At 33.2% G+C, this 72,089-nt stretch overlaps 2 protein-coding genes across 2 annotated transcripts; one reads left to right on the forward strand and one right to left on the reverse strand.

Moving 5' to 3' along the window:
• The first annotated feature begins 9,089 nt into the window (after nt 1-9,089).
• On the forward strand, nt 9,090-25,424 carry LOC140440594 (prostatic acid phosphatase-like). The gene is made up of 4 exons (XM_072530969.1): nt 9,090-9,216; nt 18,874-18,975; nt 21,629-22,163; nt 24,967-25,424. The coding sequence occupies exons 1-4, from the start codon at nt 9,136-9,138 to the stop codon at nt 25,398-25,400; spliced, it is 1,152 nt and encodes a 383-aa protein (XP_072387070.1). The 5' UTR covers nt 9,090-9,135; the 3' UTR covers nt 25,401-25,424.
• Nucleotides 25,425-40,594: 15,170 nt separating this feature from the next.
• LOC140442145 (uncharacterized) lies at nt 40,595-45,292 on the reverse strand. The gene has a single exon (XM_072533223.1). The coding sequence runs from the start codon at nt 45,290-45,292 to the stop codon at nt 40,595-40,597; it is 4,698 nt and encodes a 1,565-aa protein (XP_072389324.1).
• Nucleotides 45,293-72,089: the final 26,797 nt, after the last annotated feature.

Genomic DNA, 72,089 nt, shown 5'->3' on the forward strand with positions numbered 1-72,089 from the left:
ATTTTGAGCAGATGATTGAACACATACCACCAAATTCAATTATAATATTAGATAATGCACCTTATCATTTACGACTAGTAGAAAGACTTCCAACAACTGCGTGGAAGAAACAGGATATTTTTGACTGGCTGCGGAATAAGTATCTGCCTTACGAAGATGGAATGGTAAAAACAGAACTTTTAAAAATTGCCCGGCAACACAAATCCAAGTTCAAGAAATACGTAGTTGACAAAGTGGCGGAAAGGCAAAACATCACAGTCCTTAGACTTCCACACTACCACTGCGAAATAAATCCAATTGAACTCATTTGGGCACAAATGAAAAGTTATGTGGCTAGAAAAAATACGTCATATAAAATACAATCTGAACGTGAATTGTTATACGAGTCTTTACAACATATTACAGAACAAAACTGGAAACATGCAGTAAGACATGCAGTAATGTAATAGAAGAAGAACAAAAAATGTGGGATCTTGATAACATAATTGATGCGACCGTAGAGACACAGCCGCTAATTATTAACCTATCCTATTTGTTGATCCTATTTATTTTGAATTTGAATAGTTTTCCAATCGTAATTATATAAGGTAAGTAATAGTAGTTGTAATCGTAAGGTATTAAAGGGGAAAGGCGCACAATGTCGCCTGTCAAAATGTTCAAGGTGTTTTAAATGTATCCATTTTTTTTTCAAATCCTGAGAAAACAAAAAAGCATTTTTTAAAAATTTAAAGGCAGAATGAAATATTTATTAGAATAAATAAAAAGTTTCTTTTGCATGCAATATTTTCAATTAAAAATTATACTATATTTACTCTTTTATTTTCACCCCTGTTACATAACATATTAAAATAAACATTATAGAAGTTTTCAGGGACTTGCCCTCAGTAATAATGTAATCTTTCATTCTGCGTTTAAATTTTTCAAAAATATTTATTAGTTTTCTCCGGATTCGAAAATAATGGATACATTTAAAACACATTGAAAATGTTGCCAGGCGACATTTGGCGCCTTTCCCCTTATTTAAATAAATGTATCTTTTACAAATGGCAAGAAACTTTTTATTTTTGAATAAAATAAAGAAGTTTTATTAAAACAAAAATACAATTTACATAAGTACAATTTAAAAAATATATTTATTTAGTTCAAATAAATGTTTCAATCATATACTCTACGACACTGGTCGGTCATCTGTAACCAAAATACCTTCGTAATCGTATTATAAGGTTGACTGCTGTATTGTATTCCTTCAGATAGAAGGTGGGTTAGTCGAAAACATCTTAAACCGTCAGTTTCAGGTTGGTTTTTACTATTATATCGTATTACCTATCCTCTCTGTATTTCAGTTCTCTAATTAGGGTTAAACTTGTAGCGAGCTATCGACAAATTGTGAACCGATTACAGTTGTACTAAAAAGACCAAATAATTTAATTTATATTAGCGTATTTACTTGTTTAATTGATACCAAGGTAAAGATATAGTCCTTTATAGTCTTGTTCGACAAAACTAATATTTTGACCATTTTTGACTTATACTCTTTTTAACGAGGATCGTACAAATAGTATAAACAAATACACAAGTTATGCACCAGTGTCTTCAATTAACAAACTTTTTTTTATTGCAATTTGTTGATTGTTGTAATAGTAAAGAGCGTTGTTTTTCAAAATGTTTTCTTTAAATAATAAAAAACTAATTTACTCGTATTTTTCACATCTCAACATTGTTTAATAACTACTTAGCTCTTTGCTTAAAATTAAATTATGAATGATAAGGTTCATTAAACGGTAAACTTCATAAAAAATTGTATGCTAATTTATGAATATATCTTTAGATAAGATCTAGTTTTTATTTAAATGGTAGTCTCCTTTCGGTTGTTACAAGGGTCATTAGTTTACAGTTATACAATCTAATTGTGTTGTTGATAGAGGGAGATTTAATGTTTTTTATTTTAAAACAGAGTAGTATAAAAGATAAAAAAGTAAAAGAAGATAAAAGTTTATTCCTAAATATACACGATTTATATTATACGTGTTTTATATAACGCAGGAATGCGGTAAATTTTTTTTAGACTGTTTTATCTTTTAGTTTAGCAATAAATTCATAGAACAAGTACTGCCATCAACTTATATCAGTAGTAAAATAACTTAAGAATCCATATTGATATAAGAGCAAAAGTATAAATTTAAAAGTTTTCTACCTTTCACTAATACCGCTAACAAAGGAAATCGATTGCTACTAAATTAGACGAGCATACAACAGAAACAGCACCTAAATTCCCTCGTTCAACCATTTCCATTTCTCTCTGTTGTCCCATTCTCCATCGTTTAGGCCTCTCTTACTCATGGCGTCGTCTACTTCGTTCCTCCAGGATTTTCGGGGTCGTCCTCTTTTCCTCCTTCCTATGGGGCTCCATTCGGTTATTCTCTTTATCCATCTGCTGTCACTAGTTCTGCTTACATGTCTATACCACTTTAGTCTTTTTTGTTCTATGTATGTTAGTATTTCTGTTTCTATTGATGTTCTTTGCTTTATTTCGACATTACTTCTCCTATCCATTCTTGTTACTCTGCAGTATCTTCGCAGGCATTCCATCTCTGTTGCTACTATCTTACTGCTGTTTTTCTTGTTTATGATCCAATTTTCAGCCCCATAGGTCATAATACTTGGCACTAATGTTTTATAAATCTGTGTTTTTGTCTTCATATTTAGATGTCTATCCCACCATACTGAGGTATGTATGGGTGTATGTAGGTAATTTCTTCCTCTGTTGATGCCTTTTTCGTGATTATAAAGTATTTGAATTTATACTTTCCTTTGATTGTTACGTTGTCATCAATCTGTAGATCTTCAATGTCTTCTTCACTTGTAGATAGGTACTCTGTTTTCGCCAGGTTAATATCTAGGCCAGCCTTGATATATTCTTCTTGTAGTTTCTTCATCATGTAGCTGAGGTCGTCTTGGTCTTGTGTAATCACTACTTGATCGTCTGCAAAGCTTAACGTATATAGGTATTCGTTCCGTACCGGTACTACCATGCCTTCGCATTTTCTTTTCCATGTAGTCAAGGCTTTTTCTAAGTATATTTTGAATAGGGTTGGAGAAGTGGAACAACCCTGCAGAAGCCCTTTTGTTGTGGTGAAGTCTCCTATGATTCTTGTTCCCATTTTAATGAACACTTTTTTTTCTTTATACAGAGCTTTTGTAGCTTCTATGAGTTCCGTCTGTATTTCTAATTTGTACATTGCCTCCCATAGTTCTGACCTTAATACAGAGTCATACGCCTTTCTCGGGTCCACAAATGCCAAATGTATATCTCTAGTCTTTGCTTTTTTTTCCAAAAGTTGTTCCAGTGTTTATATGTGGTCTATGCATGATCTTCCTACCGTGAAGCCTGCTTGATCCTCCCCGATTTTGCCTTTTATCGCTTGCTCTATCTTTTCTCGCAGTTTCTTTCCATATAATCTCCTATTGATGATATAACGCTTATTCTTCTGTAGGTTTCGCATCGTTTTCTATCTCCTTTCTTAAATATAGATGTCATATATGCCTTCGTCCATTCTTTTGGGAGCTGATCTTCATGTACGGCTTTCTGAAATATCCATTGTATTATCCGGTGTAATTTTTTTGACCCGTATTTTATAAGCTCAGGTGAGATGCCTTCAGGTCCCGGTGCTTTCTTATTTTTGATTGTTTTTATGGCTGTTCTCATTTTCCTATCTGTTATTTATATTTCTATTTCTTCACAAGATCTATCACTCCATTAATGGAAAGATTGCATTAACTGCCTTTTAGAGTATAGCATGTGCCTTTAATATTGCAATATAAAATTCTGATTCTAACAAACCTGCAAGGAGACAAAATTTTGGTCAAAATACCTAAAGAGTGGCCACAGAGACAGTGTCAAAACATCAAATGAGGTCGTCTATCTAGGAGTAATACTAGATAAGCGGCTCATATGAAACTCCCATTTGGTAAGAATAACTAACACAGATTTTTCTTTGGACATATCGAAGGATCTGTGGGAAAATATGGGGTATAAAACTCAAACAGACGTACTAGCTATAAATTATAGTCAGACCTATGATTAAGTATGGTGCACTAATATGGTGGATGCTGAAAAAGAACCTAAATAAGCTTTAATGACAATTATGCTTAATTATAACAACGGCAATGTCTACTGCCCCAACATTCTCTATGGAAGTCATGCGTGACCTATCTCAATTTTATATATGGATGGAGAAGGAGGCCAAGGTAGGAGCATATAGAAATCTGATAAGACGCCAGGAAACAGGGCAGGAGTATACCGGGATCAAATCTGGAGAGATAGGGTTTTAAATGATACCAGATGCAATATAATCTAAATAATGTTTCGAAACGCCGTTTACCGCCCTCTTTCGAAAGAGTGACGAAGGGAAGTCAAATAAAACCAATTTCATAATAGCATATCAATGATGGTACACATATCGCTCTAAAATCGATGAAGAAGTAAAAACTAAAGTGGAAATCATGGCTAAGCCTTAGTGAAAGACTAAATCATCATTTTACTATCTTCCAAGCAAAAATGTATGCTATTAGTATGGTATAATTAGACCAAAACCATGACATCCAAAGTAAAAATTATTCTCTAATATCAAATTGTTCTATATAGTTCTACACTTATAGTGTTCGGTAAATAGTTATAATATTTCAAATGTCGAGTTTGGGGGGGGGGGTGGGAGTGGAGGTAGTAGTCGATAAATTAGTAGTTTTTAACGTTTTTCGCAAATATTTCTAAAACTATGCGGTTAAGCGTAAAGAAGGTTATATATTGACGTCAAATTTAAAACAAGAAATGTTAAATGCTTATTTGTTCTAAAATCAACTATTCCGGAGTTAGGAATGATGTAAAAGTGGAGCTTTTCCGTATTTTTTTATATTTTTTGGGAACATTATAATATAATTACTGAGGAATCTATTTTTTTCCATGATTGTGTTTTGTAAATGTAATTTGATATTTAAAAGGTCTGTGCCATGATACTGATAAGCCCTTGAAGGAACGTCAACCACATCATCTTGTTAAGGGACGATACTTTGTAAGGAAAAAAGGCTCCACAGAGCTGGCAATATAAATTTGTGATATGGAGAAACCTACTCAGAACTTTCTATGGGTAATGTTGTATAAATATCTTGACAACAGTAAATTCCAACAAAATAACTTTAAATAGTCAAAATATTTTTTGCATAATAATGATGAATGATGATTATAATGCAATGAGTTTCAAGTAAACTTATTTATTAGTTCAAGTAAACTTATTCATCTGTTTCAGTCCTCTTCAAATATAAAATCCTCCTCTTCTACATCTTCGTCTATGATAATTGTGTCCCTATTATTACATCTTAGGCCTAAGTAATTGCAGTATATGTTTAAGCAGTTAAGACCACTCTTTCTATACTCATAGCTATGGATGCATTCGTCTTTGCAAGTACACACTATGGGGTAGTAATTCCTCGAGAACTGCAGCACGTTCTGTTGTAATTGGTGTCAGGTGTTCGTTGTTCTTTCAACCTTACTCGAGCAGACTCTTCTTATCATTCAGCTCCTGTTGAACTTGAAAAAAATCTAGATCTTCCATGTTCCTGGCACCAAACATCGCAAGAAGGAAATGCTTTCTGACGTCAGCTACTACACTGGGATCAGCTTTGGGGTCGTTCAAGACTAGAAGTTTTTTACAAAGAGCGTTGTTGTCTTGCACTTTTCTATACGGTGTAATTTTTATCTTTTTGTAGATAGCTGATACCGTGTCATATCCTCTAAAGGCGTATATTTTATTTCAAGGAGTACATCCTTCATATTTATCATACCTCGCCAAATGTCAGCAATAGTGTAGAATTTTTTTCTGATGGCGCGTGGACAGTCAACAAAACTGGTAGGTCGGTGTCATCACCAATGAAATAAGATTCAACATCTTTCTTAGCTTCATCAATAGCTGTTAAAACTAATAATAAGTCAGCGTCACCCGATGTTTGCTGAACTGCGCAATCACAGTGTTGTAAGTGTGCTGTGAGAAGTGGAATAAGCCCCATTTTGTTGTTAGCGTTAGCTAAAAATTCACTTTGGTTTATATATATATATATATATATTATATATATATATATATATATATATATATATATATATATATATATATATATATATATATATATATATATATATATATATATATTTAGGGATTCTACAGTATTCACTGCCTTCCCTCGCTCAACCGTTTCCATCTCTCTCTCTGTTGTTTCATTCTCCATCGTTTAGGCCTCTCTTACTCATGGCGTCGTCTACTTCGTATCTCCAGGATTTTCGGGGTCGTCCTCTTTTCCTCCTTCCTATAGGGCTCCATTCGGTTATTCTCTTTATCCATCTGCTGTCGCTAGTTCTTCTTACATGTCCATACCACTTTAGTCTTTTTTGTTCTATATACATATGTTAGTATGTCTGTTTCTACTGATGTTCTTTGCTTTATTTCGTCATTACTTCTCCTATCCATTCTTGTTACTGTGCAGCATCTACGCAGGCATTCCAACTCTGTTGCTACTATGTTACTTTGGTTTATAATTACATGAATTGAGTCTTTAACTTCTACTTCAATGCTAGAACGTGCTCTGCCTAGGTGCTCTTTATCTTTCGTATTTCCTTGCTTTCATCCATCGAGCACAATAGTCGCTGCTCCCAATTAAGTAATTACGTAGTCTCTTTATTGCTCGCAAATTTGTTTGATAGTAGCTAGGCGACGCCACATAATACGATGAAGGAGCTGACCTTCATCAATGAAGTATGATATTGTCCCTGAATCTTGAGTACTGATGATTCTTTTGTGTCTGGAACCAAAACAGTAACCATTGAAGATTTGCTTCCTTTTTTCATTAAGCCAGATTCGTTGAACAAAGATTCGTCGCACATAGTGCATAATGAAATATTTCTTTAACTCTCCCATCACTCCTTTTTGTGCATAAAATCCGATGTAAGAGAGTGTTTAGATTTAAACATACCGTGATGGTGTTAGTTGTCATCAACCTGGTTATAGAGGCTAGGGACTTAACAGCTTACTTTCTTTTCAAGTGTATCTCAGTGAATGTTTTATTTTCAATGTGTTTTAAAGACATCGTTACGACTTTAACCCCTTTATCAAAGGTGACATATGAAATTGGACTGATAAAAATTGTAAATTGCAAATTCTGTTATGCTAATGACGAGACGGAGGAACACGATTTATGCAAGTGCCATGGCTGGATAATATAAGGCTCAATATATTTAAGCATTATCAACTCGAGACCTACAATTTTATAGAATACAAGGCTATAGTAGACTTTGTTAAAAAGGCTGAACCAAAGAGATAACTTTATCTTAACAATAAGCAACAATAGACCTTTTAGGTCGAGTAGAAGGGTGGTGAAGCGTCCACTCATACTATAAGAAGAAGAACTTAGCGATCCAATTAAGTCTGGCAATGGGATCATTAATTAGCCTATATTTGTATACTGCTAAACGCAGCTCTTTCGTGTAATTTTCCACCTGCAAGACAATGGGATAAAACAAAAATTCTATGAGCTATTTATTGTTCAGCCCGATCATAGATTACACAATGAAAAGGTAAGAACAACAAAAGGATACCAACTAGGAGAAAAACTACTTAAAATAATTTGATATACAGACAATTTAAATATTAGTTACAACTTATGCTTCACCAATTTAATATAACTTAAATGCCAGAAAAATTAACATGTAAATTTCGCAAAAAAAACAAAATGCATAGTTATAATAGCAAATTTACTAAAATATAAGTTTGAGATTGAGCGACAAATAATAAATCAAATTATGGAGTTTAGATATTTGGGCATTACACTGTGTAGCTACGAAAAGTTCAAAACATAAATGAAATATTAAGTAAATAGAGTAACCAGAGCCTCAGAATGCCTGGAAACAGTATCAAGAAATAAAAATATCGAGAAAGAGAGAAAAAAACAATGTGAAACAGTTCTCAGACCAATAATTACGTATGCAGCAAAAACATGATCAAACACAAAGAGAATAAAAAGAATGCTAGAAGCAGCAGAGATGAACACCCTTATAAAAAATGATGGTAAGAGACTATAGGAGAGGGCTAGAAGTACAGATATACAACGGAAATTGATAAGGACTGGTAACGAGAGAGAAGAGTAAAATGGAACGATCATATAAACAAAATGATAAAAAATAAGGTAGTAAAGACGAAGAGAGACGGTTATCCAATGGAAGACGATCATTGGGAAGAACACGAAAACGATAGAACGACAACTTACTGGGGCAAGATTGAAGAATAGACCGTTGTGTCTACATAAAAAGAGGGAGATACACCTATAAATAATCTAGGTTTAAACAGATCAGAAACAAATTCAGATAACACATAGACGTAAAATACAAGATAGACGTTGTAATACGAGCCCGTTCCGCCAGTGCGACATAGAAAACTGACTCAAAGGTTTTACGACAGAGAAAACTGTCTAATTTGCCAGGTTAATCGACCACTTGACCTAAATAACCAACGAGAAGGGCACATTTTCGATAAACCTGACCCATTAGACAGAGATGCAGGGACTGCTTTGCCCTAGTTTTCTCTGTCACACTAGGGAAACGTGACTGTATTGCTACAGTAAGTCTATCTTGTATAATGTTTATGAGATAACAATAACTTAATAGACAGTTATTTTAACTGCATCGAAAATAATATTTTTAAAAGTCAATTGTAAAAATATTTAATGAGGGGACACTCTAAAACAAATAATAATAAAACATCAATTATCGTAATTTATAACAACTTTAACGAAAAAATAGTAGTTTAAAAAACGAAATTAATCAAACCATAAATATCTGTCATACTTTTGCATCAACACGTCTTACAATCTTACAATGTCAATATAATATTTTTAGCTAAATGGTTATTTTTGAAGATTTTGCGATAACCGTAGAAATTTTCTTTTATAATTTTGTTGAATATGTTTACCTACTTATTTACTTTTTACGATTCTATTTTGTGTATTCCATTTTCTAAATAATCAACACAATAATAAATGTTTTAAACAGTTTTGATATATATACACGAAAAATGACGGCATGTTCTCAAACTAACGATGGGCTTTATAACTTCTGTTGTCTTTGTCAGTTTACTGGCGATTTCTGGAGTCACTGCCGAGTTAATAGCAGTTGTACAGGTAAGTGCTGATTAAATGTGTTTTAGTTTAAACTCATTTTTCCGATTCTTTTTTTCTTATTTAAGGCGCGTCTTTTGTACAACTTTAAAATATTTAGCTCACGTTAAAATTTTATTTTGATTAGTTTCCATTTAGAGATTATTTCACAACACACCAAATGATTAAATTAATAAATAATGAATGAATAAATCAATTGAGTTATTTTTAAAAAAAAATTTTATTAAATATTTACTACTGTTTTTAATAAAATTCGGTCCCGTGTTTTAGAAAATATTTAGTCCAGAAATTGTATTAATACATCTTCCAATATATAAAAAAGAAAAATTATCTTACTTAAAAAAATTACAGTAATATTTAAAATTGTTATCCGTTTATATTCATACTTACTTATTTATTCCTTAATCCTTGTTAACCTTTAAGGTGTATGGCATTCAAGGTTTTGGAGTAAAAGGCTCTGAGAATGCCGCGGTCATTGGCCATCGACTACTCTTCTCTACAATTTTTCCTCACCTCTTCAGCGCTTTTGCAATCTCACTATTTAACGTCCTTTCTAGTCTGCCTCTTCTTCGTTGTTCGTCCACTGCTGCTTGCCATACTTACTTTTACTTTTCTACGGATCTAATGGACGAACCAAATCTTTGTTCGACTTTGTCTCTAAGATCAAAACAATATTACATTGTTCCCGTATAAAATTATTTCTTAATCTATCGCTTCTTGTCACTTACAAAATCGCTCTTAAGTACCGCATTTCACACGCTTTTGTCCCTGTCACCTTAAGTCGATGTTTCTGAGCCGTATATCAATATCACTTCCTCCAGCCTTATTGGAAAATACAATAAGCTAAATTTTGTTGAGGTTGGTTTTCATTTTGTATTTATTAAATTTCTCTAACGAACTCTAACGTGTTCCACACTTCTTTGTGATTATTATTCATTAATGTAACAGACAAGGGAGTAGTACCCCTCCTGGTCTTACACCCATTTTCGTAATAAATTCTTTCAATTGTTGGCTGTTCATTCCGGTCATATTTCTTGTACAGCTATAAATATTTTTGAGAGCTGGCAGTAGTTTTTAATCAACCCCTTTCTATTTAATAACTTTCCATATTTCTTCCAGTAATACTAATTTAAAAACTTTTCAAGATCTACAAATTCGAAGTATAGTTTATCGTTGTAATATAGTGCTTTCTCTGCGACAGCATTGGCTGTTGTACTGTGAATTTTAAATTTGTTTTACCCATTCCTGGTCTAAAGCAGCATTGACTACCACCTAATGTTTTTTCAACACCATTTCTTAATCTTTTTGTCTAGAATTATCTCGTATACATTGTATACTTCGCTCAGAATAAATATGCCTCTGTAATTTGCGCAATTCTTATATTCTTTTTTGTATATTAAGAAAATGTTCGCAAGAGTCCAGTCTTTAGGAATACGGTTGATTTTTAGACTAAATTTATAATTTTTTGCAATAATGTTACTCCGGCTTCTGTGATGTATTTTATCATTTCCTGTTAGGAGTCTACCGCTGTCCCGTTCTTTAATCAGTTTATCGAGTCCATTATTTCTTCCTATGTTATTTTATCTCTTAATTTTTTTTTTAATAATTGTAGTGGTCTCGAGATTGGGTTGCTATCGCTCTTTAATACATTTGTCTGCATGTAGCACCCCTTTAAAATATTCGTGCCACCTCTCCATTATATGCTCTACTGTGAGTAGCAGCTTGCCGGTTTATTTTTTAATAAATCTTGTGGTATCTTCTTTACCCTTTTTTTAACATTTGTGTGTACTATAAAGTAGCTTACCATTTCCTATGCTGTTGCTCTCCATTTTACGCCCAAACGTTTTCTTGTTTCTTAGCGTTTTATATTTTCTCTTTTACTACTCCTCTTCGCTTTTATACTTCTCATATTTATCATTATTTCTTTGTCCCAGATATGTTTTTTAGAGACTCCTCTTTAATTGTATTTATTTAATTGTATAATTTAAAATTGTAGTGTATTTTTCATGCGCTGTGAATTACTAACAGTATATCCACAAATGTTTTTAGCTACTTGGTACACTGTGTTTTTGCATGGTTCCCACATACTTTTGATATCTGTATGTTTATTCCAATTTATGCTCTCTAGCTTCTCTGTAGATCTGCCTTGATATCTTTCCCTACCATCTAAGTTCAATAATTAGTAATTGATCAGGAATCTAGCTGTAACAATTTTCATAAAATCAAATATATCTTAACAGAGATTATCCCAATTATCATTAATTAATCACTCAACGCTACTCTAATTTGTTATAAATAAAATTAAACTTTCATTTATGACCAATAAGCCTGTAACCACATCCGTAAAAACTGCTTACTAAAATAATTATCAACAGACTGTCAAATAACTTCGATAGTTACCAGCCTGTTAAATAAGCGGGATTTCGTAAAAGTTATAGTACCATAGAATACCTCCAGACAATACAGACACTTATCGAAAAGTATAACGAATACAGTGAAGATCTTCATATGGTATTTGTAGATTACAATAAAGCATTCGATTCTGTAGACCTCTGGGCCGTATTAAAAAGAAAGAATAACGCGAGGATTGATTCCAGATATAAAATACTTCTAAAATACATATATGACAATATAACTCGGCAAATAAGCATAGCAGACGGTATAACAACAAGCAACATAAGATCGGAAAGAGGAGTTAGACATAGAAACACTATCTATCCAAAATAATTTTCTCTTGCATTAAATAAATGGTAGAAGTTAAATTGGGAACAACGCGAAATTAAAACCAATGTCAGATTTTAAAAATGTAAGAATTGCCGATGACATAGTACTCATAAATAGCAATACAGAGGAACATACTAAAGGAGCATAAATAAGAATCTGCAAAAATCGGTTTAAACATTAATTTAAATAAAACAAAAGTAATGTCAAACAATATATATATATATATATATATATATATATATATATATATATATATATATATATATATATATATATATATATATATATATATATATATATATAGAATTTTATAGAACTATTACAAAATTAAATGGCATAGAAAACTATAAGAATCTGAAAAACTTGGGCAGCAGTAGAAAGATTCAGTGTTGTGTTGAAAAATAAACATATACCAATAAACAATAAATTTAATAAATTTAAAGAAAATTGTATTCAACGGCTGTATTCTACCAGTTGTGACCTATAAAATGAAGACCGTGACACTTACAGAGTTATCAACCAATAGGTTAAGACGGAGGGATAGGTTAAGACAACACAGAGGGCCATTGAATGAGCTATGTTAGAAGTTTATCTGAGAGAACAAAAATATACGAAATAAGGACGTGCGAAGCAGAATGAAGATGGAGGATGTGATTGGAAGAATTGCGCAAAAAACATTATATATTGGAGGCCACGCGAGTACAGTCGTAGTATAGGAACAATCCAAAAATGTTGGCTAGCCGACATCAAAGCAAAAGAGGGTAGAAACTGGCACGAAATAGCACAAAACAGAGAAGAGTGGAGAACTCATGGGAAGGGCATTGTCTGGGACTAGATGAAAACAGGCTAAAGAAGAAGAAGAATTATTTCTGTGATTATATGGTGCACAGATAGTTGTAGTTCTTTACTTGTTTATAAGTTTTCCCGTTAACTGTTTACCTTTCGTCATTATTTTGTAATGATTTTGAAATCCTTAAAAATTCTTTTTTTTTTATTTTCATATTTATTTAAAGATTCGTTTGCACAATCTTGTCAACAAACTCTCTTGTCCAGTCTCTACAAATCCTTGAAATTGTCTGCAAAGTAACTGTATCATTACATATCTAATACTACCCCTAAGGAACAAATTAAATAAGTCCGACGCAATCAACATTATCAAATAGATTCTGATATCGACCTCTGAAGTCAAACGTGGTTTAAAAGAAGCTCCACATAAATCCAGTTTTTAGGTATTAAAAAGCATCAAACTAATTACAGTTTTACTTAAAAAAAGAATCTAAGTGATTTATCTCACCATAAGTATAAAATCTGTGAGTACAAATATTTATTTAATCTAAATAATTAACATTTAAGTTAAATCCACGTAAACAAGAATCAATTTTGGTTATAAAGCAACAACTTTTTACTGCTACCGTTTATCAGTTCTAATATCAAGGGGACAGGACCGGACTAGGTTTTTAAGAATTATCGACGATAATAATTAAAAATGGATAATTTTCCGCCTCTTGGGGCCCTTGAACAAGAACTGAAGCAAAGTTCATCAAATACAAATATGAAACAATCTTTTGCAACTGTCACAAATCAAAATGTACCTAAATTTCCATCCAAAACACAAGCAATAGTTTTTCCTGCGCTGGAAAATACAAAGTTGGAAGACTATCTATTTGCAGTTGGTAATTTAAAGCATCCAAAAAATATTCTCTTCTCCTCTAGAATGTCAAATGGTCGAATTTGCATTTATCTAACAAGCGAAACTTTAGTTAACAATTTTCTACAAATTAACAAAGGGATAATAACTGTAAACCATAAAAAAATTCAGGCTCGTAAATTAATGCCACCAAATGAAAGATTATTGATATCAAATGTTTGTCCTTCAATCCCACATTCAATTATTAAAAATGCACTTTCTAATTTGGGATTAACTTTGGTAACTCCAATAAATTTTTTAAAAATTGGTACATCAAATCCTAATTACAAACACATTTTCAGTTTCAGAAGGCATACTTTTATTTCTCCCCCAGTCTCATCAATACCCGACTCAATAATTGTGAATCACGAAATGACATCATATCGTATATTTCGTGTAATGGAGAAGGATCTATGTACTAATTGCAGGCAAGCGGGACATTCGGCTGGAAATTGCCCAACTACTAAGGAAACTCAAACATCTCAAACACAAAATGCTGCTCCAACTACTTCAACTGATCCAATAGACAATGAATACATTCCCCTAATGCGAAACATATCTTCCTCGGCTCCTATACTATCGACTAAACCGGATATCCATATTTTACCATCTACTCATGTTAAAGAAAGCACTGATTTTCAACAAATATCCCACGATCCTCCCTCCTCCAAATGATACTTCAGTAAATAACCCCTTTCCAGACCCTAAATTAAAAAAGCCAAAGTCTTCAATCACAGACATGGGAACCATTAAAGTAACTGACGATATAAAAAATTCAGCTAGACGAATATATGAAGATACTTCAGTATTCCATTCAATATCTTATGAAACATTAGTAGATATACTGGAAAATGCTCATGGTACCCCTGACCCAGTAGGCTTAATAAAAACGTATACAAATGATCTAGAAAACCTATTGAAACTTTTAAATCAACTACATGAGAATTTATCAAATAGGAAATCAAAAAATAGATGCACTAGACTTCGAAACAAAATACTTAAATCCATATAATCAGAAACTAACACCGAATCCGATAACAAAATTGTAAAAGATATATTATAATGGCTTTCTCAATTATCCAGTGGAACCTACGAGGATATTACACTCGCCTTGAGATATTACAACAAATGATTAAAAAACTTACTCCATCCATACTTTGTTACAGGAAGTATCCATACAGGAAACTCATTTTAAAAATACTAAAGTTCGTAATTTAAAACACTACACATGCACATATAAAAATAGAGAAAATGTAGACCATGCTGGTGGTGGCGTAGCAATTTACAGTCATTCATCCATCGATGTAGATATTCTTCAAATCAATACACAACTTGAAGCGGTCGCAATTACTATCAAAGGGCCTGTAAAAATGAACATATGTAATATATACATTCCACCTACACAAAACCCAAGCAATAATGAAATCTCAGACTTGATTAAACAAATACCTTCACCTCGTCTAATAGTTGGAGATTTGAATGAACATAATTAATTACATATGGGGATCAAAAATAATTACTCCATTAGGTCGCAGAATCAAATAATGTTGGACAACTTTCAGTTAAACCTACTAAACGATGAAAGAAATACTCATTTTGACATTTCTACTGGTAAATCCTCTGCCATAGACCTTTCAATATGTGATCCAGCATTATCAGCTACATTATCTTGGGATGTACTTTCCGATTTAAATGATAGTGACCATTTTCCGATTGTAATAACAAATCCTGACAGTATACAATACTCTTGTAATGTTGAAAAATGGAATATCTAAAATGCAAATTGGCAAGAGTATTATAATCTAATATTGATAGTCAAATTCAAGAGTTTTCCAATGTATTATTGAATGCCGCCGAAAAAGCCGTTGGTTAAATGAATTCTAAACAATTAAATTCGTCAGTCCCTTGGTGAAACTCTGAATGTCAAGAAGCTATTAAACTTTCAAAAACAGCAATAAATCGATTCAGGAAATATAATACACTTGAAAATAAATTAGAATTCAAACGACTAAAAGCACGAGCTAGATTTATAATTAAAAGAAGTAAACGTGAATCATGGAAAAAGTTTGTTTCAGAATTAAATTCATCTACACCAATTAATAAAGTATGGCAAATGGTACGAAAGATATCCGGGAAAAATACCCCAAACCACATTAACTTCTTAGAAGAAAAACAAAAAATATACACTTCCCCTCTAGACATAGCCAATATTCTAGCTAATAGTTTTGAAAGATTCTCAAGCGATGATGTTCTTCCTCCACATTTTTTGACCAAAAAAGAGAAAGAGGAATCCAAAGGTATTGATATACCGCCTGATGACCTTTCTCCTTTAAATTATCCCATAATCATGGATGAATTAGAATACTCACTCAATAATACTAAAAACTCTTCTCCCGGTCCTGATAACATCCCTGAAATATTTCTTTAAAAACTTCCTTCATCTGCAAAGAAACACTTCTTGCTGAATATCTATAATAATATATGGAGACATAGCAAGTTTCCAAAAATCTGGAGTTCATCTATTGTCATCCCTATTTATAAACAAAATCAACCAAAATCTCTGTCACATTCATATAGACCTATTTCTCTAACTTGTGTAATGTGTAAAGTTCTCGAGAAAATCATATCCAACAGATTAATGTGGTTTTTAGAAAATAATAAATTTTCGATTCCGAAAAAGTCGTTCAACACTGGATAATCTTATTAGTTTAGAGTCTGAGATCCATGAAGCAATGGCATGTGGACAAAAATGTATCGCTGTATTTTTTGACATAACAAGAGCATACGATACAGTTTGGCGACATGGTATTATTCAAACAATTAGTCGATGGGGAATAAAAGGTAATATAGCACAATTCATAAAAAATTTTCTATCTCATCGCACTTTTAATGTACGAGTTAACGGTACTTTATCTAATACAAAAATTCAAAAAAACGGAATTCCCTAAGGATCTAATTTAAGCGTCTCCCTATTTCTTATTGCAATAAATAATATTATCTCCACTTGTGTTTTACCAGGAAAAGCTAGACTCTTTGCAGATGATTTAATAATTTTTGTTAAGGGAATAAATGATAAAACCCTTCAGAACCATCTACAGAAAGTGCTATGGAATCTCGAATTATGGACAAATTCCACACGTCTTCAATTATCAACAACAAAATCAAAGGCTATGCTATTTTCAAAAAAAAGAAGTTATATCACTCCAGAATTAAAACTATTTAATAAAGAAATAAAATATGTTGAGAAAATTAAATGTCTAGGCATGACATTTGACAACAGATTATCCTGGAATCACCACATTCATGATTTAAAAAGTACTTGTCAATCTGCACTTAACATTATAAAAACTGTTGCACACAACACGTGGGGAGCAGACAGTAAAACACTGACCCTTATGTACAAGTCATTGATCAGGTCCAAACTCGACTACGCTTGTATTATTTATGATTCAGCAAAACCATATATCATAAAACAACTCGATCGAATACAAAATAGTGCTTTGCGAACTATACTAGGTGCTTTTTATACTAGCCCTACTGAAAGTTTACACTGTGAAGCTGGAGAAGTCCCCCTGGAATTCCGAAGAAAACAACTTTCACTAACATATGCGGCATCAATACAGGCAAATCCTATGAATCCTGTTAACCACTATGTAAATTCAGACCGTTTTAGGAATATCTTTAAAACTCATGCTAAGCTTGACCTTCCTTTTTATGAAAGGGTAAATAGATACCTCAATGAACTTGAATTCAAATTTCAAGATACCTATTGTATACCCGATATTAACACTGTTCCCCCTTGGACTGTTCCCATCCCATCTATCAATACCAAACTCTCCATATATAAAAAAGCAGATAACCATCCCAAAGCATTATATCAATATGTCCTCCAAGAATTCAAGACATACAGTAACCATACTCTTATATATACCGATGCCTCTAAAACTATAGATGGAGTGGGAGCAGCATTTATGTCTAATAAAACAAAAAGATTTATAAAACTCTCTAAATTAACATCCATTTACACAGCCGAATTAACCGCTATTCTCAATGCAATAAATTTTGTGGTAGAAAATAGTATCAAAAACCCTGTCATTATTACGGATTCCCTAAGTTCTGTAATTGCCCTAAATAACTTATATCCTAGTCATCCAAGTCTACTACTTATTAAATCAGCATTAAGCCAACTGCAAACTCTGAACATAAATGTCAACTTTGTATGGATTCCTTCCCATATTGGAATTGCTGGTAACGAAGAAGTAGATTCCTTGGCAAAACTAGCAATCTCGACTCCGGAAGCTGTAGAAATCAGAATCATTCCACATCTAGATATAAAACCTGTAATCAAGAACTTCATAATCAATGATTGGCAGACCAAGTGGAATCAATCAACATCCAAACTACGAGAAGTACAACATTCCATATTACCTTGGAAATCAACCCCAAATAAGCGAATACATCAAACCATCCTATCTCGTCTGAGAATAGGTCACACCGCCATCACCCATAAACATCTGCTGGAGAGTGAATTAAAACCACAGTGCTACTACGTATGTGATATTGTGCTCAGTGTTCGCCATATTTTACTGGAGTGTCCTTTATATCGCATGGAGAGACTTCAATATAAATTACAAGATACCTTACAAGCAATATTAAGTGACGGAACGGATATGAAAAATTTGACATCATACTTACATTCCATAAATGTACTAAATAAACTGTAAAACTCTAAATTGTTTAACGCCAATGACCCTATGAGGTTGAGGCATAAATAAATAAAAAAAAAATTATCAAATAAATGTAGAGATGCTTTAAATAATTCGTTAAAATGTCATGCGTATAGTATTAATGTATGAATCTTTGTTTAACTTTTTCTCGCTATTGTAGCACGCCTTATGGTTGTTGATTCTGCAAGGCCGAAAAGCTATTTGTTCACTGTTTTTAAACGCAATGAAAAGTATTGTTTCCTTTATTTTTTAATAGTAAGTTGACAAAATTAATTAAAATTTTCTATTTATGTGCAGTTGCTAGATAAATATGCGCCATGTAAAAAGTTATAACATCTTAAAGTTCTGCTAAATCTAAATTTTTCGACTTAAAATTGTTAATAACTTTTAAACTGTAATGTATTTACATATACAACATGTTTCATGTGTTTTAGTCGTACTTTACGATGAGATTCGTTGTAAATAAAAAAAAATGTTGGTGTGTATGTAACACTAGGTGTAACTGGATTTTTTTTACTCTAGGTAGTTCGACATGGTCAACGGACGCCGGTTAGATTCTTTCCCACAAACAAATATTCTGATATGTCGTATTGGGGAAACCTTGGTCCAGGACAACTAACAAATGTAAGAGTTAAGTATTATAAGTCAAAAATTAGAAACATAAAATCTATTTTTAAATTTAATATCTATCTTTATATTCAAAGTCTTGGTAACGGTACTATGTAAGCACTTTTATTATTCGTTAGCCTAGATATTGGTTGGGTATAAGTTTTTATTACTAGAAAGCGTATACTCAGCAACTTTATGCAGAGAATAACCAGCGAAAGATTGCAAACGAATTATCATCCCATTGCATTACAGTCCCCCGTATTTTTCGTGACAATATTCGTGACAATATTTCGTTACACCTGTACTTGACGTTTGTACTGTTCGTAGAAGACACAAAGTAATACATATCTCGAAGTTTGTCCGTGTTGTTAAATGCTCAATCGTTTTTCAAATAAACTCGTACCACCCTGTGGTACTGAATGGCAAACATGTCACCAGTTGAAGGTTAAGAAAAAACCTGAATGTACGCGTCTCCCAGTTCCCTACAGCCCTCTATTATAAGCCATGCAAGTTATTTTCGCATTGGTTGGTGGAACGTTTGATTTCGTAGTTTAATCACATTTAGAAATTTACTCGTTATATCTGCGCTCCGTATAGTTCAAGTAGAGGCAATCTATCTAATCCACACGCCGTGCTATTAGAATTGGCAACATTGCAACGTCGGTTAATGTAGGCCGTTCTTTAGAGGGCAGATCGTAGTCCATCTGTGTAAATTTCGATTTGTTAGAGGCACTATCACGTAATTTTAGAGATTATATATTTACTTATTCTTCTTATGGATTTGATGTCTGTGTAGGGTAATGAAAATTGTGTATTTACATTAATTAAACATGAAATGTACTTAAGGTATCCTGATGTCGAAAAATCAAAGAATTATGATCTAACATTACATACAGAAAGATTCTGTGAATATAATAAAATTAAAAGTAAAATTTTTAGAAATATTCACCTTAGTTTTCAATTATTTGAAGGAGACTTACACAAGCAACTTTAATATTATTTATCGATTTAACGATGAAATTAATACGCTTAAATCTGGAAAAGGGAACAATCATCAGTTATTCACAAGAGATGAGTATTATGCACTTTTAATGAAAGTTAAAACAACCAAAGACCTGAGGAAAGACAAAATACCTGAGGAATATCAATGGTTATCACGGTATCACTGTAAAAATTGGTAATGTCAAAAAACTCGTAGTGCCAGTAAAAAATGAAAGAGATCCTATTGTTTTTTATGTCTTTATGCAGAAAACTTTCGATCATTCACGAGTTGGAAATGGGGGTCGTAACAGAATGATAAAAGAGCTTAAGACAAAATATAAGAATATCACTGTGTAGTTTGTCATGGTTTACTTAAATCTTTGTGTACCGTTAAAAAAAAATGAGTATTTCAAAAAAAGAGGCTCGTTGTGAAGTCTATTTTAAGCCAAGCATTTAATTTGAGAGGTCAAGTCGATCTTATTCACATGCAGTCACAAGCAGATGGTAAGTACAAATTTATTACGGTCTATAAAGACCATCTTACCAAATTTGTCCGGCTCAGAGCATCATAAACCAAGCGTGTTGAAGAAGTTGCGTACCATTTCTTCGATGTGTGCACCATATTTGGAGCTCCACACATTTTACACAGTGATAATGGTCGAGAATTTGTAAACAAGGTTATTGAAGAAGTCTGTAGTATGTGGAGCGAACTGAAATTTGTCCACGGAAAACCCATATACAGCCAGTTACAAGGTTTGGTAGAGAGGGCGAATCAAGAGATCTAAAAAATGTTGGCCATATGGCCGAAAACAAACAAAACAAGTCAATGGTCGGAAGGCATAAAGTTCATCAAATTTATGAAAAGTAGAGCTTACCATTCCGGCATTAATGTTAGTCCATACGAAGCACTATTCGGTTGTAAGGGTAAAGTAGGATTAAAAACATCCTTACCTGCTGGTACTTTATCCGAAATCAAAAGCGAGATAAATTTAGAAGCAATATTAGCAGATCAGTGTAATAATGACGCTGATGATGGAGCAAAGCACCCTGGTAATGTGGATTTTATTAGTACAACCGAGGATTCATAGTTGGCGAATATTAAAGATCTAGGTAAAACTAACAACCCAATTAAACATAATGCGTGTGCGATAGTTGCTGCCAATGAGGAAGACAGTACCAATATTTTTCGAGTTGAAGAAAATGAGTGAAACAAAGATGGCACTGCAATTGACAAAACTTCAGAAGAAAATTCAAGAACTTGTTGAACAGTCACTTGTAAAACAAGCTGACAGAATGTTAAAACATTCTAATGATAGACTGCCTGTTGCAAATGTGGATCAAAGTGTTAGAGTGCGAATTTCAGAAGTTAATAGAGCTAAGGCCGATAGCCTAAATATTATTACCAATGCAATTCACAACGCTGCAAATGAAAAAATTCAAGCGCTGTGCGTAATTCTAATTGCCATAAAAGCTATTCCTGCAAAAATCTAGTTGGGATTTCTGATTAATAAATTATGTTTACATGTTTAACTTTATTACCAATACAAGATTGTTTTTGCTTACTACATGTATAGGTTATACTAGGTTTTTTGATTGGTAAATTCTGTTAATTGGTAATACCAATTATATTATATTTTTTAGTTTTAAAAAAACATTTACTTTTATTATTTAAAATATTATGTTATAGGAAGGCAAACGTCAACATTATGAACTGGGTCAATACACACGAAAAAGATATTCAAATTTCCTTCCACTTAAATATAATGGATCCAGTTTTTATGCTTATACAACAGATGTTGAAAGGACCCACATGTCAGCACAATGCAATGTTTATTCCCTCTTTCCAGCATTTGAGGAGCAGGTATGGCGTAGAAATGTAAACTGGCAACCAATTCCTATTCATCCCATCAGCATAGATGATTTTTCTGGTGAACCAGCTTGCCCAAACTTTCATGTAGTTAGGGCTACTATTTTAGATGATGATTTATCACAATCAATTGATGCAAAATATGCAGCAGTATACAAATACATAAACAAATATTCTGGATTAAACATAAAAAGTTTTAACGACATTCATCCCGTTTTTGATGATTTTAAAATTCAAGTTGACGTAGGACTTCCTCTTCCAGATTGGGCTAAAGCTATCTATCCAGAACCCATTACATCTATTGCAGGATGGCTTTTTGAATCCTACTCCAGAACATACCAGATGAAAAGATTAGGTAGGTGCTCTTTACAGTTTTTTGTCCATTTGTTTATATTTTTTGAGGTAAAGTTGGGTATGACTTTGGTAATTACAATTAGGGTGATCATCCCGTTACATTACTGTTGTACCTTTATACCAGAAGCATATATTGTGTAAAAATTTTTCTTTTTAAACATATCGATATATTATCTAAATATTTTTAAGCTTGTAATATCTTGTCTATTTAACTTCTGGATTTTGTCCTTATTTCTTTCCGTGATTGTTTTTATATTATTAATCCGGTTCGAAGGTTTCACATTGTTTCTTTGGACAAAATTCATTTTTACGATTGGTGGGTAGCTTTTCCAATCACTATCTACATTTTAATCGGGCTTGGAACCGGCTGTGGTAACCGCAGAGCTACTCAATCCACCCCGAAATTACATCAGACAGTGTTAATGGTTCAATGATAATATTGGGAGATTTTAAAACACAAACAGGTAACCAAGTAATCCTCAGAATTAAGCAAAAACACATTTTTTTCCAAAAAGACCAACACGAATATACATTCAATAACACTCTTGGACAAAGATTGTAACGTACTTAAACTATTTACTTATATACACAAACAATCTAGGCCTTTCTGTTCGTGTTGGAAGAGTTTGAGTGTGGTTCTTTCAAAAATTATATAGAAGCTGTTTGTATTATCTTTAAAATTAAAATAAATTAGGCGCCATTCCATAATAGTTTACTCGTAAGGAAACAAGCTCAGATAAAGAAATAAATGAAAAATTGAAAACAAAGCTAACCTTTATTATTTAAAAAAAAGTATTAAAATATTCTACTTAAAAGGTTGTAACATCCCAGAAAAGAAATAAACAGTCTGTGTTTAAGGTATTAAATTACAAATAAGAAGTGCTTATACAAAACTAAAGTTTCAATCATATCGTCAGACAACAAACATTTTATATGTTGGCATTAGATTATGAATGATAAATATAGAACATATTATTATATATTATAAAACATTTATCCCAAATTTCGAAATTCGTTCACATAAAAAATATATTTGTATATTTTTATATACAAATGTATATATATTTGTATATCTATATAATTAAAAGATCAATAATAAATCACTTCACTGTTTTTAGTTCATGGATAATTTTCACTGTTCAAAAAAAATATATAAAATTGGTACGACCTGAATTATCTAAATGCTTGTGTGGCTTGTAGAAAGGATATAATTTTTACCAAATAGGTATTCAAGCTGACAGAACGTTGAATCTATCGGCAACAGAAACATAATATCCACCATAAAAATATATAGGATTTGGCGGCTAAGTAAACGAGATATTCCACAAAAGACACTTATACCAAACAACGGCAATTCTTCGCATTTTCGCCAATAAACATACTTCTAGCAACTAATAGGTCTCCTGGTAAGGGTATAAAATAAATATTTATTTAAAAATACATAAAAGAAAATTAATTTTTCGTTAAGAGACCATTCAAACAAGATTTCGTCCTTTGAACGTTTAAAGAGAGAAAGGGAGATGAACGATATGACGTTTCATTTGTTTGTATTATCGTCTTGTATTTAAACTTATATTTTCGTTTTTACATAAGCTTATATCTGAACTCAACTATCAAACTTAAATCGAGCTTCGCAGGTCACAATGCTAGACAAAAAGACCAACGTTGAAACGCCACAATACAACATTGGAGATCTTACAATTGCAGACGATCAAGAGGAAGACCACAGATGAGATGGGTAGACGACATCAAAAAAATAGTCGGAAGAAACTGGAAGTATGTTGCTTAGGATAGAGATCGATAAAAGGTGTTCGGAGTGCCCTATATCCAAAAATAGACGAGGGAAACCTAAGAAGAACTAGAAAAAGATAAGCTTATATAAAAACGACATATTAAAATATAAGAAAACGATATCATCGAGGAAAGCTGGAAAAAAATTCAAAAATAACATACTTAACGCCTCCATAGAAGCACTTGGAGGGAGTAAAGTAACGAACACTAATATATAAAAAAATGCAATGATTTAGACAGGAAGTAAAGATAAAATGTGTAGAAAAGAAAACAGATTTTTTACAATAAAGAACACAACAAACACAATAGGCTTACAACCACTATAATCTGTGCCAAAAAAGCTAACAAAAGTACATATTAAAAAGCTTCTCGTTCATAAATACTAAACAAAGACCACGTTGCTCAAGTTAGGAGCTTCATTGATGGTGGGTAAAGATATAGATGATAAAAATTTTTAGATCAAAGACAGATAGATAAACGATAGATAACAATTAGGTGAAAACAGTTTGACAAAGAAAAACAAGAAACACGGAAAACAGCTAAACTGGAAAATCAAATGAGCGCTCATGAGTTTTAACGTGAAACTAATAAAGGAACGGTAAATTAAATAAATTTAACTAAAATTTCTCTTAGACCTGAGAAAATCATACGCTAGAAAACACATCAAAGAATTATCAAAAAAAATGAAATATTTATTCATAAGGTGTAAGACATTACATATTCAATAAAATACTTTAAAAAGATTTAAATGTCATCTCTACAAAAATAAAATAATAAATCTAGAAATTAGCTAACACGTATTTACTAAATATTCAAAAAAACATATTCTACATATAAGTATATTGCCATCAGTAAATTTACAAATAAAACAGGTTGTAGCCATTTAATTAAATGAAATAAGCTTCATACGCAAATTATGTAAATAAGACTTTAAATTTCCAAAATTCATAATATTTTAGATTATAATAATATTTATACTTACACTCTAATAATTATAATACTATTTGTTTTAGCAACAGGAAGATTTTTAAATAATATCGTAGAATATTTTGAAAATATGTCAGAAAATTGCAGCTACTCTCAAAAATATCAATTCTATAGTGGCCATGATCTCAACATCGCCTCAATTTTAAACTCTTTTGGAGCATTCAACCCACCCTACCCACCACAATTTGCGAGCACAATATATATGGAGCTCCATGTGGAAAATTGGCAACACGTTGTAAAAGTGTTTAGCAAAGACGGAAATAACATAAAACAAATCAGTGTTAGCGGATGTACATTAAGCTGCCCTTTATCTAAGTTTAGGCAAGTTCTAAGTCGGGTGTTAATTGATAAAGATACCCTTGATGAAGAATGCAGACAGATTGAAGAAGTCAGTGAATTGTCGCAGCAGTCTTTGAAATTTGCTGCGGAAAGTCTTAAAGCCAATAGCTTTTTGACGTAAAGTTTGGATATGTTGTGTATTGAAAGTGGTAAAAACTATGTGATATTGTTTATGTAATATTAATCTACTAATAACGTATTGTATTTTAACTTATTTAATACCTCTTAATAACAAATTTCTAATAAAGTGATATTATATAATTACATCAGTCCTTTTTATATTCAAGTAATTTATTCGGTTCGATAAAAAAGCAAAGCAAAGCAAATAGTCCTTGCCTTTAAACTATGTTATCTACGTCTTATATAAAAATTCTTTAACTATAACTTACTTAGTGTACACGCACCCACGAAAGAAAATGAAAACGACGGAAAAGATAATTTTACGGCACCTTAGACAACGAATATGATCGATGTCCACACCATGACGTGAAAATAATTGCCGGTTACCTGCAGGGGATTGCAGGAGCAATTTTTCCAACAAACTATAGGATCTGAGAGCTTGCATGAAGAGTCAAATGATAACGGATTGAGACTAACAAACTATGCAAGTACCAAAAATATTATAAAAGGAACAATATTCCTGAATAAAATAATATACAAAGAAACATAGAAATCACCTGATAGTGAAACCGTTAACCAGATAAATCACATCCTAATAGACTCAAGGCTTTCTTCCGACCTCATAGATGTCAGAAGCTACTGAGATCCAAACATAGATAGTGACCAATTTCTTGTAATGGCAAAAATCAGATGAAGAATTTCAAACCTAAAGAAGGATAAACATATGAAACAAGGCAGAAGTAATGTTGATTATCTCAAATAACAAAAACAGAGTATACCTAAAGACAAGCTAGATGCACAAGAAGAGCAAAGGAGGAATACCAAATCCTAAGAAGGAAAGAAAAAAATTACTTAGAAGAAAAAAGGAAATTAAAAAAAAAGGAGTTAGAAAACATAGAATGACTAAGCAATCAAAACTAAACCAGAAAGTTCTTCAGAAATGTAAACAAAATGAGTAGGTAAAGGGTATAAGCCAAGAATAGAGAGCTGTAAGGATGGAGAAGGAAATATCCTAAGTGATACGCCATCAATATTAAACCAATTTTTCGTCTTAAAATTTAACGGCCATTATATGGAAGAAACAGATAACACCGTAGCAGATCGAAATGATTGAAATCTATGCAACCCAAACAAAAGACCACCTACCACTGATGAAAGTTGCTTAAGCCATTTAAAGCTTAAAAATAATAAAGCACCAGGAACTGATCAAATTTGTGGTAAGCTCGACAAGAATGGTGGCGACGCCGACGCCCTGCTAGAAGCATTGCATAAACTTTTACTTCTTATCTGGAACAATGAGACCATGCCCTGTAAATGGTCTCAAGGCGTGATAATCCCGTTACATAAAAAATGCAATCAGCTTCAGTGTAACTACTACAGAGACATAACACTGTTACCAACTGCTTACAAAATACTAGCAAATATTCTCTACGAAAGGCTACAAGTTTACGCAGTTGGTCTAGTTGGAAAATACCAGGCGGGATTTACTTCAGAAAAATCAAAAATTGACCAGATTATTGACAGGTTCTCAAGAAAACATTAAAATTTAACATTGAAACCCATCACGTATTCGTCGATCCAATATGACAGTGTCAAGAGAACAGCACCATATCAATCAATGCATCAGTTTGGTATAGCAGAAAGACTTATCCTATTAAAGACAATGACAATGTCTAATTTAAAAAGCCAGCGTTAGGATGCAAGGAGAAAATTCTTGATTCTTTAAGATAAAGAATGGACTCAGACAAGGGGATGCCCTGGCTTGTCTCCTATTTAACATTGCTTTGTAAAAGTCAGTTTGAGACACATGAATTAGAGACGGCGATAATTTTTATAATAGATCAACACAAATCTTAGCATACGCTGATGACATTGACATAATAGGGTGTAGCAAGTGAGATATTGAGCAGTATTTCCTAGAATTGCAAACGGCAGCGAAACAGGTGGGTCTAGCTATCAACGAAGACAAAACCAAGGACATGTTGATTACTATGGATCCTATAGCAATTGATTAACGGGAAACAGAATTTGGAAGTCATGTCTTTGAAAGTGTTGACAGCTTTACATACTTTGGCTTGCTAGTGACTACTACCAATCAAATAAGCGAAGAAATTAAAAGACGAATAAACCTTACAAATAAGGCATGCTATGGACTCCAATAACAAAACCACTCAAGAAATATCCAAAGAAAAACTAAAATTATTATATACAAAACACTACTTAGGCCGATCCTCACATACTGGGCGGAAATATGGACTCTAATGCAGAAGGATGGAAGACTTCTGAGAATATTTGAGCGTAAAGTACTCCGCAAAAGATTTAATTTCAAATTATATTAACTCTTTAATAAACCAGATGTCTTTAATAAACCAGATGTTGTAACGTTCATTAACACACAGCAACTTAGATGGGCCGGACACATAATACCAATGCCTGGAAAGAAAAACTATGAAACCACAGAAAAACCTATGAGAAAAAGAAACAGAAATCGACCGCGAATTAGGTGGTTAGATGGAGCTGAGACCAAATTGGGGATACTAGAAATCAGAAGATGGCCCAGAAACCAAACAGAATAGCAACTAATCTTAGAGCAGGCCAGGATCTATAGAGAATTATCAAGCGAAAAATTATGATGAGGATAATTTATTTGATAATACGACCCACAGAAAATGCAATTTGTTATACTACCTATCGTACAACAAGTAGCATTACAAATCATAAAGACAGATCGTAGAAAGTTTTGCACACAGACGTAAAAAAGTTCCAAGTGATCGGTTGTACCACTAGTTCATTTTTTTAATGATCATTGAACATACCGTTTTGCAAAAGGCAACAATTGCTGTGATAGTCAAGATAGCAATAACATGGTGAAAAAGGAAAAAACTGAGGTGTATGAAATGGTTACCGCAAATATATATTTATTAACATATACATTTACTTTAGGAAGTACGCTTCAGAGAACCATTCGAGTTTTAGAATTTCTTAAGAATGGACGACTATTTAACTAAAAGTTTATTGGAGTTGGTACGGCCTGTAGTTACGGCACAAGACATAGTAATTGGCGATGTAATTACTGCAGAAGAAAGACTTATTGTAACGATAAGGAATTTAAAAACTGAAAATTCATATTACATCATTCAAGAACATAATATTTATATATTTAGAAAATTACAATTCACATCAACCACGCAGACCTTGTACCTTGTGTCTTGTACCTCGCAAAGTTTGTACTTTTTTATTGAAAATCAAGAGTTTTATGAACTTAACAAATTGTATTTGTAATTATTCATATAATTTCTGATATTGTCTGACATTAATATTAAAAGTCCACTAATTAATGCGCTGAAATCGTATTAACAAGTCGATTGTCCAACCGAGTTATACGACAGGTTATATATACGACAGGTATAGGTTGAACTACTTAAATTCTATCATAAACAGCAACTTCTTTGTCAGTGTATAATGTGGACTTCTAAAATTATTTCCGTATTCCATAAGTATAATTATTTAACGTTATGGTATAGTTAACAATTGTTAAGGTAAGTTTTCATTTTTAAGCTGCATGTATAGGGGAGAGGCTTGTACCTTGGGCCAGTTTGTACCATGAGCCACCCCATTTTTTTTTCAATTTGGCGCGCGAACTCTTTCTGTTTCTTATGTCAAGCTCTTCTACAATCGTTGTCATTCTGTGATTAGTTGTTGAACGTGACCAGAAATCATTTGCGGCTGTCTTAAAAATATAGTGAATTATTTTGTGAAAAGTAAGTATTTATAGGTTAGATAATTTTCTTTTTTAATTTTTGTGTTAACAGATATGCTAAATTAAATCACAGGGTGTGTATGCTTATTCTAACGGGTTCTTAAACAACAAAGTGAGAAATATAACAAAACAGTTTTTTTAGGTTAAATTCATATTCGTTTTACAATCTCTTGTAGGTGGATAAATAAAAAGAGGTAAAAACAGTTATTTTTTCTTTATAGATGCCTATAAGCAAAACCGGCGTAAAAAGAGCTCCGTCAGATCATGAAAACCTATTAAAAGCATACAATGCAATTTAAGAAAAGCAAATATCGGTTTGATTAGCTGAAAAGGAATTTCACGTGTCACGGACACTTTAAAGATTTTTGGTCCGTAGTCCCAACAATTTTCTCTCTTATGGTGCTTGCGTAGTCTGAAAAGTATTTTCTACTGATAAGGAGAACAACTTATGTCAGTATTTAACCCAAGCGAGTCATATGCATTTTGGACTTTCACGTCGCTCTTTGCAAAGTTTAGCCTTTAAATATGCTAAAGTCAACAATAAGCCAGTCCCACAGTCCTGGAATAATAATTATCGTGCTGGAAAACAGTGGTTCCTTCACTTTATGAGTCGCCATATCCAACTTAGTTTAAGAAAGCCACAAGCCACTAGCCTATCTCGCGGAACCAGCTTTAACAAACATAATGTCTCATTATTTTTTTCTAAATTAAAAGAAGTCATGAATAGGCATACTTTCACACCCAGTAAAATATACAATATTGATGAGAGTGGTAACACTAATGTTCCTGAAAATTCCTGGAACAATTTCCAAAAATTTCCACATTCCTGGAAAAATTGTAGCTTGCAAGGGTGTTAAACAAGTTGGTTCCGCTACAAGTGGAGAAAGGGGTACTAATGTAACATTTATCGCTGCTGTCCAGAGAATGCTGTCCCCCTATGTACATATTTCCCAGAATGAATTTTAAGCCCTATATGCTGAAAGGTACACCTGCTAATTCGGTGGGAACGGTTCATCCTAAAAGTTGGTCCAATGGAGTCGTATTCTTAGAATATTTAAGGCATTTTATACGTATCACAAAGCCTTCCGTCGTTGATGAAATATTAGTAATATAAGACAATCATGAAAGTCATATTACCCCTGAAATCATCAACTTAGCTAAAAAACATGAGATGGTAATATTGACTATTCCACCTCATACGAGCCATAAGCTTCAACCTCTCGATCGCAGTGTTTTTGGCTCATATAAAACTTATTATAACAACGCGTGCACCGAATGGATGATAAGAAACTCAGGAAAACCAATATCTATTTACGATGTCGCTGATTTCTGGTCAGGCATATAAACTAGTATTTAATCGCACGAATATTGAATCTGCATTCAGAGTTTCAGGGATCTGACCAGTGAATAAAAATGTATTTCAAGAACACGAGTTCAATAGTTCTTCGGTCACTGATAGATATAATCCTGCTAATATCATTTCAGACCCCCTATTAATAATCATAAAATAAATGCTTAGACTGAAGAACCTGAGCTACCATACAAGTCATCAGAGGTAGTCTGCCCTTTACCTAAGGCACCTCCAAGATCAAACATACAAAAAGGTCGTAAACGGAGCAAGTGTTGACTGTTGAGTCTTTACTGATACACCTGAGAAAAATGAAATAGAAAAGGAGCACAAGGAAAGAATGAACAAAAATATGAAGAAAACATCTGTGAAAAGAAAAGTTATGGACACCCAACCGAGAAAGCATCATTTAACAGGCAATATAATTAAAAAGATTAAACCAGTATTTCCCCAATTGAAATATCTCAACAATTCATCATCTTCTGACAACAACGACGACGAAAGCATCCCTTACGATGATAGTTCGGATCCGTCTTCTGAGCATGAGTCATACATAGATTGGGAAGGACATATGTCTAAAAATAACAAACCAGACACACGAACAGAGTTTACACTGGAAACTGGTAGGTTCTACCTAACAAATCTTATTGGAAAGAGGATCGTACGATTTTATGTTGCTAAACTAGTATCTTTAACTTCAATGATAATGGTTAATTATCTGAAGAGCAGGTAATTATCTGAAGGCATATGAAATCGAAAAGGAAGACATCATTGAAACCGTCGTGGAAGTTCTCAAGAAAGATGGATCCTCAAAACGTCAACAAGATATTTATACTTTTAACTCGGATTTTGAAAAGTATTTTGTTGAGTAAATTTTACGTTATTTAAATTGTTTTGTTCTTATGTTTAATTATAATAAATCATTGATTTATATTATTGGTAACTCATTTTGCTTAAAATGGTCTTTATTCTAAACCAATCTTAATAAAACAAATAATAAAAGGATTTTGTTCCTATGTAACTTTAAAGGTGTCTGTTAATTATTAAAATAAAAGTTTTGGTAATTATGTTTACCAGTGGCCCAAGGTACAACTTTTGGTTGCCCAAGGTATAATACGTATTGAATGTTGGGCAAATTGTAGGCGTTCAGGAATTTTTTTTCTTTTAAGAAAACCAACTCATGTAGTCAGCTGTTATTTTTATTTTACATACTACAATAGTTTATACCTGCCCCAGTGTAAATTTTAAAAATATAACTTCAATATTTAATACCTGTTTAAAAAAATCCTGCCCAAGGTACAAGCCTCTCCCTACAATCTTAATTACCTTGACTTTTAATCCAACACATAACACGACAGGACGCTAACTCGTTGTCAAAAAAAGGGTTGCTCACTGTATTTGTTTTACACACACGTTTTATTTTTATTTGTATTAAAAACATTTTTGTATGTTCTAATAGTGTGAAGTAAGATACTCATTTGACCAAAATACTCTGAACGAATATTTTCCAGAAATGATCTGGATCTAGAAAACCATCGTTTGATTCTGTGGCCGAATTTTACTAGAGTGAATACCCATATTTACAATTTATGTTTCAAAATCACAAACCTAGTAGCTCTAATAGACTTATTGATCAAAAAGACAGAAGAGGAAGTGTAAAGGGTGGGGGCAAAAATATTGTTAGACGGGAAGTGCTATTTTAAGAGACCACATTAAACAAGGAAAGAGAGTCACTTTCCTTGTTTAAGAAATCAAATTTAGTTGGGTTATGTTATTGTTTGTCCCAACTGCTATATGAAAGCTTATTTATATTGAAGTTTTATTAAAGTTTTTTGAAAATTGTGTTACATTTTAGACTATTATCGTTATTATTTAATTAAAACTTTCTCGTCTAAAACTCATTCTGAAAAATATTTTATAGCTACTTTAAATTTGGCGCCTTTGCATTCCCGGATATGTCTTCCATATTAAGAGGCCACTTTTATAAATTTTGGTCTCCTTTTTATAACGATTAGATTCCATCTTTTTTCTGTTTTGCTCGATGAATACACTGCAAGCTCATAAAACATTTTAAGGGGTTGTTTGACACAGTATTCACCACATATAGATCAATGTTATAATCTGTAATAACAACTTAAAAATTTTGACCCCATTTGCGGCAATTTGATATGGTACAGCATTTATACACATAGTTTCAGATCGTTTTTTAGATTACTTTTTTTATATTCGCTGGTACAGGGGTGAGAAATTTAGGGCACACCCCTCTATTTTTATGTAGTCCAAATGAGGTGATTTGAGTCAATATGAAACTTGCATAAAATAATATGTTGCATTGATATATTTTGTTAATATTGACATCAAGTATCAACAAAAACAAAATACCGTACAAAAGAATGGTAGTAAATAGCTTTAAAAGAATTTTAGTCTAGGTTGTGAGTCCGCTCCAGTAGGAAAAATGTTTCTGGTTTGGTTTCTTTACAGATTCCTGCTCAAAATTGTCTCCTTTAAACAAATCAAAAGAACATCGGTCACAATCTTTGGAGAGAAATTGTTTAAACAATTATTTTAAACAAATTGCAAAAATAACCGGTTTTTGCTCCCAAAAATATTTCTTGCTCCCTAAAAAAGTCTGCTGTCATTTTTTTCTTGTTCTCTCTAAAAGTTGATAGTTTTCCAGTTATAAACAATTTAAATTCTCAAATAAGCGAATATACGCACTCTCGAGAATGAAAAAATAATATGAAAATTATTATTTTTCAGGTTTCCAACTACCTAAATTAAATAGTAGTTTTGAGAAAATCTATTAAATGTGTTTTGTTTTTTTTATTACCTATTATTTTATTATTAGAAATTTATCTTACGATAATTAATACCCACAAGATTTAAGGTGGCAGAAAAGTTCGATAATAAATTAATAATAACATAGGAATTATGTTAAGATTTAAAATGATTTCAATAAACAAAATATACAGTAAAACCTGTCAAGAAGAAGAAGAAGAATACCTCGTTCATTCAGGACTATAATACTTGCATCTTTTCATTAAACTCTGTTTATTTTCTCGTTCTTCTTTACATATTTGGGATCTATTAAATTCTTTATTTTTGAGAAAGTTTATTGTCCACTTAATCTAACATTTAATAATCTTGATGTATGATCTAATTACAAATATTCGCATTCACAATGTAATTAATAAATATAATTTTTTGTTCATTCTTGTTTTTTATTAGGCTTAGTTTTAGATACAATAGATATCAATGCGTTTGTTGTTATAAATGTAGTTAAAATGTTTGAAGTTTTAAGTTTTAAGTTTTTCCGATAATCATTTTATGCCTGGTATTGTTATTTTCCCTATTATTGTGAATTTTATAGGATCTTATTCTGTTCAATTCGATTTATTCTTTAAAATTCCTTATTGGTAAACTATAAAGAATAATCTTTTTTTTAAACAGATCTAAACAAATTTTTCTCCTCTAAAAACAAAATTCCTTAAGATTTTGTGTTTGACCCTGTGAATATATAAAAAAAATAGAAAAAGCCTATAATGAAAATAAAATTGTTTAGAAGAAACTCCACTTTGTCAGTACAAAATGACCGACCTCTCATATATGCCTTGTGATTTATAACTGAAAATATTTTCATTACTTTTATTGTTACTGTACATGAAAAGTATATTTTTACTGCAATTGCTTACGGTAAAATACACCCTAGTAGCTATTAAATTCTAACTCAGGAAGGTCTTTTATCAACTCGACATGAAATATTTATGAGATTCAAGACAACTAAAATACAGAAGTTGAGGGAATAAAACTTGGTTTATAGATTTTTAGTACATAAACTACTTTATGCAATTAATGCTATTTATACGATCAACAACGAAATCGTTATGCAGCAACCACTCCGCAATGTTCTGCTGGCATAATTTAAATGGTATGAAAAATAAGAAAAACGTTTAGACATGTTAAAAACATCAAATGGAGTTACAAATAATGAGTAACAGAGCGTACAGAATAAAGTTAGAAAGAGTCAACAACAGTTTTAGCTCTAACAGTAAAAATAACTGGGATATAAACAAATAAATAAGAATATACATTGAAGAAGCCAGAGCCTCCTTCTATAAACTAAAGAATTCTCATTAATAAATATATTAAATTAAATCTTAAAATAAAATTAATACGTTGCTACATATTCTCCACATTGCTGTAAGGAATGGAAAGCTGGACTTGGGGAAAAGGCTTTGTGACGTGAATCTACCGACAAATATTACGGATAACTTGGTTTGATCAAATAAGAAACGAAACAGTTCTTCTTCTTCTTTTTATGTAGACATGACTCTGTTTTTTAATGTGACTCCAGTAAGTTGTCGTTCCATCGTTTTCGTTATCTTCCTACTGTTCTTATTAGGGAACCGTCTCTTTCCATTATGATCGTTTCATTGTACTCTTTTGTTTCTTGTCTATACCCAGTCCTTGATGTTCTCCACCTTACATCTACGTCGTATATATGTACTTCTAGCTCTATATTAAAGAAGTTAAATAAGAAAATAGGAAAAGAATAAAAATTCAAAGGTTACAATATTTCGGTAAACAAAGGGTATACAAAGGTATACAAAGGTAAGTATCCAAAGGGTAAGATCGCCATAAGAAGAAGTTAAGGTGGAAAAAGAACATCCTGGCTCCGAAATATTTAAGAGTGGTATCAAAAGACATTCGCTAATCTATTTAGAGCAGCTGTTAAAAAATTATCATTGCCAATATGTTCGCCCACGTTCGATAATTGGACAGGGTATTAAAAAAAGGAGAATACATAAAATATTAATTGCTTTATGTACTATATACCCCATGTTATTTTATGTACTTTTTTGTATATTTTCTCCTTAGCATATTTTCTTAAGTTATCTCATTAGCCTCCTTCGGTCCATCTTTGGACATAAGCCTCCCCAATCCTTTTCCATTCTTCTTTGTCTGTCGCTACAGTCATCCACCTAGAACCCACGTGCTTCTTGATATCATCTGCCAATATCAGTTGGGGCCTTCCTCTGCTTCGTTTATATTCCCATTGTCTCCAACTTATAAATAAGAATTTTGTTCCATCGGTCTTCTTTTTGTCTTGTGTCCGAAAAATCTCCATTTCAATTTTGCAACTATTGGTCTAACATCTCTCACTTTTGTTTTCTCTCTTATCCACTCGTTTCTCTTTTTATCCATTAGTCTTATGTGCAACATTTGTCTTTCGATTGCTCTTTGGGTTATTATAATTTTGTCCATGTTTGCTTTTGTAAATGTTCACGTTTGGGAACCATAAGCGAGTACAGAGAGTACGCATTGATTGTATACTTTGGTCTTAAGATGCTGTGGATATCTTTTGTTTTTAAGAATGTAGCTTAGTTGGCCAAATGCTGCCCATGCCAGTCTAACTTGTCTTTTTATATTAGCTGTTTGGTTTTCTTTGTTAAGTTTTATAGTTTGACCCAAATATAAATAATCCTGAATTTATTCTATTTCATCTTGTCCGATCCTCATTGTGATGTCTTCATCTGTATTTGTTATGATTTTGGTCTTGCTGTAATTTACATTAAGGCCTATCTTTCCAGCTTCTACGTCCAGTTCTTTCATCATTTCAAATAATTCTCCTTTTTTATTGGTTATCAATGCGATATCATTAGCGTACCTTAGATGGTTCAAGCGTAGTCCACAAATTTGTATACCCTTTTCTTCCCATTTCAATCTTTTAAAAATATCTTCCAGAGCCTGATTGAAAAGTTTCGGTGATACTGTGTCACCCTGTTTCACGCCTCCATTTATTTGTATTGATTTTGTTTCTTTGTATACTTTAATTGTTGTTTTGGCTTCCTTATATATATACATATATATATATATATATATATATATATATATATATATATATATATATTTATATTTATATATTTGTATATTTATATATATATATATACTCTAATGCCACAAATTGGTTGCATTGCTCCTGTAGTGATCCTTCCCCAAGTTAATATGCTCCTTTTCTAACTTGGCTGCACCGTACTGAAGACGACCAATAGTCAGAAATACGGATATACGGTTGCCTTTCATCGATATACCATTTTTGGTTTTGTGTTTTGCGAGACATACCATTACTTTTTATTTTTATTATTCACTCGCATTATCTTTTTCCATATATATATATATATATATATATATATATATATATATATATATATATATATATATATATATATATATTGGCTATTAGTTCCGTATATCTGTGGTCAATTCTGCTGTTAATCAAAAAACTTTTCACCGCCCAATGGTCGACACTGTCGAAAGCCTTTTCGAAATCTATGAACGCTATATATAGAGGAATGTGGTATTTATTTGATCGTTCTATAAGTATCTTCATACTTATTAATGGTCAATTGTGCTGAATCCCTTTCTAAAACCATCTGAGGAGTGTTATAGGACGGTAGTTTTTTATATCCGCTGTATCCCCTTTCTTGTGTAGGATAATGGTTACGGATTTCTTCCAGTTCTTTCGGATTCTTTTTTCTTTTAATATCTTGTTAAAAAGGAAATGTAAAATATTAATTACTACTTTTCCACCATATTTCAGGATCTCTGCAGTTATGCCATCTTTTCCAGCCGATTTGTTGTTTTTCATTTCTTTCAACGCCTTCTTTATTTATGATTTGCTTATTTCTGGCTGTAGCTCTGAGTTGACATTTTTTATTTTAGCCTTAAGTTGGTTTTTAATTTCTTCTGGTGGTTCCTTTTTTGTTTTATATAATTCTGAGTAGAAATGGTGGATTATATTTATGATGTCATCTTTATTGTTTTTTTCTACTCCGCTTACATCTTTTATTTTGTTTATTTCACACTTACCTAATTTCGGTCTTAAGCATTTCATATTTTTGTTCTTCTATATTACTTCTTCTATTTTTATTACTTGTTCTTTTCTCTTATTTTCTTTTATCATTCTGCTTATTATTTTATTGATTTCTACATCTTCTATAGATTTCCTTTTGCCTTCTTCGTTCAGCTTTCTTCTTTTATCCATAAGCTTCTTTGTTTCTGTTGATATATAGTTGTTCTTTTTTAGATCCTTTTTTGCTATTTCTTTTCCTGATGTAACCATCGTTGCTGTAAGTATGTTGTCTATTTCGTCTATATCTTTGTCATCATTGTGTAATTTTTGGGTAAGTTGTTCTTTTAATAGGTCTTTGTAGATCTCTTTATATTGCCCTAGTTTGTTTCCATCTGCTAGATCCCAGTTTCTAATTATTTTTCTTTTCATTTCATAGTTACCGTCAATACTAGTTTTTGCTCTGACCATCCTGTAATCGCTACCTGTTGTGAATCTGTTAAAAACTGTTACATATTTAATGATATATCGTTCCGTGGTTAGTATGTAGTCGATCTCATTTTTTGTGGATCCATTAAAGCTGATCCATATCTATTTTCATTGGGGCTTCTTTTTGTAAAAGGAGTTCATTGCGTATAGATGCTTTTCTTCTAGGTAGTTTATCAAAGTAGCATCTCTAATATTTCTTAAGTTAATCGTACATTATTTATGCATACATCCACTATAGATTTTTCTGCAGCTTTATTGGTTGACGTTTAATTTTGAAGGTACGTGAGAGAAATATATTGTTGTTACAGTTTTCTCACACTGGTGCAAGGAACACTCACCGTCTATACATTTTAAGAACACATAGATGGTCCTTTTCACCAGAAAAAGAAGAATCACGAGCTTAATACCCCACAAGGATTCTAAACTACTGTCTAAACTTATCTGAACAGGTAAAATACCTTAGGATTGCCCTTGACAGAAAGTTAACATCGAACTCTCACTTAGATGATAAAACTAAAAGAGCCTATACCGCCTCTGAGAAATATCGTCGAACGATCAAACGTACCTGGGATTTTCGCCCAGGGTGACCACCTGGATCTACACTGCTGTCATTAGGGCAATGGTAACGGAGCTATTGCTTGGATACCAGAAGTGATACAGGCAACAGCCTGTTAACAAACTAAACTATATTTAGCAGATGACTTGCATAAAAGTAACACGTGCCATGAAAACAACACCAACTGCTGCAATGGAGTTGGTCATTGGCATCACCTCTCTAAGACATATATGACAAAAAACTGGTGATGATGACAATGATGCAACTGTGTTCAGCAAACCTTAATGTAAGAATTGCTAAAACAAATACAACAGAGATATTTGCAGTATTTTGGACACATTGCTAGAAGATCAGGTACGATGGAAAAACTGATCGTCGAGGATAGAGTTGAAGGAAAGATACCTAGGGGAAGATCTCCAAGCCGTTGGGTAGATCAAACAACAATATTGATTAACCAAGGGTTACATGAAGCCGAACAGCTACCCCAGGACAGGGAAGGATGGAGGGAAATCGAGAAAAAACTGTAAAGGCCTGGATGGTGTCACCACCTCCCAAAAGGGATTAGAACTGACGAGGAGGAGCAGCTAGGATTTTAAAATATAGGTTCTAAGATGAATTATACTAATAAGGGAAAAACAAATTAGCAGGTTAGGTTCGCGAAATAAATCAGTGCGATAACTACTCATTTATCTTTTTTTCAATAAAAATTATCTATTATAAAAGAAAGTTATTAATTAGTACTAGTTCTCTTCATGAAGTAGATAGGCACTAGATTTAAGTGAAGATGAAGTAGATAGGTACTAAAAAATAGAAAATAACCCCAATATTTAAAAACAAGAGTCTTCAACCAATGTATACTTCCTGTTCTCACCTACGGTTCTCAAACTTGGACCTTTACAAAGAAAAACTTGGAAAAAATAACAAAGCCCCAAAGAGCCATGGAAAGGCACATGCTGAACATCAGGCTATCAGACAAGAAAAGAAATACTTGGATCCGCAACAAAACAAAAGTGACCGATGTATTAACGCAGATAGCAAAACTTAAGTGGAAGTTCGCTGGACATACCATAAGACAGAAAGACGACAGATGGAATAAGATGATTATACACTGGAGACCATATAGTTACAAACGAAAAAGAGGAAGGCCACAAATGAGATGGTCAGATGACTTGAAGAAATACGCAGGCCCGAAGTGGATACAAACTGCCTACAATAGAAAGACGTGGAAGAAGGAAGAGGAGGTCTATGTCCAAAATTGGACAGCAAGGGATGTACAGATAGATAGATTTCTTTAAATCAGTTAAAGATTTAGTAAAGAATTCTACTCATCCATAAGTTTGCCTTAGTCCTGATTAGTCCCATTTATACACCCATAGATCTGCCAGAAGGAACAACAACTCAAAGTCGTAACTTAGTTCCGTTGCTAGACAAAGAAAAATAAAACTGTAAGACCAATAGTTCTTAAGACAAACAGAGTAGTCCAATATTTGGAAGAAAATACCACTATTTTTTTTCTTCTGTAAAGAAGTAAGAAGAGAACTTGTTAGTGCCCTATTCACAAAAAAACCGGTAGAACATAGCTTATAAAAAAATTATAACGACTCACCTGATAGACGTCTTCGGAAAAACACATGGGATTCGTTTTGTGGCCAGGAAGAGAATAATTGTGGCCTCGCCGCAAACGCCATCCTTTCCCCCTCGAAATTAAATCAAACTTGACTAGTATGATTAAATTTGACCAATAGAAAAAAGTGCCTTACATCATCTTTCAGGAATCAACAATAAACAATTTTGGACCAGAACATAGAATAAACGAAAATAAAAGAAAAAATATAGATTCTTTGAATACTTACAGTAGTATCTAAGAAAACATAACATTATATAACTGTTTATTGTATTGTAACTAAGCAAAATTAAAACTACGGTGGACTGTAAAACACTGGCTTTAATTCTGTTTAAACAAAAACATGATCGTCTTTTGTAAAATAAAAACTGTTTCTTGCACGAATTTATTGTCTTTACCGAAACTGCCAACGGCTTTGCTGGTTGATGTCTCGTCTCGATCTCTCTCTGTCGTCTGCTCGGTGCACGCACTCCTGGTTGAAGACACGCACACTGTTGCCGGTTGTACAAAAAGTCTAAGATAATTGTTTGCGGCGCAAACATGCCCCCGGCCTTGAAAGCAAAGGGCCTTAGCTTTCAATTGGTAATGGACAAATTTTCGTAAAGCTCCGCTTAACGATTCCATCTTGGGTCTTGATTGATGCTACTCTTGCGACGTTATCAGAGCCTTTGAAAATATGAACGATGCGACCTAAACGCCATTGAGTAGGTAGAGTATTGTCCGACTTGAGTAAAACAAGAGAACCCTCAGATAGGCTGCCATGGTTGGTTTTCCATTTGGTTCTGTATTGAAGTTCGGCTATGTATTCGAGACTCCAACGTCGCCAAAAATGCTGACACAATAACTGGATGTGCTGATATCTGGTAAGACGGTTTACCCTTTCTTCAGTAATGTTGCGGTCTGGACATGCAACCAATGGTCGACCAATTAAAAAATGAGCAGGAGTTAATGGAGTATAGTCGGAGGGATCGGATGATAGCGGACAGAGCGGACGGGAATTTAATATAGCCTCAATTTGATTTAACATAGTATTGAATTCCTCAAATGTAAAATGAGTGTTTTGAAGAACTCTCTTTAAATGGTGCTTACAACTCTTAACACCCGCTTCCCAGATTCCGCCCATATGTGGTGAATACGGTGGGTTGAAATGCCATGAAATAGCTTCTTGAGTATATGCTTTCTGCAAGGTTAGTTCGTTATTAGAAAGAAAAGTACCTAACTCTTTAAATGCCCCAACAAAATTAGTTCCGTTGTCGGAAAATATCTTTATAGGCTTGCCCCTCCGTGCAACAAATCTACGAAGAGCAAGTAAAAATTCGTTTGCTGAAAGATTTGAAACAAGTTCCATATGCACCGCCTTTGTAGTGAAGCAGATAAACAAGCTGATGTAACCTTTAATTATAGAACCACCACGCCCCTTGTGCGTTTTGATATTGAAAGGTCCAGCATAATCTACTCCGGTATAGCTAAAAGGACTAGACAAATTGAGGCGCTCCTTAGGTAAGTTACCCATTATAGGTTGTATGGTCTTTGGATTAAATCGAAAACAAGTGAGGCACGATTTAACTGTTGACCTAGCGAGTCTTCTGCCCCCGATGGGCCAGAATTGTTCTCGGATAGTGGCTAACAAACCCTGAGGACCAAGATGCATTAATCTATAGTGCTCAAATTGAAAAAGAAGCTGACAAAACTTGTGCTTTGAGTCTAAAACAATAGGATGAATTTTATTAAATTCATAGGAAGAATTGATCAGACGACCGCCTACCCGCAGAAGTCCTTTATCGTCCAAAAATGGGTTTAGACTAGCTAGTTTGCCCTTAATTATTGATTTGTTATTGGTTAAGAGTTCAATTTCATTTGAGAAAGATTCCTTTTGTGACATTCGAATTAATGAATGAAAAGCTTGATCTAATTCGTCAATGGAAATAGGAAATTTATTAAGAGATCTTTTCTCCTTATCTGAGCGCAGAGAATTTGATTTGAAACGAAAACACACAGCAACCACTCTTTTTAAATGACTAAGACGTAAAAAGCGCTCAAATGGAAATAACTTTGAGGCAGTGGCCAAATGAGTGAAATTCTGTTGCTTTAATTCTGGTAGGTCTAAAATATAGTCGAACTTTGAGGTGGGCCAAGAGGATTCATTTAACTGAAGCCATGGAGGACCTGACCACCATATCTCGTGATTCAAAATATGGCTGGGAAATAGACCTCTGGACAAGATGTCACATGGATTGTCACGTGATGATACGTGTCGCCATTTGCAATTGGAAGTGAGAGATTGAATTTCGGATACTCGATTACTGACGAATGTGTTCGGTAAATTTGGACTGGTGCGAATCCAGGATAGTACTATAGTAGAATCCGACCATAAAATGGTTTCGTTTATTGTTATTCTCAAAGATTGCTTCACTTTATTGAATAAACGTGCTAACAAAAGTGCTCCGCAAAGCTCTAACCTAGGGATACTAATTGTTTTTATTGGAGCTACCTTTGACTTGGAGCAAAGTAAATGAATGTGGACCTGATTGTCATGATCTAGACTACGCAAATAAATGCACGCCCCATATGCAATACTAGAGCTATCGGCAAATCCATGAATTTCAATGTATTTGTAATTCTTGCATATGGCATGCCTAGGAAGATTGACTTGACTAAGCTGGGCTAATTCAGATTGGAATTTAATCCAACGTTCTGCTAAATCGTTTGGAATGGGTGCATCCCAAGAAATCTTCTCGAGCCAAAGTTTTTGCATTATAGTTTTGGCTAACACTGTGCATGGACCTAAAAGTCCTAATGGATCAAAAATCTTGGATATTGAAGAAAGAACAGATCGCTTCGTAGGAATTTTATTGATGGGTAGTGTTTCCACCTCAAAATGTAGTAAATCCGCATTACATGACCATGTTAGTCCAAGCGGTTTTGCCTTTTCTTCTGGATCAAACTTCAAAATACATGCATCGTTTGAATGCTGCAAGCCATCTAATACTTTATTGTCATTAGAATACCATTTTCGTAGATTAAAACAACCTGCCTTTAAAATGTTTGAGACGGTTTGACAAATATGTTGGGTTTCTTCAATAGTGTCTGCTCCAGTAAGCATATCGTCAACGTAGAAATCGCGCAGAATAATTTCCGCTATCTCGGGAAAAGTTTTTTCATTGTCTGTGGCGAGTTGGATGAGACATCTTATTGCTAAGTAAGACGCACATGCTTGTCCGTATGTAACGGTGTTTAGAACAAATGTTTTTATTGGTTCGGAAGGATCGTCCCTCCATAATATTCTTTGTAAGTTTTTGCACTCATCGTCAACAGTAATCATGCGATACATTTTCTCGATGTCCGCTGTTACGACATATCGGTGCTGACGAAATCTAATTAGTATTGAAAATAGATCATCCTGTAAGGTAGGCCCGACGCATTGAATATGGTTCAAAGACAACCCTGACGTGGTCGGTGCTGAACAGTCAAATACTACTCGTAGTTTGGTAGTCAAACTTTGTTCACGAAGCACTCCATGATGTGGCATATAGTATACAGGATGAGGATAATCGTTTTCTTCTATCGCAGTCATGTGATTAAGCTCTTGGTATTCTTGCATGAACTGAACGTACAATTCACGAAATGATAGATTTCCTTTTAGTTTTCTTTCAAGGCTGTAGAATCTCTGTTCTGCTTGAACCTTGGATTCACCTAGTGATTCTAGTGACTGCTTTAATGAAAGACGCACAATAAATCGACCGTTCTCGTTACGACGTGTATTTTCCTTGAAGTGCTCTTCACAAAATTGCTCTTCAGTGGAGAGAATCTTGGTAGATTGGCATTCCTCCAATTCCCAAAATTTTTCTAATTGCATTTGCAAATCCAAATTAATGCTAGTGCTGAGGTGGCATCTGATATTGTTTAAACTAGAGAGGCCGACCTGACCCGATGCAACCCATCCTAGATGAGTCTCTTGGAAAACGTACTGGTTGATTTTGATTTGGTTGGGACATAATAGTTGCCAAAATAGATCTGCCCCAATTAAAATGTCAATAGGTCTAGATTCGAGAAACTTAGAATCTGCTAGGATAATATTGCTTGGGATATTCAAGGTTTCATTATCGACAAATGTTGCAGGTAGATTGCTAGTTATTTCCTTTAGAATAAAAAATGTAACATCAGCCTTAAAATAGTGATATTGTGATTCTATACATATATTGCACTTTCTGGAAGAACAAGAAGTCTGATTGCTGATGCCAGTGATAGAAAGATTGGTAGCTTGACCCTGAAAACCTAAGAGATTGAAGAAGCGCTCGGTTATGAATGATTTCTGAGAACCTGAATCTAGAAGCGCACGCGCAGTGTGATATTTACCCCTCGAATCTGCTATTTTTACACAGGCAGTTGATAAAATTGTTTGCTGCACAGAGGGCAATGCAGTTATGGTAGTTAGAGAAGTGTTATTGTTTGCTATAGTTTCATTGTTTTCATGTTTATTACTAGAGATTTCCTTATGAATAAGAGTATTGTGCCATTGCTTACATTTTCGGCAAGGCCCTAGTTTGCATTTAGAACGAATATGGCCTGTTCTTAAGCAGTTTAGACATAATTTGGCTTTATTGACAAAATTGCGCCTCTCAAAAATAGAAAGCCTAAGAAATTGCTCACAGGAATAAATTGAATGATCGCCCTTGCAGAAAACACAGCCTTTGCTAGTACCGTTAAACTCGCTTGTAGAAGTAAAACTTCGAGCATACCCTTTAGACCGTTGTTTGGCATCGAATTTACCCGATTTCTCTTGTATTGAAGGCTGCTTTTCAATCTTACCCTCTATTTTTTCTAAATAGTCTGCACGATCCCTTAGAAATCGCTTTAAATCGCTCCACGTTTCGTCTTGCATCTCTTTAGTATGTTTTTCCCAATCACGTAAAATATTGTTGTCAAATTTAGATGTAATCATATGAATCAAGAGTAGATCCCAATTGTCAGTACATTTATTTAAATTCTCTAATGCCTGCAAATGATTAGAAACTTCATCAACCAATGCTCGTATTTTGTGTGAAGTTTCTTTGCTTATTGTTTCTATATTAAAAAGTGCTTTTACGTGCTTATGAATTAACATTTTAGCCCTATCGTATCTTTCGCATAGTGAGTTCCAAGCACTGTTGTAATAAGAAGCCCCGAATTTAATTTCTTTAATGACTTGTGCCGCGGAACCTTCTAATGAACCTTTAAGATAATAATATTTTTTCATATCGTCCAATTTTTTATTGCTGTGTATCATATCATATCATATCTTTTATACCTCACTATTTCATTATTTTACAATCTTCACGTTTTCATCATATTCCTGTCCATTCTTTTTTCTTTTGCTAGTTCTCTGTCTTTTCATATATTTACCATCCACCCTTTAGTTCTAAACTCAGTAAACATTTAAACACAATCCAGCAATTCATCATAATTCACTTTCTCCCACTTTACCTAAACCTTTAATCAACCATTGCTCCCCCCTCTCTTAGTCAACAACTTAGTACACCATACTCACAAATAAAATTTCAGGCTTTTATGTATCGAATTTAATATACCCATAATATATTTTGTTCAGGGTGCTAGATGCTTTAAGCATGAAGGACCTCTATCATCTCTAATTTTGTTGATTAACTCATTCATTTCCCTTTAACCCACTCTCCTTTATTTTTTAGTCATTCCATTTACTTTTATTCCTGCCGGGTCTCTGAGGATCTCAGTCTTTCCAAAAAATCTTTAAATTTAATCACATATATTATAACTTTAATTCCTTTAGCCGGAAGATTTTCAATCCCTTTTTCTCAATCTATTGGACTCACTTATATTAAAAATTTTTACGATACTAGCAGTATTACACAATTTCATCTACATACGAAGTCTTACATTAGCTACAAATATATACTATTTATTTTTCCTTGTCCTAGATGTAAGCAACATAAAAGGACATTTCCATATATTTCAGCTAATTCTTCACAAATTACACCTTTTAGACCACACTCCATACGATAAAGAGTAACATAAGCTGCCTAATGCATACGTCATCCTCTTAAACATGACCTTCAACAACACCAGTAATTTACATCTTTTATATCCAATATTAAATAATTATAGAAAAATTTTTAAATCCCAACACCTGGATTGCTGTTATCATTTTAACATCATCAAAGTTTTTTAATCTTTTGGCTGTAGTAATATAATGTTTAACTAACACTGTTTCATGGTTCATTGACATTTTGTTTTTGACACCGTTCATGGGTATTTCATCAATCAGTTACCAGCCGTAGTCCGTTTAAAGAGGTTTACTCTCCGGACACTGGAACTCACTTAAGCATGGGTGTATGTTACCTGAAGTAAAATCTAATTAAAATATTAAACATCATATAATATTATCAACATCATGTACAATCTTTGGTAACATTTTTCATTTTAAAGGGTTTTTACCCAAATATTTTGGTGGCTCAGGCATGGTAACCTGTAAGTATAACCATTTTATTGTTTTTAACCTTAGTCAAAATTTTAAACCACGTTTGCTGTAATTAAATGGTTTATACTTATTTTAGGTATTTTAACCTGATGATGGAACAGTTGTTCCGAAAACGTTCGTGCTTGTAATGTTGCCCTTTTAAGGGTTTCTATAAAATAAAATATACCCACATACAAAGACTAACCTCTTTTTTTTTAGAAATATCTTTAATAGATGGCTCATTAAATATATTGTTCGATGTTCTGAACATTCTTTTGCATTGGATTTCTTTGGCAGTATAACGAATGGAGACAACATCCACTCTTGAGGTGTAATACCAGTTTTATATATTGTGTTAAATAAGTGCAATATTATACCTATTGAGTCATCATTCAAGAGCTTTAGAAATTCAGTAGGAACCTCATTAGGTCCATTTGCCTTTCCAGTTTTGTAATTTCTAAGTGCCACTTCTACTTCACATTTTAGGATTTCAGGTCCCGTTTCACCATTTACCTGAAAAATGTTATTTTTGTTGTCCTCAAACAATTCTCTTCTGTATTCACTCCATCTATTAATTTTCTCTGTTAAATCTATAATAATCTTTCCGGTGTTTATTTCTTCTTGCACTGTTTGTCGTAGGTGTTCAATTTTTTGCTGGCTTAAGTTTTACGCTGGGATGATTGTCTTATTTTCTTTGGTCTAGCTTCTATCACAGATACTACTGATCCGAACCGATATCAGTTCCATAATAAATTTTAGTAGATTTTACGACATTATGGTATCTTTTTGTCACCATTATATAATCTATTTGGTTTCTGGATTACTTTTTCTTGAGTGTGTTGAGGTGACGTCCATGTATACAGTCGCCTTGGGGGTAATTTAAAGAATGTATTAGTTATTATTAAATCTTCACTTATACAAAACTGAACTAAACGGTCACCCCTTTCATTTCTGTTACCTAAGTCATATTCACCGACATTTTCTTTAACTTTACCCTGATCTACCTTAGCGTTCAGATCGCCCATTACTATGTTAATGTATTGTCTCTTTGTTGTTCTCATCACCTCGTTTAAAGTATTATAGAATTATTCTATCTTCTCTTCGTCTTTGTCTGCTATAGGAGCGTAAACTTGTTTGATGTTTATTATGTTCCTCTTATCTTTCGGTTGTATTAACATCACACGCTCTGAGACTGGAGTAAAGTTTACTACAGCATCTTTCGGTTTTTTTGAGATGATGACTCCAACTCCGTATCGATGGGTTGTGATATCACTTATACACTGTCACTGCCGGCATAATAAAACATTTCATTATAGTTTATTCGTCTTCCGGGTTTGGACCGTGTCATTTGTGAGTGACCCAAAAGTGGGTTCATCTCGACGTTTCGCTACAATTGTATGTAGCTTCTTCAGGAGAACAAAAAAGAAAAAGAAAGCAAAAGACAGGAAGATGGGTAGTTAGCAACGGTAACTCAGTTACTCAACGCAACCAGAGGCGAATACTAACTACCAAGATGGGCATTTGGTCACAGTAACTCAACTACTTAACGCAACCAGAGGTGAAAACCAAATGCCAGGACAGGGATTCACGTCCAACAGCTCAGAACACTAACGCGTCGAGAGGCGGGGAGTGAATCCGACGATTACTCCGCTACCGCTCTATTTATAGTCGCGGTGACCTGTCGTGTCGGGACGTATCGGCACTCTCCGTGGCGCGAACGTCAAGAAGCGCGCGCTGGCCAATCATGTGGCTGCATCGTGGTAGCGGGACCGGACGGCGGCTCTAGACTAAGATTCCAGATGGGAGACTAGTAGTACTACTTGTACAATTGTAGCGAAACGTCGAGATGAACCCACTTTTGGGTCACTCACAAATGACACGGTCCAAACCCGGAAGACGAATACACTATAATTCTGACTCTGGCCGTGGAAGCCTACGATTTCAAAACATTTCATGATTATTTGTGGGACATTTGCCATTTCCTGGCCATTGTGTATCACTCATGCCTAATATGTCAATACCCAAACGATCTATTTCCAACACGGCGTTATCTAATTTTACATTCCATATAACAATTTTTATGGTTGTCTTTTTCTTATAAGAAGGGTTTCGCAGGTTTACGACCAAGGAAGCCTTGTATTTATCTATTTCTTTTCCCCTGCCGGATCTTGTTATCCGATGTCCATGATTAGTACTTCTCCTTTGCATATCTGCCATGATGATTGTTACTAGTGGTACTCTATGAGTCTTTAATGCAGTAGTTCCCCGTTGCCTTCTGAATCCTTATGCCGTTGACCATGCTGAAGGGTCGATCCGCCTTCGAGACCGATTTCTCAGTCTCAGAACAAAAGAGTGCCCTAAACACTTACTAACGCATCCGCCCGAAGTGGGGGACAGCTTATGCTGGCAATCACTGGGTGAAATTTTCGCCATATCTGGCTACCCCCACTTAGTTTAGCCTGCAGACCAATGCAGTTCTCCCATCTCTTGTCTATGACGCTCAATGTGGTCGTTCCAATAAAAGGTACCTCTATAACACAACCCTATTGATTGATTTGTATTTTTGATTTTTAATACTAGTTACTAAATTAACGGTGAAAATTTTACAAATTATCACCCCGTATTTACAGTTTTTTTACTTCCGATCCTGTAAAACTCAATATCTTAATCTTGCTGATGTACGGGCAAACGAGACTCTTGGTGCGGTAATATAATTTTTAGTCGAGTTAGCAAATTAATATACTTCGGTTAAATCTAATACTAAGTTATAAAGATTAAACAGTATGTGGCGAAGTGTGAAAGAAAAGGACAGAAAATCCTCCAACATTATTCGCTAGGTGTCCATCCAGGTTTTAAAATTGAATCAACAAACTTACACAATCTACACCGAAAACTCTCTTTCTCTCCCACTTTGTGCTCGTATCAATTTAAATAAATCAGAATTTCAGATGTAGAAATTAATTTCAAATTTCTCTATCTTCACTGATTTCAAATTCAAAATTATTTGCAGTTATTCGTAGCGAAATATTTGATACGCAGACCGAGTTTCAAAAGAAGTTCGCATTATACAGTGAATTCTATTATAAAGTTTTCTTCTTTTAGACGAGAGAATATAATATAGCAAAGATGAACTGATAATTGTTTTAAAATTTCTTTAGTTAAAAGGTATTATTGTGTAAACTAGCAGTTTGTTTGAAAGCTTTTATATTGTTTTGAAATATGAAACTGTTGGATCTAACCACTTTAATTTAAATACAATTTTAAATGTTATTCTGTTTTCCTTCTGACCTAAATAAAAATTACAAACTAATAAAATGTGTCGGCGACTGCCGTAGGATTAAACGTAGGATATCGCAAGTGATATTTTAAAGTGTGTTTTAGGAATAATACAAATATACGGACCAACAGAAGGTAATGGAGAAGAGATAATGATAGAATTCTACAACGAACTCCAAAAAGCATTAGACAAATTAAGAGAGACAAGAAAAAATAATAATAATCTTAGGCGATTGGAATTCAAGAGTAGGAAAGGACATTAACAGGGGATTAGGAAGCATTGGACAATATGGGGAAGAAACAGTAATAAACCATTAACGACAAATATACATTTGTGGCTGAAGAGAGAAATGCGAAAAACTTAGTCGACTATATAGTCTATACGAGACACCTAGAACAAAATATAAAAAACATCTTAACGAAAAAGAAACCGCAACTGTCTATACAACACAGGATAGTCACTGCAAAACTGGAGGATGAAAAAATGGAGGAAGTGGAAAGAAAAGAGTATAAGAAAGTAAATGTAAACAAACTAAAGATAGAAAGTGTGCGAGAATTTTACACGGAGGAAAGAAATAATAGACTGAGACAAATAGAGTGCCAAAAAGAAACACGGACAATGAAAGAAAGATGGAATACATACAGTGAAGTATTAATAAAGAAGTGAAGACAGAAATAAAAAAGAAGAAAATAGCATGGAAAAAATACATCGAAACGGGACTAGAAAAAGATAAAGAAAAATACTATAGGCAGAGATGATTGGTAAAAACGACAGTCACACAAGCAAAAACAAAAACATGGAAAAAATTTGGAGAAGAACTTCAGGAAGAATATATAACAAATAATAAAAGCTTTTGGACGACATATAAGGCAAGGAAAACGAAAGGAAATAAACGCAGTAAGAGATACTTCAAATCAAATACAAATAAGCCCAGAACAAGTAGCTAGGATATGGAAAGAATATTATGAGAAAAAATTTAATACCGAAGTGATAAAGAAAGACAATATAATCAATGAAGGCAAAGAAAACACAGAGCCAGAGCAAATAAGTAGAGAAGAAGTAATAGAAGGATTATCAAATATAAAAATAGGCAAGGCAGAAGAAGGAATAAACTGGCTATGGAAAATATATAAAGTGGCGTGGGAAAAACAAACAGTCCCTAAAGACTGGTATAACAATATCATCGTGCCAATATACAAAAAAAGAAAATATGTAAACTAAGTAAACATGTAAGAGACTGAGACAAGAAGTAGAAATAATATTGGGAGAAGAACAAACTTCATTTAGACTGGGAAGACAGACAAATGACAACATATATATCATGAGAAACCTAATAGAAAGAAGCATAGATACGGGGGAAAAACTAGTATTAGCATTCATAGACCTAAGAGCACACGATAGAAAGACATATTATAGGGAAATGCTTGAAGAAAATAAACGTACCTAATTCTTTGATAAAAATTATAGAAAGTACTTACAAAGAGGTAAAAGGAAGGGTACAAGGGGAAAGTTCGGAAGCATTTAATTGGAAGAGAGGTATGAAACAAGGAGATAGTCTCAGCCCTTTGCTATTCGTAATAGTAATGAACGAATTGATAAGAAACACTAGAGTCAGAACTAATCAACTACAGACAATAACAGATTACCGCAGATTACAACCGGTAACAATAGAGTCCTTAATGTATGCAGACGACATAGTACTAATAGCAGATTCTGAGAATAAAATGCAAAAACTAATGGATATATGGTTAGAACAAATAGAAGAACTTAAAATGGAGATAAACGAGGAAAAAAGTAAGATAATGATAATCAGCGGCAAAGGAGATAAGGAAGATAATCAAATATAGATAAAATGTAAAAACTCAGAATTGGAAATAATAACAACTTACTAATACCTGGGAATAATAATAACCAATGACGGAAAAAGAGACTGGGAAATAACAAATAGAGCAAAGAAATCAAACAAGTTATATAATGCGTTAGCCCCAATAATGGGAAAAAGACAACTTGCACGAGAAACAAGAATAAAAATATATAACACAATAGTGATACCGACTGTACTCTATGCAAGTGAAAACTGGACAATTCTGGAAAAACATAAGAGCAGGATAAACGCAATGGAGATGAAACATCTAAGAAGAATAGTTGGAAAGACAAAATGGGATAGATTAGGCAACGAGACTATTAGGAGAATGGCCAACCAGGAACCGATAATGATAGCAATGAGACAAATGAACTGGTATGGGCATCTGATGAGGATGCAATCCAATAGAATAACAAGAAAATTTTATGAAGCAAAAAACATCGAAAAAAGAAAAAGAGGCAGACCAAGAAAAAAATGGATACAGCAAGTAGTAGAGGCGCGAAAACTTAAACAAAAATCACTCGAGGAATTGAAAAGAATGACAGGAAACAGAAAAGAATGAAAGAGGTGGGTAAATGGAAATTAAAATAGCTAGCCCAAATCCGACACCCTGATAGGATAAAAGGAAGGGGAGAAAGAAAGAAAGAAAGTTTATCTTAGAGGTATAGAAAACTTTGAAATGGAATAAAACAAAGATGATTTTAATAAATTTACATGAAATTTACTTAGTTCGAAAGATAATTTTTTGACATTATAAGTTAAATATGATTTCTGGCATATGACTGTCATGGCCGGCTCTGACGTAGTCTAATCCAGAGGTCCAATTTTCGATCACTTTTTCCCATATTTTGTCGCCGTATATCGGCAATAACGCGGCGAATGTTCTCCTCCAAGTAGTCATTTGTTTTATGGTTATTGGCGTAGACTAGCAACTTCACATACCTTCACATAAAATAGTCTAGCAGTGTTAAATCGCACGATCTTGGAGGCCAATTACGGGTTGGAAACGTGAAACTATGCGGAAACTATTTCCTTAAAAAAATCAATTGTGGCACGAGCTGTATGACATGTTGCGCCGTCTTATTAAAACGACAGCTCCTTCATATCATGGTTGTTCAATTGTGAAATGAAAAACAAAGTAATCTTGGCTGTAACGTCACCACTTGGTCACCATTGACTGTAACGTTCTGGCCAGAATCGTTTTTAAAGAAGTACGGTCCAATGATTCCACCAGACCATAAAACATACCAAACAGTCAAGTTTTCTGGATGTAATAGTTTCTCAATATACACTTGAGGATTATCTTAACTCCAAATAGGGCAGTTATCATTCAAACAAAAGTTAGCTTTATCGCTAAACAAAATTTGCTTATGAAAATCGGAATCAACGGCAATGTCATTTTGGACCCACTTACCGAATCTACGCTTTTGAAAGAAAATTTAACAAATTCTTACTAGAAAATACAAAATTATCCTTTTCTTTCAAAACTCTTATTGATATCATTTTATTCTTATATAAGTATTACTACTACCAAAATTTCCTTTTCACGGACAAGACCTTGAAGTTTTAATAGACAAACCAACCATTATATTGCCCTCATATTCAGATTTGCAAATTTTAACTAATCTGTTATTTAAATCCATACTAAGCAAGTTAGAAGATTTAAAAATAATTTATACAGATGGATCAAAAACTCATGAAAGTAATGGTTTTGTATTTTTGGTTTAAACAGCAATTTTTTTTATTAAGTCAACCGCGTCAACCATGAAATGTTATTGGAGGGGAAAAGTTGTACATAAAATCAGATGTTTGCTGATAACAACTACTTACAATTAAAAACTTTAGTCTATTTTTATATTAGATTGTACAATTTAGTTAGTTTTAGAAACTTAATCACTTTATCACATTTACTATAAGTTCAGGGCACTTTTCAGATCACTTGGTAAATCACTTTGAAGTCGTTCCAGGTAATAGAGTGGGCAACTAACAATAATGTGTTCGATTGTCAGAGGAATATCACAAACATAGCACAGTTTTTGTTGTTCTTTCTTCATTAGGTACTGGTGGGTTAACCTGGTATGTCCTATTCTCAAGCGGTGTTGTATGACTTGATCTCATCGTTTTTGTGGCATTATCCATTTTGGTGACAAATTTGGGTTGATGTGTTGTAGTTTGTTGTCGTCAAGTTTTTTCCATCTTTCGAGCCATATTCTCATTGAAAATTCTTTGATGGTGTTTTGAATGTCGGAATGAGGAATTTCTAGGAGCTCTTTATCTGGTATATTCGTATAGCAGGCTTCTTTAGCTTCCCGATCAGCTTTTTCATTACCTTTTATGCCTACATGAGATGAAATCCAAACAAATTCTACCCTTTTATTCTTACTGTAAAGCTCTTCTATATATATATATATATATATATAATTTAGCTCTCCAGGTCTAGAAGGCCCATGGCTTGGGTTACTATTATTTTCCATTCTTTTCTGTTTGTTACTTTATTTTTCCAGTTTGGTATTTTAAGTTTTTCTATGTCTTTTTCAACATCCTTCTTCCACCTGGTTTTCGGTCTGCCTTTCTTCCTTTTCCCTCCTATTCCTCCCATTAGCATTCTTTTTGGCAGTCTCGTGTTTTCCATCCTTTGGATGTGTCCCAACCATCTCAGTCTTTGTGACTTTATGATCCCTACGATATTCGGCTCTAAATACATCTCCTCTAATTCCATATTTGGTATCCATATACCATTCCATAATTTACCTCCAAATATTTTCCTGAGGACTTTTCTTTCCCAGAATTGCAGCAAGACTTGCTCGGATTTGTTCATTGTCCATGTTTCACTGGCATATAGTACAATAGGTCTTATTACTGTCTTATATATTCTTATCTTAGCCCTTCTAGAAATGTTTTTGCTTCTTAATAAATTGTTTAGTGCAAAAATACAACGGTTACCGGCCATAATTCTCGCTTGGATTTCTTCCTTCATATTTGGTCATCTCGTGAATGTCGCTATTAAATACTAGAATATTTCTACCTCTTCGAATTTATATGTTTTTTTCATCTGTTATTACTGTCAGATATTGTTCTTGTAGGTAATCTCTTTCTGTCCATTCTATATATTTGGTCTTTTCTTCATTTATGTACATCCCTTTCTTTCTCGCTTTCATTTCTAATCTTTTTATTATTTATTTTAATTCTTGCTTACTTCTGGCTATCAGTACAATGTCGTCAGCGAATGCTAAGCATTGGTATTTTCTTTGATATATAAGTCCTGACCTGTTGATTCCAGCTTCTCTGATGGTAACTTCGAGGACGATACTAACTCTAACTCTAAAACTCTGACTAACTCTAAAAATTTCTATCATGAACAAAATTTTTGAAAAAAAGCTAGAAGATTTCCGTCCACACCCCATTGTTTTAAGCTTTTTAGGACATCATACTTCCACACAGTATCGTAGGCTTTTACTATACCAAAGAAGACGGCCACTACTTGACGATTGCTTGCAAATGCTTCGTGTATAACCGATTCTAGTTTAATCAAGTTGTCCGTTGTACATCTGTTTTTCGTACATCCGCTTTGTTGTTTGCATATTAATATATTGGATTCCAGGAAGTATTGCAGACGTTTGTTAAGTATTTTTTTATTAGTTTGCACAAGGTGGATGTTAAAGATATAGGTCTATACGAATTTGGATCCGTCTTTATTTTATTAGGTTTTAAAATAGGAATTACAATTGCTGCTTTCAAAGATTTTGGGAATTGTTTCGTATAGAATAACAGATTATAGATATCCAGAAGGTATTGTTTAGCATTTGCTGGAAGATTTATAAGGAATGCATAGAATATTTCGTCAGGTCCTGGGCTAGAATTTTTAACGTCTTGAAGTGCTTCATTTAGTTCATTTATACTTAGTGATGAGTTCAGTGGATGATTGTTATTGGTAATGATTATTTCTTGTTCTGAGTTTCTTTTATGATCAATAAATATAAAGTCACACATACATATTGCTGTATGTTTGAAACGAAACTGCTAAGGAATTTGTTATTTGTGCTTCATCAGTTATTTAATTTCTGTTCATATTAAGAGAGTTTATCTTGTAAGTATATGGAATACCTTTAATTCTGCGGATCTTGTTCCACACTTCAGATGCGGGAGTATCATCGATAATTGTGGATACGTATTGTTTATATGACTCACGCTTATTCTTTTTGATTATATATCTCGCCTTAGCTCTATGTTTTTTAAAATTAACTAAGATCTCGTCTATGTGGTGTTTTTTTAATACGTTGAAGGCATGTTTACTAAGTTTCAGTGCATCTTGACATTCAGCATTCCACCATTGGACCGTCTACGTTTTGGCCTGCTTGTTTTACCTATAGTTTCTTCTGCAGCTTTTATAATCATTGTAGGGAATTTTTCAACGATGAAATCAATATCAGTTTCCAGTGGTTCTAAGTGGAGTATAGAGTTTTTGATAAAATTTTGATAACTTTCCCAATCTGCATTATTGATTTTCCTTTTTTCTGAAAAGGATATTTTAGTATTTTTGTCTAATGCGTCATCATTCAATCTTCGCTTTTCCACTGCTGGACATAGATCTCCCTCATAATTTTTCATCTATTTCGATCTTGTGCCTCTTGCATCCAATTCCTATGACAACGTTTTAGATCGTCAGTCCAACGTGTTGGTGGACGACCTCTGCTTCGGTAGGCATCATCTCTTGGTCTCCATTCCAGTATCCGCTTTGTCCATCTATTATCTGTCATTCAAGCCACGTGTCCTGCCCAGTTCCATTTTAGTGTTGCTACTACTCTCTCTACTGCATCAGCCACTCCTGTTCTTTGTCGTAGCTGGTGATTTGGGATCTTGTCTCGTAGTGAAACGCCCAACATAGCACGCTCCATCGTAATGCGTAGTTTGTTATTAATATAGGCCAGTGATCGCTATCATAAGTATGATGTAGTACTTCCCAGTTTAAATTTGGAGCTAGCGAGCTTTCGCATATAGAGAGATCGATAGCGGAATGTTTACCAGTAATTGAGTTAAAGCGAGTTTTTTCCCCTGAGTTAAGCAAGACAAAGTTAGTTAAGCTTAAAAATCTTTCTATAGTATCACCTCTTTTATCTATAGATAGACATCCCCATGTTGTACTATGTGTATTAAAGTCTCCTACTATTATTCTGGGTTAAACAGCAATTCTGTTGAAATATCGAATTCCTAATTGTTGTTTTATTTTTACAGTCGAGGCTGCTGCCATAAAGAAAACACTAACTTGGTGTGTCAGTAATTATTGTGAGAAGATCGTAATAGCATCAGATTCTCAGTATTACAAGCTATTCGTAGCCATCTATTAGATAATTTTTATAACTCCATTACCCTTGATTTCAAAAAATTATTACATAAACTATAATTCACAAAAAAAAAGCAGTTACTTTACTCTGGGTTAAAGGACAGAGTAGAGTAATTGGAAACGAATTAGTGGACAGTAAAAAAATACATCTGAAATTACAAACATTTTTTTACTAATCTTTTTTCTATTATCAGGAGTGTTGGCAGGGAACGATGGAGGTCAAAATATAAAAAGGTCCAGATGACTTCAAGAAATCATTACTTTTCTATTAATTCATGCTTAACAAAAAATATTTGTCATTTTAATTTTAACTATAATAAAGTGCATTCCTCGTTGATAACTCGGCTAAAACTTAAAGGATTAAATTTTGAACAGCTAATAAGAATGCGAATAGTGAGGTGCTACGTTCTTCCAGTGTTACTGTATGGAGTTGAAGCCTGGACACTGACACAAGCCACTGAAAAACGAATCGAAGCCTTCGAGATGTGGATATAGAGAAGGATACTAAAAATATCTTATGTGGACCATGTCACCAACGTTGAGGTCCTACAGCGCATGACAAAAGAAAAAGAAGTGCTTAATTTAATTAAACAACGCAAGCTTGAGTACCTCGGCCACGTGATACGGAACGAAGAAAAATATCGAATTCTTCAACTTGTTATGCAGGGTAAAGTATTTGGCAGAAGAGGACCGGGACGCCGTCGTATCTCGTGGTTGAAAAATCTCAGACAATGGTTTGGGATGACCTCAGCGGAGCTGTTTCGCAGAGCAGTCAACAAAACCATGATAGCCTTGATGATCGCCAACATCCGGACCGGATAAGGCACTGAAGAAAATGAAGAAAGAATAAGAAGAGCTAAAGACAGAAAAGAGTTTGCAATTGTAGAAGTCAAGCTTCATTGAGGAAAGGGCACTTTAAGAAGAATTATTACTCCCATTTTTAGAAAGAATATATAGTAGGGTAAGCGATACAGTTATTGGCACTTTAAGCAATACCTCGTTAATTATTACTACACCACAGCTATAATTTTAATTGAAATATTTCAAAGAAAAAATTTCAGTTTCTCAAATTAATAAAAAATCATATTTTGGTTTTACCTTTGTGTTAACTTTTGTTATATTAATAAAAAAAATAAAATCCAAAAAATAACCTAAATTATAGCGATTGAGATTGGCACATTTTGATACATAGTGATTGGCACAGCTAATTTTAATAGACAAAAATAAACATGAAATGCAAGCTAAGTAATGGTTTAAGTTTATCGACGGCAAAGTAAATAATAAGCGTATACTGAACAATTAACAACTATTTAATTCTTTTTTGTTTTACAGGTGTTCTTCTTCTTCTTCAAGTGCCCTGTCCGTTGCGAACGTTGGCTATTAACATGGCAATTATGATTGAGATAACTGATCTTATTTGCGGCGCTTCTGAATAGTTCGACCGATGTGAGCCCGAACCACTTCCTCAGATTTTGGAGCCACGAGTGTCTCCTCCTGCCTGGCACTCGCTTACTGTCTATTTTTCCCTGGACAATCAATTGCAGTAGACGGTACTTATCGTGTCTCAATATGTGGCCTAGATATTCAAGCTTTCTTTGTCTAATTGTATTCACGATTTCTTTCTCCTTTCCGATTCTTTGGATTACCTCTGTGTTGGTGACATGTTCGGTCCAGGATATACGAAGAATGCGTCGGTACACCCACATTTCAAATGCTTCTAGTTTTCTCGTGAGCGTCTCCGTCAGCGTCCAGGCCTCCACACCATACAGTAAGATCGGAAAAATGTAGCATTTAACTAGACGTAGTTTTAGGGGAAGAGACAAATCCCTGCTTATGAGGAGCTTTTTCATATTGCTAAATGCTGCTCTAGCTCGTTCTATTCTCGCCTTAATTTCTGTGGCCTGTTCCCATTTTGCATTTACGTTGGTGCCAAGGAACACATAAGATTCTACATAGTCAATTAGTATGTTACTTATCCGTAACTGTCGAGCAGGCTGTTGCTTCCTGCTTATCAGCATCCACTTTGTCTTCTTGAAGTTGAGGCTCAGGCCGTATTCCTTACTAACTGAATAAACTCTTTCCATTACCTGCTGTAATTCGTCTATGGTACTGGCAAGGATCACCGTGTCGTCGGCATATCTTATATTGTTCGTTAACTCGCCGTTTATTTTTATGCCCCCATTTGCATTTTCCATACATTTATTAAATATTTCTTCGGAATAAATATTGAATAGGAGTGGGGATAATATACAACCCTGACGGACACCTCTTTTGATCTGCACACTTTTAGTGAGTTCGTTGCCAATTTTTTCTCTTGCTGTTTGACCCCAGTATAGGTTTGCCACAATTCGAATGTCCTTGTCGTCAATACCTGTCTTTCGCAGAATATCTATCAATTGTTCATGATTGACATTGTCAAATACTTTTCTAAAATCCACAAAGCACAAATACACGTCCTTATCAACTTCTTTACACCGCTGTATAAGCACCTGGAGAGCGAAAATTGCTTCTCTAGTTCCAAGTGCTTTCCGAAAGCCAAACTACGATCTATCAATATTTGACTCACATTTATCATATATTCTTCTATGAATGATCTTAGTGAACGCTTTAGTGACATAATTAATCAAGCTTATAAGCCGGTAGTCATCACAGATCTGGGCATTTGGTTTCTTCGGGATTCTAATAAATGTTGACTGCAGCCAGTTCTCCGGGATTTTACCGCTATTATATATGTTGTTAAAAAGTTCAACTAGATTATCACAGAACTGTTTGTCTGATTTACATAGGATCTTTAATATTTCGCAGGGTACATTGTCCGGACCTGCTGACTTATTGTTTTTTAGTGCTGCAATGGCATCTTCTATCTCCGATTTAAGGATTGAAGGTCCTGTTTCTCCTTCTCCATATAGGTGATCATCAGTCCTGTCAGATGCAAATAATTTTTCTATGTATGATTTCCATGTTTCTAAGACCGTTGATGGCTCCGAGATAAGATTTCCATCGCCATCTTTTATGCTGTTGGGTGACTTATTGAATTTCCTCATTGATTTTAATTTTTTGTGCATATTTTAACTGTCGTATTTTCGTTCGTATTGTTCTATTTCCCTGCATTCGTTGGAAAACCATTTTTTTTTGGCTTCTCGAATTTTCGTTCTTATGATTTTGTGGATCTGCTGGTATTTTTCTTCATTTTTATTCTTGAATTTACGTCTTTCATCCATCATCATTATTACAGGTGTACATTATCTTTCATTACAGGTGTTGCATTTAAAAATATCATCTGTTAATACATTAAACAGATTATGTTTGTAAACACAATTTTCATACCGTAGTTTAAGCATTTATATTCTGGATAATAAACAAATTTCTCTTGGCACTTTCTATCGCACTTTTTACTTGGAAATTGAAGATTATATTTATATTCTCTGGCGCATTAGTGTTATCTTTAATGTTCTCTATTTGATTAGATTTTTCAGTTGCACACATTTTATGGATTAACTTGGCTCTAGCTTTATTCAACACACCAGGGCTAGCCTTCAATATTGTTATGTTTGTAGTATTTTTCAATTTATATTTTCCCCCACAAATTCTTTTGGTAACACTTTTCTTAAATTGGGTTCGTTCATTTCGATTTTATGTTTTTCATCAATACACTATAAGAGTGCCAATGACTGTACTGCTTACCCTATTATTAATATAAAGAGGTTCTAAAACTGTTTTCTTGTGGTATTTTTAAGGTAAATATTGTTTTATATGCTATTAAACCACAATTTATTGAAAGGAGAATTACGCGTTACATTGGTTTTCACGTTCCGATTTCCAATCCGTAAATCGTTTTAAAAAAATACATATACATAAATTAAGACATTGTTAAATTAACCTGTAAAACAATTTTCAAAACAAATTTTCCTAGCAATCAATTGTGATTTAATCCCATATAACACAATATCTAAATTATTAATATCAGTCGTTTCTGTAATTAGCAACCAATTTCTTATATTTCATAAGATTTTGAGAATTTTAAGAAACATATGTTTATTAGCGTATCCTTATTAACTTTTAACTGAATTAGCAGTAGGTATACACGGCAAAATTAGTAGTGCTATGTTTTACCCTTTGTAATTAACGAAATCTTAAATATCAGTTTCACTGTTTCTCTTACAAATATAAGAAGGTACCAATTTTCGTTTTCGTGTTTTCCTTTTCTATATTATCCCATTAATTTTTATATGAGACAATATTCCTACCCAACGAAGCTTATTACATTGGTGAATATTTATTTTTATTGAAAATAATAACCTGGATTCGTACGGTGGTTTTAATTAACTGGATTTTTGTTTTGCCGTTTTCTGCGCCCTTTGGTTATAAGTTCCACATTGCGTATCTTCAGGTAATAAGCTATATATAAAGAAAAAATAAATTTTTTGATAAAAATTAGCTCGTAATAAAAATATGAGAGGGTTTTTAGATAAACATTTTTTCTTTAATATTAGGAAATTGTATCATTATTTTAAAACCTCGGAAAATTTTCAAATGGATTTGTACTGGAATTGGATTTAGTATCCACACAATACACAATAAATATTATAAATATCGAAATTCTACTTAAATTTTATAGGATTTTTTTAAAACAACAAAAAAGCAAAATATAATCAATAAATATCATTATCAACACATAACTAAATGTACTTGTGCAGAACTCTCTGTCGGTATGGGTTAATTTTTTTTTTCTCTGTAATATGTGATGAGACAGCTGAATATCCCTTTTGCTAACGGACCAAGTCTTGGTTGCGCGTTGCTTATATACGGCGCGCGGCGCCGGAAAACTTTACACTTAGCAATCACTCACTCACTCAGTAGTTTACATTCTTTCTATTGAAGTGGTTGAATCGTTTTTTGTTTGTCGGCAGTTTGTTTATATATAGGTATATATATATATATCGGGTTTTATCGAAGTAATGGGATTGTTTTTTGTTTGTCAGCATTTGTTAGTTGTATTATCATGAATAAAAAACGCAGTTTGACGAAGGATGAACGAAGAAAATGCCTTGAAGTTAGTGAAAGTGAATATTATTCGTCGGATAATGAAAACCGTTTCTCAACCGAAGATAAATCTAAATATCTAGTGAATTATTCAAGTGAATCAGAAGATGATATAGTTTTTACATCAGTTGTTGATGAGATTGCAGCACCCAGCAAAAATCCAAAATCCTCTTCAATAGGAAAACATTTCCAAAAAATTGATTTAACAGACTCATGGGTTTTTGGATGATAATTTTGCGCCAAATGTAATGGATTTTCACCGCAAAACTCAGGTATAAATCCTAATTTATCTCTACGTCATACCAGTGCTGAGGTAGATTTTTTCACTATATTTTTGATGAAAATATTATAACTCTGATCACCGAACAGACAAATGCAGAAGTTTGTTGTCGGGATAAATTTTTACTGACACTAGATGCCCTTCATTCTGCAGATAACACCAATTTGGATAAAGATGATTATCTCCGTAAAATCTGTTGTGAGCTAGATAGTGTTAAAAAAAATTAAAGAAATCTTCTCTCTATTTCAAAATTTGGCAATTGACAAAAGGTTGGTCTCATTCGAGGCTCAGCTGACTTTAAAACAATATATCCCTGCTAAACGTAACCGATTTGGTATAAAACTATTTGAATTCTGCGATGCCAAAACAAGCTATGTTTTAAATTTTGTCGTCTACACCGGCTCACAAACAGATCTTCATGTGTAGAACCGACTTTATGTGTAGTAGAATAAAATAACAAAATGGAGGCTATCGATAAAGCAGATATGCAAATAAGCTTTGTTGAATGTGCCAGAAAATCTCTTAAATGGTACAAAAAGCTTTTCTTTCATCAAGCATAGAGCTGCTGTATTTGTTTAGCTATTTAATGATTGGTTTGATCTTTTAAATTCTCGATGTAACTTCGTTGCCAATTCTCCAACACGAAATGCATATAGTCAGATTTAGATAAGCAGTCACGTCTACTGGTTGAAATGTCAAAAATGGTCAATCCAATGAGGGTTTGTAAACATAAAGGACTCGTTCTATTTCAAAAAGGGATATTTGGTTACTAATAGATCTCTGAAAGAGTTTCTTTTTTACCTACAAGCAAAATACAATGTTGACTATATTTTAACTTCGAGGTTGAATAAAAATGTGCTAGAGAATTTTTTTTCTTATATTTAAGGAATGGGTGGCACAAATGATCATCCTTTGCCATTAGATTTTAAATATAGATTAAGGTGGTACATTTTAGAAAAACATTCGGCGGCGATCTTTACAGAATGTCGCAACACTATTGAAACGAGAGAATACTGCATCAGTAACAGCTCAATAAAAAGTCTTCAATTCTAAAGCAATATTTCGGTGGTAGAAGATATTTGCTGGACACAAAAAATTCTGTCTAATTTGGTAAAAACAAAACTGAGGGTTCGAAAGAATCTCATTCTGAAGAAGACAAAATTTTTCAAAATAAAACGCAGACTTTCGCAAACTTTCAAAACATGAGGTGAAAGAAAAAATTTATCGGGACCCTTTAAAGTATGTTGCTAGTTTTGTTGCATAAAAATTCAAACATAAATATAGTTTAGGAAACCCTTCAAAAACTCATGAGACATATATATGAAACCCGATCGGCTACAGACAGTCTCTAGAGGTTTTTTTTTTGTACCCAAACGAAGAATTGTGGGCAGCTACACTAAAAATAAAATCCTTGTTTATTACAATCCATGGAAGCTCTTTATCAAAAAAACCTAAAATCTTTCAACAGCTGGCACAGAAAACTTTGGCTCAGTTTCAGTAACTATTAAAGAAAACTTGACAAAAATATGTCAAAATTTGTGAACTTTAAGAAATAAATTTTAATATTGTAGTATAAAATATTCAATAAATCTTTATTATGAATTGTAGGCTGGATTCATTACTGAATGCTAATAAATGAGCTAATGTTGGAAAATGCAAGTCAAAGTTCGAAGATATTTTGTAACACATTCATTTAAATAAATTTTCTCTAATTTTAAATGTTTAGGTAACACATTAATTTAAAAGAATTTCCTTTTTATTTTTAAATGTTAATTAAGTGATTCAGAAAGTGTTTGTAATATTTAACCATTCTATATACTTTCTTCAAAATACACGATTTTGGAAATATTCCAGTAATGAATCCGACCATCGAAATATGTATAAAATAAAATTAATTTTTATGCTTATTATTTAGAAAGACATTATTATATTCCTACATTAATATGAATATACACACTTTACGTAGCGAATCGCCAAAAAAAGTTTTTTTTATTTTACAATAATCAGAAAATCTATACCCAAGAAACAATAAAAACATTGTAAACATACATTTGATTACCTATATATTTGATATTAACCGACCAACAGGGCAAATGTTAGTGTTTTAATGGAGACTTTATTCGCACGTGACGGCACACAGTACGAGAGAGATAGAGCTGGCGTGCGCAATATAAAATACCAGTATTTGTATATAGCGTCCTAACTAAATTAATAATAAAAAAAATTAAATTATTATAGGAATACTAACTTATTATATTTTTTGTCAGCTAAGGTTACATATTTTTAAAAAGTTTCGATACGATATTACTGTCGGCGTCGCAACGCAAGAAGATTATTTTATGATTAGAGCGCGCATATTCTCAAAATATGGACATTTAATTTCAAAATGAAGAAGTCCTCTGCTGGGAAAGAATGTATATAAAAATATTTTTTTTTTTTACATTGTACTTATGACCTCTGAGTAAGTGTCAAATGTATCAAGTGTTCTTTTAATGGATATTTTGATTTGCTATGTAAGTTTATGGTATTGTTCATAATGCGCATAAATCTAATTTTCGAATTTTTGTTACATATTGTTTTGCATCTCATAGGGTCTCCAAGTATATACCCGAACTACTGTACTCCCTAAATCGACACTCATTCTTAACTGCAAGACGCAAGAGTCTCGCAGGCTTAGTATTGTTCTTGCTTAAATCTTGCACGGTCAGTCTTGGTCTTGGTCTTGTTAAAATTAGGAGGTCTTGGTCTTGCGAAAACGCAAGAACGAGAGCCAGACTGCAAGAGCAAGATCGATTTTGGACGCCGATGAACGTCTCCCCCTCCACTTTACAATAGTCTCATTCGTACAGTGCAGTACAATTAATTAAAAGGGGTTATCGGCTAACAAATTCAGCAAAGCGACAGTTCAATGGCAAGCTTTTGTTGCAATTTTTACCAATAATTGTTATTCGACAGACATTTACTTTTTTCAATATACATATGTAAAAGTACATCATAACTTTAGTTGCCACTGGGAATATGGATTATTCTGTGATATTTTTAGATATGTACGAGAAATAGATGGCAAGGGGTTACTTTTTTACGAACACAGATACGACAGACAACGATTCTGAATTCTCGGATGAAGAAGTAGAAGTAGAAATTTTTCCTCAAGAGCTTGTCTCCACTGTTCCAGTTTTTGTTGTAAGTCGCTTTCACTACTTCCTACTAACACTACATCATCACCATACATTCAGCACCACGGACTATTACCCTGTAGTTTTGCTGTTATTTGTTAGTGTTTTATATATTTTATAATATTCCATAATTGCATCTGTATCACTACCTGTTGTTCTTATTTATAGAGCATAGTATTCATCTTAGTACATATATTTCAAAGACGCAAGTTGATCTCTTTAATCGGTTTTGTACTGGAATTTTAGTCTTTTTGTATTTATTGACATATCTAGTTGTTTAGTATGTAATTTAAGTTCCTTATACGTATTCTTGTCTGTTGTTTTGGTTCTGTTCATGATATTTATGTCCTCTGTCCTATGCCAGTTGGACTAATTTATTAATGTGTTGTTTATATTTTTTAATGTTTTCTAACTACGTATTCCAGTACTAAATTAAACAGTGTTGGTGCCAGGACACCACCCTGTTTAAATCCTTGCGTTAAATTGTATGTGCACTTGAGTAGCGAATTTCGACAATATTTTAAATTGACTTAATATTTAATATAAATGTGTCCTGTTTATTATAAAAAAGTTTATTAAAGTCGGCATTATCTTTTTTTAATCCTTTTTTTTTATCTGAACATAAGTACAATTCGGTCACTATATCTAGCACCACACCTATACATCGCAGATGTCAACTAGTGCTTCGGTGATATGAAATGTCTGACTGCCCAGTTTATTTTAAGAAGAAATTAGCAGAAGCATATTTGAATTGATACCCATTAAGTAAGCAAAGTTCAAACCTAGGCGCAGTTGCACAGATTAGATCCTATTCCTAACAACACATAAAAAAGCTGATTCTCAAAGAGATCTAAAACATTAGTTGCTTTTATTAACCTATTAGCTGCATATGATAACTTCTGAAGACAAAGACTAATCTGCAAACTAGTCTTTACCATTTCGTGTCAAAAAATAATTAAACTCATTGATAGTATGCTCACCAACAGAACAGTTACAATAGATAATTGTAAAAATCTTAAAATGAAGGTCAAAAATGGATTGCCACAGGGAGCTGTTTTGGCACCCTTATTGTTTAATTTATACATGTGGACCTGCCTAGGACAACTTCGCGGAAATTTAGCTACTCTGATGACTGGGCCATTGCTGCAAGATATATTAACATGGATGTTAAAAAAACAGTACTAACGAATGACCTTGTCAACATGGGACAACATTTTCGTAAATTTCTATGATCTAATACAATGAAAACAGAAGTGTGCTGTTTCCATTTAAATAATACCCTAACCAACAAAAAACTCTCCATTCACTTTGAAAATGGACTGCTGACTTATAACTAAACACAAAAATATCTTTTAGTAGGTAACTCTTGATAGAACTTTATCTTTAAAAGAACACCTAAAAAAACAAAATAATATAATTTAAAAGCTATTTGGCACCATGGGGTTCCTTAACCTCCGTACTCAAATGATCCGCTTTTGGACTTGTGTACTCGGTAGCTGGATATGCTTTCCCAGTATGTCTCAATAGCAAACACATACAGATTGTTGAGATCAAATTTTACTAGGTAATGTTAATGATCTCAGGTATAATTAGATCAACGATTAACACCAAACTATTGGCTTCCATTCTAAATCATATCCCATCGCCTAAACTACTAAAAAGTCATTTTCTTTTCACAGAATAAAAAAAATTCAGACTAACGATCAACTACCCTTCCTCCATTACAGTATAAAAATGAAATACATAGATTGCGCTTCAGATATCATCAATTGTTAAAGACCACCTCCTTAAATCAAGAACACTGCAGCCTCACTAACGCCTGGCGAAGACAATAAGAAAGCAACTCACTACAGGAAGTACACTAAATGGTCTTTTTCGATCAGAAACTGCGAAGATAAACTGCCCCGCAATATATGGACAACGCTGATCAGAATAAAAATAAACAAAGGTAGAAACAAGATGATCTGAGAAATGAACACAGATATGGGTTATTGTAACTCATTCTTCAGAGCAAGGTATTTGGAAAGGGAGGACCAGGAAGAAGAAGAATATATTGGCTTCAAAACCCAAGAAAAGTGGTTCAATACATCTACAACCGGACTGTTGTGAATAGCTGCAAGTAAAGTTAGGATAGCTATGCTGATAGCCAACATCCGGACGGATAGGTACCGTAAGAAGAAGAAGTAACGAGACGAGTTTGTTCAACCATTTTGACATCTGGTTTTGACTTGTCACATTAAGTCATATTTTACTAAATCTATAGAAGCTAAAATAAACGACAAACAGAAGCTAAAATGTTCTAAATTTGTTGGAAATTAATTATATATGTTGTTTTTAACTTAGAAACTTTAGTACCTATACATTCTTCTTGAATTTACCTTTACTATTAAAATCAACGGCAAATTGTTTGATATATGTGCCTTCTCCTTAAAACTCCTGAGTTGGCACGCGGATTTTGATTTCAAATTCGAAAGACGAATACTGCTACGACTCTGAGAAATGCAGCTTTTCGGATTCATACACAATGCAAGTTTGCGCTGATACTGTTGCTGTCAAATATTGGTTTGTATATATTAGGGTAAATTTATACATTGCGAAAATGTTACTGGGATATATTTTGAAATAGAACACCTATCATATATCTAGAGATGATAAATATATACATCGTTGTGTTTTTTATCAGAATAATATAAGTATGAGATTTGTGTAGGAGGTTCACAGAAATTACTTTTCAAGAAATCAAGAAGTAATTTATTTAAGATAATAGTTTATATAAAAATATCCAATTAGTTTTAATAAGAGCTATAGAATTTTTCATATAAAAACAAGTGCACGTCATTCAGGATTTACGACGTCAGAACCTCCACAGCGTTTCCAAAACATCAGAATAGTTAATCAGTGGGGAATTTTTAAAATGTCAAATATTAAGGAATACACTAGTCAATTGGACTTTTAAAATAAAGAAAATAATCACATTTTTAAAATTTCTTTTGTCACTTTTCAATAATGTGAAAAACGAAATACGTTTAATCCATAATATGTATTATAAAAGATCACAAAAAAATGTATAATTTTAAATACATTTAAAATTTAAACCTCAAATACTGAGGCACTAAATAAATCAGTCACTCTTATTATGTAATACTATTACTTGCTTTTTACATGTCGTAAATAATATCACGGATACCAATAACATTCAACTCTTCTGTATTAGTTTTAGTCTTTTTGTGATACCGTTTTTAGGAGGTGATTTTAAAAGTTTATTATTTTTAACAGCTTGAGAAATAATACCCACAGTAGATAAACTTAGTTTTAAGACTGCTGCAACACGCTAAAATACATATTAAAACATTGTAATACAAAATTATATATTTTAAATTCTTTAAATTACCTGTCTCGCAGCATTCATTGGTAATAAAGTTGTCAATATTATTTCGCTCTTGTTATGTTTCGCTAAACATATTAGGTAAACAGACTTAGTATAAGGTCATAAAGTATTGACAACACTGTACTGTGACTATCCCATGTTTGCCAAACCACCATTATATTATTGAAATGTGAAGTATTCCCGTATCAATACGATTGTGTAATCTATTTAATTAACATATGTAGTTTTCGAATAATTAAACTTAACCAATTGTTGCATAAAATTTAAATTTTTAATAATAAGGAATAATTTTGTATATTTATCTCTATCTATCTATCTATACAGCCCTTGCTGTCCAATTTTGGACATATACCTCCTCTTCCTTCTTCCACGTCTCTCTATTGTAGGCAGTTTGTATCCACTTCGGGCCTGCGTGTTTCTTCAAGTCATCTGACCATCGCATTTGTGGCCTTCCTCTTTTCCGTTTGTAACTATATGGTCTCCAGTGTATAATCATCTTATTCCATCTGTCGTCTTTCTGTCTTATGGTATGTCCAGCGAACTTCCACTTAAGTTTTGCTATCTGCGTTAATACATCGGTCACTTTTGTTTTGTTGCGGATCCAAGTATTTCTTTTCTTGTCTGATAGCCTGATGTTCAGCATTTGTCTTTTCATTGCTCTTTAGGTCTTTGCTATTTTTTCCTTTGTAAACGTCCAAGTTTGAGAACTGTAGGTGAGAACAGGAAGTATACATTGGTTGAAGACCCTTGTTTTTAAATATTGGGGGTATTTTCTATTTTTAAGTATAGGAAAGTTTTCCGAAGAATACCCAAGTCAACCGTATCCTTCTCTTTATTTCTCCAGTCTGATTTTCTTTATTTACTTTAACTAGTTGTCCCAAATATACATATATGCTTTTACTTCTTCTATAGTTGTTTGTGCAATTGTAATTATTAATTCTTCTGGTTGGTTGGTCATAATTTTCGTTTTAATATAATTCATTTGTAGACCTATTTTTGTTGATCAGCTATTTAATTCATCCATCATATTTTGTAATTCTTCCCTTTTATCTGTTATTAATACAATGTCGTCTGCATATCTCAAGTGATTCAAGTATTGGCCATTTATGTTAATACCCCGTTTTTCCCATTGTAATTTCCTCATAACGTCTTCCAAAGCTTGATTGAATAGTTTGGGTGATAAGGTGTCACCCTGTCTGACTTCTCGCCGTATCTTAATGGGCTCCGTTTGTTCAACTATTTTAATGGATGTTGTTGCTTGATCATATATATTGGAAATTAAGTCGGTGTATCTATAGTCTATTCTCCCATTTTGTAAAGACTTCTTTACTGCTCAATGTTCCACCTTATCGAATGCTTTTTCAAAGTCTACAAATGCCATATACATTGGGATTTGATATTCGTTGGCCTTTTCAATTAATATTTTTATCGTAAGCAGATGGTCGCTTGTACTGAATCCTTTTTTAAAACCGGCTTGCTCTCTTGACTGGTAATTATCTAACGTAGTTGTTAATCTGTTTGTTAGTAGTTTAGCTAACAGTTTGTACATTACATTCAGTAGCGTTATGGGCCTATAGTTTTTCAGATCTTTTCTATCGCCTTTCTTAAATAGTAATAGTGTTATTGCCTCGTTCCATGAGGTGGGTATTTGTTTTGTGTTCAATACTTTATTCATTAGTACATAAAGGACCTCCACTGTAGTTTTCCCCCCATTTTTTAGCATTTCCACAGTTATTTCATCTTTCCCAGGAGATTTGTTATTCTTCGTTTCTTTGAGTGCCTTTTTTATTTCATTTTTACTGATTTCTGGTTGTAGGTCAGAGTTAACGTTCTTTATTTTCAGTTGTAACTGATTACGAATTTCTTGGGTTGGTTTTTGTTTTGTTTTATAGAGATTTGTATAATATTCGTGCGTTATCTGTAAAATTTCTTTTATATTGTTGGTCTGCACTCCTTCTTTGTTCTTTATGCTATTAATTTGTATGTGTCCCAGGTTCTGCTTTAAGAACTTCATGTTTCTATTTTTTTCAATTGTTTTCTCTATCTTTTCTTCCTGTACTCTCCCTTTACACTCCTTGATATTTTGTTTAATAGTTTTGTTTATTTCTTTGTATTTCATTTTATTTCTGTCTATTTCTTTACCCACTTTCATTAGAGTTTCAGTAAATATCATGTTTATTTCAACGATATGTTTGTGTTCTGTATCTTCCTTGGTCGGAAATATTTCCTTTATTCTCTCTTCGTATGTCTTTTTTTCTTGTTTTAGTTTTTCCACGTCTAATTTCTAATTATTTTCCATTTTCTTTCTTGTTTCAAATCTACTATCAATGATCAGCTTGGCTCGGACTAGTCTATGGTCGCTACCAGCTGAGAAGCGATTTAGGGTGTTACGTCTTTAACCATGAATTTTTGCGTTGAAAGAATATAATTAATTTTGTTTTTAGTTTCACCATTGAGACTAATCCATGTCCATTTTTTTTGGGGTTTTTTTGTATATTTATTCAACATAATTCTAAAATTCTGAATGTAATCACGATTACATTTTTCTTATTATAATACCATGTTGGCGCATATAAATGATCAAGCAGCTCCGTAAGGATTTTTAGCTTTTTTAGGTAAATTTCAACTCTAAGGTTGATGTTCTGGAAATTTTAAATACAAGTGATGTCACTTTGTATAAATCGTGACGTGAAAAGTTTTTACTTTGAAAAATAGTACACAACGTTTTTGGAAAAGATGCAAAGTCAACTAAACTTAAATAATTAACTAGACGTATTGATTTAGATCATGCTTAAACCGTATCTGAGCAAGGTGGGTCCAACGGGCCCCAAACGCCAAATTCTTTCATCATAAAATGATAAAAAAAATTTTTATTGAATTTTATGCATTACTGAATTTGTTTAGAAGTATGTTTCCTTCAACATAGTCATGAGCTATTAAAAAATATTTATTATCATTTTTGAAATTATTGCGTCGAAAGAAGTTTGTCACGTAAAGGGGCCACACGGGCCCGTCAGACCCTATTTGTATTTATACCTAAAGTCTAAATCTTTGTTACAGAAGTTAATCTGGCAGTCAGGTAATGTTTTTGTGGATTATCTAAATGACTTTTATGATTACGGAAATCCATTAATAAAGTCTAAACGTGTAAAAAACAATGTAAACATCTCTTCAATGTAATCATCAAAGAGATGCTTACAATAGGTGTTATATCTATTCTAA

The sequence above is a fragment of the Diabrotica undecimpunctata genome, chromosome 5 (assembly GCF_040954645.1).
Source record: "Diabrotica undecimpunctata isolate CICGRU chromosome 5, icDiaUnde3, whole genome shotgun sequence".
NCBI lineage: Eukaryota > Metazoa > Arthropoda > Insecta > Coleoptera > Chrysomelidae > Diabrotica > Diabrotica undecimpunctata.

Excerpts from the sequence above, each read along its gene's own strand:
- LOC140442145 (XM_072533223.1), bottom strand. The coding sequence starts at position 45,292 with ATGATACACAGCAATAAAAAATTGGACGATATGAAAAAATATTATTAT.
- LOC140440594 (XM_072530969.1), top strand. The coding sequence starts at position 9,136 with ATGGGCTTTATAACTTCTGTTGTCTTTGTCAGTTTACTGGCGATTTCT. Across the intron at positions 9,217-18,873 it reads AGTTAATAGCAGTTGTACAG|GTAGTTCGACATGGTCAACG; the intron begins GTAAGTGCTGAT and ends TTTTTACTCTAG. Across the intron at positions 22,164-24,966 it reads ATACCAGATGAAAAGATTAG|CAACAGGAAGATTTTTAAAT; the intron begins GTAGGTGCTCTT and ends TATTTGTTTTAG.